The following is a 60,948-nucleotide window of genomic DNA, read 5'->3' on the forward strand; positions in this document are numbered from 1 at the left end:
AAAAGGTTTTGTTCCGTCTTTTGATAATAATCAAGGTGAACAGGAACCAATTGATAATCTGGTCTTATATTCCCGAAGAACAGCCTAGAGTTATCAATCACCTCACAACAATCTTAATCGTATGGTAGCGAAACAAGATGTTGCGGAATCACAAACAATGAGACGAAGATGTTTGTGATTACTTTTATATCTTGCCTATCGGAGATATCAATCTCAAGCCAATCAATATGATTGTACTCGTACGATAGCAGATGCAAGATCAGATCACACAACTACGATAAAGTAGTATCGGTCTGGCTTCACAATCCCAATGAAGTCTTTAAGTCGTTAACCTGGTTTTAGAAGAAGAAAACCAAAGGTTAAAGGAGAAACGACTCTAGCACGCAAACTAGTATCACACGTAAGGTGTGGGGATTAGTTTTGCATTGATGCTAGATGTCCCCTTATATAGTCTTTCAAATCAGGGTTTGCTATTAGGTTACCTTGATTACAAAGCAATCGGTATCCACCGTTAGATGAAAAACTGATTTAGATTCAAGCTAATATTTCTCAACCGTTAGATCGAAAACTTATATTGTTACACACAATTGAAATGCACGCTTCTAGGTTTGTTAACCGTACCCAAATGTATGCACTTTTTGGTTCAACAATAGTTAACCAAAAGGTTAGCCATATGAGCATTTCATATCAACCGTGTTCTTCTTCACCATAACTAGTTCACATGACTCAAATGAACTAGTTAGAGAGTTGTTCAATTGCAAGGAAATATTATGTAACTACACAAGACACAATTGAAGCAAAGACGATTTGATTCACTTGAATCGGTTCATGAACTTTTATAGCCACGGTTTGCAAACCGCATTCCTTAGTCATTTTAAGTTTACGTTCAGAAATCATCTTCAGATATATAACCTTCTTAAGTTCGCAGACTTGGTTCGCGGACTTAAGTTACCGGGCATAGTTTACAAACTCCAACAGAAATTCTCGGGATTGAGAACTTTGTCGGTTCGCGGACTTAGCTTCACGCACTAGTTTGTCAAATCCAGCAAAAATTCTCGGGTTTGAGAACTTCGGCAGTTCGCGGACTGAGTTCGCGGACTTGGCACTTGTCATTCTTCCGGTTCTCTTGATCAACAAAGTTCGCAAACTTTGGTTCAAGGAATAAGACTTATACATAAATGTGTTTCCACAACAATGCTTATGTCTACCATTGGTTATGTAATCGAAACTCTCATTCCAATCATTGAAACATTCTTAGAGGACGTTATATAGTTGTCAAAGCAATTTTCAAAGTGATTGAAACATATCATGACTTTCGTCACTAGGTAAAAATAAACTTGGTCGAAGCGAAAAGCTTACCGACACATATTTCGAGATATATATAGGCGAGGTATACTCGACTTGAAATACCAACTATGTATAATCTAAGTCTGTATATAGCATACGACGTTTTATCTCAAGAAGTAGGAGATAGAATAGATAGACTTTTGAGTGATAGATAAGTTCAAGTCTTCACATAACTTTTTGTCGAGAAGTTCCACCGGTTCCTTGAGTAGTTCTTCTTCTTGTATGATGAATCGCCATGAAGTCCTTGAGCTTAACTACACTTTCTATCTTAGTCTGAGACTTAGATATAGTAGATTAGAAATCAAGACTTATAGTTTTGATCACTAACATTGACAAACATGCTTGAGATAGCAAAGCATGTGAGTTCGACCGAGCAATGCTCTAACAATCTCCCCCTTTGTCAATTTTAGTGACAAAACTATCAATACATATGGAATACAAAAAAGATAATGAAACTTTAGTAGCTCATATTCCAAATGTCTAATCTTCAACGTTCCTCGAAATCTTCGTCATTTCCAAATACTCCAATGATCCCAAAGGTTGTAACTTTAGCATCACCGTTGTTGAAGATCCGTAGCTATAACAATGAGAAAACATAATTCTCGATCATTGTTATACAGTGTCATGGTATTATTACACAGTTTCAAAGTTCAATTGTATCACAACTTCAACAATAATACTATGGTGATATTTATCACTCCCCCTTAGTCAATACTCCATCTCACATGGAAACCACTCCCCCTTACACAATGATCCGAAAACCATATGTATTTGTAGTGTGAACTACATATTAATTCTCCCCATTTTTGTCAATAATATTGGCAAAGGTACAAGAACGGGATCATAATGAAATTTTCGTAAGAGACATTTCATGACTAAAAGAAAAAAAAATACATACCAACTAATTTAGATGCAATTATAAAGCCGAAGCTAAATGCATTCATCAAGGAGTTTAAAGATACAAGATAACCCCTCTAAAATCCCACAGCCGCACACCCCTCAAGATATGACCATTAAGCACAAGTTCAAAAGAACTCTCCCCCATTTGATGTCATTCCCGATAGAACAACAACGAGCGACCTTAATTTCAAAAGAAAAGAAGGATTTTTATTGGACACCAAAACCATAAGAATGATTTTTATATCCAAAAAACTCGATCAAATTAATCACAAGTGAACCCATGATTAATTTAATCGTAATACACAACCAAATTAAACACAAAAAGTGATTAATTTAATTGATTATGCCCAAAAATAAGTAAACTTACGGAGCTACGACTAAGTTTAACCATAAGGAAATGATTAGCTTAACCGTTCATATACTCAACACAAGAAAAACTTATGGAGTAATAACTAAATAACCAAACAAGATGATTAATTTAGTTTATAATGCTCGACATATAGTACCTTACGGAGCAACAACAAAGCCAATCAAAAATAATCAACTTGGTTGTTTAGTGCTCAACATAAGACACAGTACGGAGCCTTGCAGTATTACATAAAATATGGATCAGTGAAGATCAATACTGTGGAATACACAAGGATTCATCCTATATTCCATCACTATTCGCATAACGACATTCAATAGACATAATCCTTGCAAACAAAAGATTTTAACCTATCTTCCATCAAAGATTGACAATATAGGCTTAACTTTTGTAAATGTCAAAAGTCCATTCATTCTTTAACCAATACATGAATATCGATCACAAACAACTTTACTTTTGACAAAGTATGGGACAAACATAGTTCACGGACATAAACCAAGATCCCATAACAAGTTGCAATATAACAAATCATAAAGATTAAATACTGCAAAACATCATCCTCCAAATATTTTTAGAATTTAAACCAATAAACCTAAAAAAGAACAAGAAGATGAAAAATAATAGCTATGTGTAGTCACAATCATTGTTATTCAAGCACTAGTTATTCTTCGAACTAAACTAAAAAGAAGACATACTAGGCAAACAGAACACAAATTACTCATCTTCTTCCTCATTGGAGATACTCCAAGATGCTTGAATTGTGTTCAATTCTTCCTTGAGCTCGGGAAACTTCGTTGCAACCAAAGACAATTGTTCTTGGACACACTTCACCCTTGACTCGACCTTACACATACCCTTATGAATTTTTTGAAGAAGACTCAAAGTGGTAGGGTCACAATTGTTAAGTGAAGCATCTCTTTGTCTTTTGCACACATTCTCCCTTATGCGTCTGAGGGTACACGGACGAACTAGTTTGGGAACTCCGAGAGATTTTCCAATCGAATCAAGACCACGATCACGAAAAATTTGTCCAATCAAGCAAGGGAAACCTAACATCTTGATAGGTGAAGTCATCGAAGTTATTTTATAGATGATGAACCCATAAATATCGAGACTTTGAACACCCGATTCAAGGAAATAAACTATTTCCGCAAACTCATGACTCCACCAAGAGTTCTCAATTATGGAGGGACAAAGATTGGGGATACCAAGTTTCCCAAATGCCAACAACGGGATACTAAGATCATTAGTAAGAAACTTTCCTTGACTCCAAGCTACCTTCTTACCACAAAGCCCTAGAGAGATTTCATCACAAGATGGACGTTCTTCACTTGGTCTAGGAAGACGCACGTTTCCCTACAGAATGTTGGTAATTCTTGAAATTAATTCTCTATTAATAAGAAATCTTTCTCTATTTACCATGGATTTGAATTCCATCTTATCAAGATCAACATCATGAATGTTGGCATAGAAAATTCTTGTGAGAGAATCAATACCTTGACCATAACCATCAAAGATGTTTCCAAGATTGAATTTTTTGAAGCAAGCTAAATCCTCTTCATTTCCACTAGATAAATCCAATTTCTTTTCTAGGATAAAACCTTTAGATGAAATCTTTTCAAAGATTCTAGCACAAGAATCATCCACAAACCTAATCCTAAGAGAATTTTGGTCACAAGGAGAATTCATGCTACAGTTTTTTGAGCCCTTAGAATTCATCATGAGATCAATAAGAAATTGAAAGGAACAAGGGGAATTTACTTACTTGGAGTTAATCTTGAACACCCTTTCTCTTAATTTCTCCAAAGAGCCTTTAATGGAGAAAACACACAAAACCCTAGAGGTTCACGTACGCGGACGGGTGATGAAGAAGAGGGTGCATGAACTTCTCTTTATAAGACCAATAGTGGGCTTGGACCCGTTTGTGAACCGCTACCCACACACACGGAAAGTGGGGTATTCTTTTGCACAATAAAGGTTATGCATCCCGTAACAACACACTTTGTGAGAGACGATGGATGCAGTAGAAAGCTTTAGAGAATAACAAAACTGTACACAACTCAAACCATTTCTTGCCCCATTTCAAGATATATACAAATGGGGTAGTGCGAAGCTTGTTACCAAGAGGCATAATGCGCAGAGGAATCCTCATGCAACATTTTTGGTTGATATGTGTGAACAGTCCCCGTTGTATAATCAAAATAATGATGATAATCAGGGCAGTCATAGCTTTCTCTCCTTTGTTTAATCTGGTTAGAAGGAAGATTCTTCTGATTCCTAGGTTGTACATGTATCGAACCTTTTTCGGAATGATTCTTAGACTTAATAGAGTTAAGTTTTTCTAAGAGATTAGAAACGCCTTCGAATGCTCTGAATAGATCTTTGTCAATTGATCCATTATGATAGTATTCCTCAAGGAGATCTAGAGTTAGTCTAGTGAGGGTCCATATCCTTGAGCATGACGAGCGTTTACTCAATCTTTCCTTCTTTTTATTTTTTCCTTTTGATTGATACTTATCATCCAAAACTTTCCTTTTAGATGAAGAGAGACTATCATGAGAACCCAGTGGTTTTGACCATAATAATCTTGAAGCAATATTTAAGGATTTCTGGTGTGTGTTACAGATGCCAAGAGCAAATTTTCCAAAGAAATTTCCCATCGGACAATTTTTAAGGTACGAACAAACACAAACTTGTTAGGTTCAAAGTGTTTGCCTGCTCTGATACCAACTGAAAAGGCGGGGGTCTAACAACACCACCCAATATTTCGCTTAGCAATTGATGGTGTTTTTCAATGATGTTGTAGTAAGATGATTCGTTCACTCAGATTTGTTGAGAATTTGTTTTAAGACTTAATAAAGAAAATAAGGAAAAATATATGTACACAATTTGTCACAAGATGAAGAGAGACCGGGACTCGGGATTCCACTGCTTTTCATATTGTTGTGCTTCAGTCATTAACTCTAGACAATATAGCTCAAACAAAAGAAGTTGTGACTCTAGTTCTTTGCCAAAAATGGATTTCGTAAAATATTATTTGTAAGTTAAAAGCATGACGTATCTAAAGTAATTAAAACTAAGCATGCAGCATCTAACAAAATAACAAGTAATTAATAGAAATCATAAAGCAATTAAATCTATGCAAAAAGTCAATAAAAGAATTAATTCATTTACCACAATCATGAAAAGTTGCTTCCTCCGTTGTCCCAGTGATAGGGTTTAGCTCATCATGTTGGAAACACACTCAAAGGATTTTTTCATTGCTCAATAAGTGTTTACAATGGCGAAAATGAGGAAAAACAATTAAAACCGGATTTGTAACAGTTATTTCTGTTACAAACCTAATTGTTACAGAGAACGATATGAATAAGGTGTCGCTGCCACTGTAGCATATAAGACTGTCTTGCGACTGTCGTATTCACTGTAGCATAAACGACTGCTTGTGTGGGTCAATGTTCTTCGTCTTCTAGGGTTTCTGCAGCAGCAGAACCAACTCTGCAACTCGATCAAACTCCTCTCTTTTCTTCCCCTAACTCTCCATAACCTCTCTGTGGTTCCCCAGGACTCTATATATACTCGACAGGACCCCGGATTACTCCTCATAACTCCAATATATCCGGTAGTTAATCAAGAATATAACTCCAATATATCCTGATTTAATTCTTCACGCGTATACAGCTGCAAAACTCTCCTTGTTTATCTCTGACACGGCCTAACTGGTGGATGGATCCTTCTAAGCACACGCAAAGAACAACAAAGCTTGGGAAAATCCGTAAAATACTTCTCTCGGATACGTGTTGCTCTGCTTAATTCTCTTGGACAATTCATCCCAATTTAGATGAATCTAACGACTATACCAACTCTCTCTAAGCGTAACAGGCCCAAACTAATCCACTTGAGTGATTGAATCACTCCAGAAATCTCCAAAACCGAATCCAGCAACACTCGGGTTTTGTTGAGCAAAACCCGTAACTCCCTGTCTCCCTCAATCTTGATGATTCAGCCAATTATGATCAAAATAATCAACCATACCACGCATGTGAAGCTCTAACGAGTCTTCCCAATCAATTTTAGTCGTTGAGTCTCACTGAATCGCGCAAAATCTCCAACCCTAATTCTGGTTGTTGAAACCAAATATTTCCCACCAAAACTTAATTTTTGAAATGAAGAAGATGGTTAGCCCATATCCAACGTCCTGGGTGTCGAATAACAAATGGGTGTTGTGGACAAAAATGCGCTACACAGAGCCGTGGGTGACACATAGCAAAAGTGGGGGTCCGTATAGCAAATGTCCTCCGGGGGTGCACCGAGCAACTTTTCGAGCCGAATTTTCCAACAATATTTATTTCCAAAAAAATACCTACAAACACAAAAAATACCATAATAAGGACAAAAACGAGCACTAACAATACGAAACATTAAGGACAAATTAGACACATAAATGCGTCTATCAAATACCCCCAAACTTATTATTTGCTAGTCCTCGAGCAAAACTAATAAAAAAATAAAACCGAGTTAATCTCGAGAGGGTTTACCAGAGGTGTACCCACAAAACCATTACTCCAGACCCTAGCTATCTATGCAGAACCTTGGAAGGCACTAAAGAATCTCCTTGGTTGGCATACAATCACTGACTACAGGAGGAAGAACCGTGATGCGAAATTCCAATTGTTGTACACGAGTTTGCACTCAATCATACTAAAATTCATATAAAGTGACAGAGCTCTACTCAGATAGTTTCTGGACATCACAACCGGAGTCAACCAATCACATGGAAAGATTAAGAAGATGGATAAAGAAAAAGATGGTTTAAAGTGAACGATGTTTCCCATATCTGTCTGAAGGCCTCTGCCAAGTTGAACCTATCCTAATGGACTGAGATACCGGTCAGACTAATATCAACACAACTGGCATATGCAAGGGGACCAGCGGTCGATAATCCTAACTCTAGGACAACACAACTGGCATATACAAGGGCACCAGCGGTCGAGTTTATTGAATTTATTCCGGTTGGTCTGATGGTATGGTCTTTTTTTTTATGGTATCTCAATCACCCTATTTCATCTTAGCAAAGGTAACAACTTGAATCGTGTGCCCCACCAAATCACTTAAAAAAATAAAAACAGAAGGATTAGGATTCAACGAGATATGGCGAAACTACCATGTTTTTTTTTTAATTTTAACACCAGAGCTCTGTGCTTTTTTAATTCTAACACCTGAGCTCTGATTAGATGTTTCCATCTAATCAGATTGGTTCCTCAACTCCTACAACCAAGATGTTTCCATCCACTTAGATAGGTTAGTGCTATCCTTAATAGGCATAAATTTCTAGGCTCTGGAGTTTATTTATACTGCAACTAAAAAGTTTCTCCCATGCCCCCAAACTTAAATCTAACATTGTCCTCAATGTTCTAAAGATAAAATTAAAAGCATGAACAAGGAGAAACTTTTACCACTTGAATGAAAATAGTTAAGGAAAGATATTACCTTGTTGCATGAGCATGGGTTACCTCCCAAGAAGTGCTAAGTTTAAAGTCTTCAGCCAGACATCGGAAGGAATTAGTCACCTCATAGAATCATATAGAAGTAGTCGGAATAATTGTGGGTCATCTGGATCAAAAAGTATTACCCACAAGAAGAGGAAACTGCAACAGACCAAAAAGATACCGAACATACCCTTGTTTAAGACAACTACATCTAGTTGTGGCTCAGGTTCAGGTTCTATAACTGGGTCTAGATAACAGGTTTTCATCGGTTGGATTTCCTCAAAGCTAAGATCCGGTTCAGGTATTAGAGTCTGGAAAACTCAACTAAGAACTTAGAAGCACATAACAACAACCTGAATAATTGGGGATCCTCTAAGTCAATTAGATTTGACTCACACAGCTGACCACAATGAAAGAGGTGGTATTCCTTAAGAAAATGTGTCGACCCTAATATCCTAAAGTGATTAGGTTTAGTCTCAAAACTTAATAACCGACACATCTTAAAATCAAAAGTTCCCGCAATTGGAAGAAAAGTTTTTGGTGGGAAAACAAAGTCAATCTTGGTATCATAGCCTAGGTTAACCACATCAACCAGAGGATGGGTTTCTAACAACTGAGCTTCTTTCTGGACATCATTAGGTTCGGAAAAACGTGTATGAATATAATCTTGTAAGATGGTTGAGGCACAAATGTCAATTCCTGCGGGAGGGTACTTTCTAAGAGTTAAAGCACACGGAGAATGATAATCACCCCCAAACTTAGAGTGTTATGTGTCTCTAGAAAGACTAGTCACAACTTCCCTAATTTCTAGGTCATCAGATTCCTGGAAATGGTCAATAGATTCTTCTAAGTTGGGTTCATCCTCACTCATTTCTACGAGTTTATCATCTTCTAAGACTAGTGTTTCTAAATCGCTAGATTCTAAAACATTATTCTCAGGGTAAACTCTTTCCTCTAAACCATCATCACAATCATATAAAGGATTATCAGATTCATATAAAGGCTCATAAACTAAGGTTTTAATCATAGTTACCTCCTCCGATTCACTGATAGGCACACAAATAATGGATTATCCAACATACTGCAGGCTAAAGGATCATGAACTACATCGTCTAAAACGGTGGATCTCTAGTCAAATCCACATCCTTTTGAGAAGGTGAATAATTATTAAAATTATTTAGATTTGTACTAGAAATAACACGATCATTATAAAGCTCAACCGGGGTAACAAATTCCTGATCACTATGCCTACATATTTCATGTTCTTCATCTATACTATCCTCATCATAATCATCTTTATAAGATCGAACCTCATCAAAACAGGTAGTGTTACCAATTATAACCTCGTCATCTCGATTATGTGAATAAAAACTATCCTTATTTTCAAGGGTGGTATTGGGAACACTATACTGGAATTTAAGACTATCCTGAGCAAGTTTTTCCACAATCCTATTTGTATTCTCAGTAAATTGCTTGAGGGTCTCTTCTAGAGATAACTTAGTTGACCGCTCTACGGACTCTTCTGGGAGAAGAATATTATAAGTATCTTTCATAAATAACTTTCGTGCTGACTCATTGAAACTCTTGAGAGACTCTTCTAGAGAAATAGAAGGATTGTTTTGCTCGTATGACCTGTGGGTATGTGGATAGTAATTGGGCTCAAAATGGTATGGACCATAACCTTCAAAGGTTTCGCGTTCCCAATCACTATTCACACTATGGTCATAAAAAGGATAATGTCTAAGCTGCTCAGTCGGATACTCATTGTATTGGCTATTATAATACCAGTTCGACATCCTAACTGCAAGGGAATTCTAAACAAACACAAAGAAGGCTGACTCGACCACAACAAGCCTATTTTATCTAGCAAACAAAAAGCACGATGGTTCCACTTAGATTGTTTCTAGACCAGCTTCTAATCTTCGAAAAGGAATTCGTTACAATTTGAGCAAACTCCTCTGGAATCAATTCGAGTCAAAGTAAGTTGAATAGAGGCGAGGGAAGCTGCGTAGAGCTTTGATACCCAAGGCCTCACCGCATTACAAGGCGGCGCAGTCACGCATTCAACTCACAGAAACCATCATGAACTTTGAAGTATGCTTAAAAGAGTAACCAATATTTTTCGAATGACTTTCCTATTAAGCTCGTTACCCTATCGGTCTCGTTCTAGTCCAAATTTTAAGGTTTAGGTTCGCGTAGGTTACGTGTTCCTAAGGCGGGCAAGAAGGAAACGGTGATGAAATCCGAGTCCTTATCTTGATTTGGCCAGGCCTTGCCCTTTACTAGAAAATTAAATCCGATTTCAGGTCCTCAACATATAAGCATACAAAATCATCCAGTAAACCCGCTGACAGGGGATTCACGGGTGTTTAGAATTCTTACCTCCCGTTCCAGACGGGGGATGAACCGTTGAAGTCGACTCGGGCCACGACTCCTATGTCATGTACGAACCCGAGGGTCCGAGGCGATATCGTAATCGTCGTCCTTCTCTGCAAACAGTTTATTTAAAAGTACCCTTCCGTAGGGTTTTTAAAAAAAATAAAAAAAATATCCAATGTCCAAAAATAAAAATGTCCAAAAATAAAACTTTACAAAAATAAAAAACTTAATTACAGTTCCTAAAAAAATAAAATAAAAATAGAATATCTATATACAAAAGTTTTCTTCTTCACTCCTTTTGGATTCCTCCTTTCTTTTCTTCTTTGGCTTCGCTTTTGTTTTCAGCACTTTCTCCCCTTTTCTTTAGCTCAGTTCCAAATCTGAAAGCAAACAATAAATACCAAAAGGCGTAAAAAGGAACAAATAAAAAAAAACCTAAAAAAAAATATAAACAAATCCGCGTCGGCGGCGCCAAAAATTGATGTGATTTTATATAGTGGTAAGTAGAGTTGTCGTTCATTCAGACTTGTTGAAATTGTTTTTAGGATTAATGAAGGAAAAACACTAAAAATATACAAATTATGTCACAAGATGAAGAGACACTGAGACGCGGAATTTCACTACTTTTCATATTATTGTGGTTCAGTCATTAACTCTAGATAATATAGCTCAAACAAAAGAAGTTGTGACTCTAGTTCTTTGCCAAAAATAGATTTCGTAAAATATTATTTGTAAGTTATAAGCATGACGCATCTAAATTAATTAAAACTAAGCATGCGGCATCTAACAAAATAACAAGTAATTAATAGAAATCATAAAGCAATTAAATCTATGCAAAAAGTCAATAAAAGAATTAATTCATTTACCACAATCATGAAAAGTTGCTTCCTCCGTTGTCCCAGTGATAGGGTTTAGCTCATCATGTTGGAAACACACTCAAAGGATTTTTTCATTGCTCAATAAGTGTTTACAATGGCGAAAATGAGGAAAAACAATTAAAACCGGATTTGTAACAGTTATTTCTGTTACAAACCTAATTGTTACAGAGAACGATATGAATAAGGTGTCGCTGCCACTGTAGCATATAAGACTGTCTTGCGACTGTCGTATTCACTGTAGCATAAACGACTGCTTGTGTGGGTCAATGTTCTTCGTCTTCTAGGGTTTCTGCAGCAGCAGAACCAACTCTGCAACTCGATCAAACTCCTCTCTTTTCTTCCCCTAACTCTCCATAACCTCTCTGTGGTTCCCCAGGACTCTATATATACTCGACAGGACCCCGGATTACTCCTCATAACTCCAATATATCCGGTAGTTAATCAAGAATATAACTCCAATATATCCTGATTTAATTCTTCACGCGTATACAGCTGCAAAACTCTCCTTGTTTATCTCTGACACGGCCTAACTGGTGGATGGATCCTTCTAAGCACACGCAAAGAACAACAAAGCTTGGGAAAATCCGTAAAATACTTCTCTCGGATACGTGTTGCTCTGCTTAATTCTCTTGGACAATTCATCCCAATTTAGATGAATCTAACGACTATACCAACTCTCTCTAAGCGTAACAGGCCCAAACTAATCCACTTGAGTGATTGAATCACTCCAGAAATCTCCAAAACCGAATCCAGCAACACTCGGGTTTTGTTGAGCAAAACCCGTAACTCCCTGTCTCCCTCAATCTTGATGATTCAGCCAATTATGATCAAAATAATCAACCATACCACGCATGTGAAGCTCTAACGAGTCTTCCCAATCAATTTTAGTCGTTGAGTCTCACTGAATCGCGCAAAATCTCCAACCCTAATTCTGGTTGTTGAAACCAAATATTTCCCACCAAAACTTAATTTTTGAAATGAAGAAGATGGTTAGCCCATATCCAACGTCCTGGGTGTCGAATAACAAATGGGTGTTGTGGACAAAAATGCGCTACACAGAGCCGTGGGTGACACATAGCAAAAGTGGGGGTCCGTATAGCAAATGTCCTCCGGGGGTGCACCGAGCAACTTTTCGAGCCGAATTTTCCAACAATATTTATTTCCAAAAAAATACCTACAAACACAAAAAATACCATAATAAGGACAAAAACGAGCACTAACAATACGAAACATTAAGGACAAATTAGACACATAAATGCGTCTATCAAATACCCCCAAACTTATTATTTGCTAGTCCTCGAGCAAAACTAATAAAAAAATAAAACCGAGTTAATCTCGAGAGGGTTTACCAGAGGTGTACCCACAAAACCATTACTCCAGACCCTAGCTATCTATGCAGAACCTTGGAAGGCACTAAAGAATCTCCTTGGTTGGCATACAATCACTGACTACAGGAGGAAGAACCGTGATGCGAAATTCCAATTGTTGTACACGAGTTTGCACTCAATCATACTAAAATTCATATAAAGTGACAGAGCTCTACTCAGATAGTTTCTGGACATCACAACCGGAGTCAACCAATCACATGGAAAGATTAAGAAGATGGATAAAGAAAAAGATGGTTTAAAGTGAACGATGTTTCCCATATCTGTCTGAAGGCCTCTGCCAAGTTGAACCTATCCTAATGGACTGAGATACCGGTCAGACTAATATCAACACAACTGGCATATGCAAGGGGACCAGCGGTCGATAATCCTAACTCTAGGACAACACAACTGGCATATACAAGGGCACCAGCGGTCGAGTTTATTGAATTTATTCCGGTTGGTCTGATGGTATGGTCTTTTTTTTTATGGTATCTCAATCACCCTATTTCATCTTAGCAAAGGTAACAACTTGAATCGTGTGCCCCACCAAATCACTTAAAAAAATAAAAACAGAAGGATTAGGATTCAACGAGATATGGCGAAACTACCATGTTTTTTTTTTAATTTTAACACCAGAGCTCTGTGCTTTTTTAATTCTAACACCTGAGCTCTGATTAGATGTTTCCATCTAATCAGATTGGTTCCTCAACTCCTACAACCAAGATGTTTCCATCCACTTAGATAGGTTAGTGCTATCCTTAATAGGCATAAATTTCTAGGCTCTGGAGTTTATTTATACTGCAACTAAAAAGTTTCTCCCATGCCCCCAAACTTAAATCTAACATTGTCCTCAATGTTCTAAAGATAAAATTAAAAGCATGAACAAGGAGAAACTTTTACCACTTGAATGAAAATAGTTAAGGAAAGATATTACCTTGTTGCATGAGCATGGGTTACCTCCCAAGAAGTGCTAAGTTTAAAGTCTTCAGCCAGACATCGGAAGGAATTAGTCACCTCATAGAATCATATAGAAGTAGTCGGAATAATTGTGGGTCATCTGGATCAAAAAGTATTACCCACAAGAAGAGGAAACTGCAACAGACCAAAAAGATACCGAACATACCGTTGTTTAAGACAACTACATCTAGTTGTGGCTCAGGTTCAGGTTCTATAACTGGGTCTAGATAACAGGTTTTCATCGGTTGGATTTCCTCAAAGCTAAGATCCGGTTCAAGTATTAGAGTCTGGAAAAACTCAACTAAGAACTTAGAAGCACATAAAAACAACCTGAATAATTGGGGATCCTCTAAGTCAATTAGATTTGGCTCACACAGCTAACCACAATGAAAGAGGTGGTCTTCCTTAAGAAAATGTGTCGACCCTAATATCCTAAAGTGATTAGGTTTAGTCTCAAAACTTAATAACCGACATATCTTAAAATCAAAAGTTCCCACAATTGGAAGAAAAGTTTTTGGTGGGAAAACAAAGTCAATCTTGGTATCATAGCCTAGGTTAACCACATCAACCAGAGGATGGGTTTCTAACAACTGAGCTTCTTTCTGGACATCATTAGGTTCGGGAAAACGTGTATGAATATAATCTTGTAAGATGGTTGAGGCACAAATGTCAATTCCTGCAGGAGGGTACTTTCTAAGAGTTAAAGCACACGGAGAATGATAATCACCCCCAAACTTAGAGTTTTATGTGTCTCTAGAAAGACTAGTCACAACTTCCCTAATTTCTAGGTCATCAGATTCCTGGAAATGGTCAATAGATTCTTCTAAGTTGGGTTCATCCTCACTCATTTCTACGAGTTTATCATCTTCTAAGACTAGTGTTTCTAAATCGCTAGATTCTAAAACAGTATTCTCAGGGTAAACTCTTTCCTCTAAACCATCATCACAATCATATAAAGGATTATCAGATTCATATAAAGGCTCATAAACTAAGGTTTTAATCATAGTTACCTCCTCTGATTCACTGATAGGAACACAAATAATGGATTATCCAACATACTGCAGGCTAAAGGATCATGAACTACATCGTCTAAAATGGTGGATCTCTAGTCAAATCCACATCCTTTTGAGAAGGTGAATAATTATTAAAATTATTTGGATTTGTACTAGAAATAACACGATCATTATAAAGCTCAACCGGGGTAACAAATTCCTGATCACTATGCCTACATATTTCATGTTCTTCATCTAAACTATCCTCATCATAATCATCTTTATAAGATCGAACCTCATCAAAACAGGTAGTGTTACCAATTATAACCTCTTCATCTCGATTATGTGAATAAAAACTATCCTTATTTTCAAGGGTGGTACTGGGAACACTATACTGGAATTTAAGACTATCCTGAGCAAGTTTTTCCACAATCCTATTTGTATTCTCAGTAAATTGCTTGAGGGTCTCTTCTAGAGATAACTTAGTTGACCGCTCTACGGGCTCTTCTGGGAGAAGAATATTATAAGTCTCTTTCATAAATAACTTCCGTGTTGACTCATTGAAACTCCTGAGAGACTCTTCTAGAGAAATAAAAGGATTGTTTTGCTCGTATGACCTGTGGGTATGTGGATAGTAATTGGGATCAAAATGGTATGCACCTTAACCTTCAAAGGTTTCGCGTTCCCAATCACTATTCACACTATGGTCATAAAAAGGATAATGTCTAAGCTTCTCAGTCGGATACTCATTGTATTTGCTATTATAATACCAGTTCGACATCCTAACTGCAAGGGAATTCTAAACAAACACAGAGAAGGCTGACTCGACCACAACAAGCCTATTTTATCTAGCAAACAAAAAGCATGATGGCTCCACTCAGATTGTTTCTAGACCAGCTTCTAATCCTTCGAAAGAGAATTCGTTACAATTTAAGCAAACCCCTCTGGAATCAATCCGAGTCAAAGTAAGTTGAATAGAGGCGAGGGAAGCTACGTGGAGCTTTGATACCCAAGGCCTCACCGCATTACGAGGCGGCGCAGTCACGCATTCAACTCACAGAAACCATCATGAACTTCGAAGTATGCTTAAAAGAATAACCAATATTTTTCGAATGACTTTCCTATTAAGCTCGTTACCCTATCGGTCTCGTTCTAGTCCAAATTTTAAGTTTTAGTTTCGCATAGGTTACGTGTTCCTAAGGCGGGCAAGAAGAAAACGGTGATGAAATCCGAGTCCTTATCTTGATTTGGCCAGGCGTTTCCCTTTACTAGAAAATTAAATCCGATTTCAGGTCCTCAACATATATGCACACAAAATCATCCAGTAAACCCGCTGACAGGGGATTCGCGGGTGTTTAGAATTCTTACCTCCCCTTCCATACGGGGGATGAACCGTTGAAGTCGACTCGGGCCACGACTCCTATGTCATGTACGAACCCGAAGGGACGAGACGATATCGTAATCGTCGTCCTTCTCTGGACACAGTTTATATTTAAAACTACCCTTCCGTAGGGTTTAAAAAAAATAAAATAATAAAGTCCCAAAGTTCAATGTCCGAAAATTAAAAAAAAATGTCCAAAAATAGGAGATTACAAAAATAAAAACCTTAATTACAGTTTCTAAAAAAAATAAAATAGAATATCTATATACAAAAAATTTCTTCTTCACTCCTTTTGGATTTTTCCTTCTTTGGCTTCGCTTTTATTTTCAGCACTTTCTCCCCTTTTCTTAGCTCAGTTCCAAATCTGAAAGCAAACAAGAAATACTAAAAGGCGTAAAAAGGAACAAATAAAAAAAACTAAAAATAAATTTATAAACAAATCCGCGCAGGCGGCGCCAAAAATTGATGTGATCTCAATGATGTTTTAGTAAGATGATTCGTTCACTCAGATTTGTTGAGAATTTGTTTTAAGACTTAATAAAGAAAATAAGGAAAAATATATGTACACAATTTTTCACAAGATGAAGAGAGACCGGGACTCGGGATTCCACTGCTTTTCATATTGTTGTGCTTCAGTCATTAACTCTAGACAATATAGCTCAAACAAAAGAAGTTGTGACTTTAGTTCTTTGCCAAAAATGGATTTCGTAAAATATTATTTGTAAGTTAAAAGCATGACGTATCTAAAGTAATTAAAACTAAGCATGCGGCATCTAACAAAATAACAAGTAATTAATAGAAATCATAAAGCAATTAAATCTATGCAAAAAGTCAATAAAAGAATTAATTCATTTACCACAATCATGAAAAGTTGCTTCCTCCGTTGTCCCAGTGATAGGGTTTAGCTCATCATGTTGGAAACACACTCAAAGGATTTTTTCATTGCTCAATAAGTGTTTACAATGGCGAAAATGAGGAAAAACAATTAAAACCGGATTTGTAACAGTTATTTCTGTTACAAACCTAATTGTTACAGAGAACGATATGAATAAGGTGTCGCTGCCACTGTAGCATATAAGACTGTCTTGCGACTGTCGTATTCACTGTAGCATAAACGACTGCTTGTGTGAGTCAATGTTCTTCGTCTTCTAGGGTTTCTGCAGCAGCAGAACCAACTCTGCAACTCGATCTAACTCCTCTCTTTTCTTCCCCTAACTCTCCATAACCTCTCTGTGGTTCCCAGGGACTCTATATATACTCGACAGGACCCCGGATTACTCCTCATAACTCCAATATATCCGGCAGTTAATCAAGAATATATCCATGCAAGATTCGGGAATATTTCTTCCCTGATTTAATTCTTCACGCATATACAGCTGCAAAACTCTCCTTGTTTATCTCTGACACGGCCTAACTGGTGGCTGGATCCTTCTAAGCACACGCAAAGAACAACAAAGCTTGGGAAAATCCGTGAAATACTTCTCTCGGATACGTGTTGCTCTGCTTACTTCTCTTGGACAATTCAGCCCAATTTAGATGAATCTAACGACTATACCAACTCTGTCTAAGCGTAACAGGCCCAAACTATTCCACTTGAGTGATTGAATCACTCCAGAAATCTCCAAAACCGAATCCATCAACACTCGGGTTTTGTTGAGCAAAACCCGTAACTCCCTGTCTCCCTCAATCTTGATGATTCAGCCAATTATGATCAAAATAATCAACCATACCACGCCTGTGAAGCTCTAACGAGTCTTCCCACAATTTTAGCCGTTGAGTCTCACTGAATCGCGCAAAATCTCCAACCCTAATTCTGGTTGTTGAAACCAAATATTTCCCGCCAAAACTTAATTTTTGAAATGAAGAAGATGGTTAGCCCATATCCAACGTCCTGGGTGCCGAATAACAAATGGGTGTTGTGGACAAAAATGGGTGTTGTGGACAAAAATGGGCTACACATGGCCGTGGGTGACACATAGCAAAAGTGGGGGTCCGTATAGCAAATGTCCTCCGGGGGTGCACCGAGCAACTTTTCGAGCCGAATTTTCCAACAATATTTATTTCCAAAAAAATACCTACAAACACACAAAATACCATAATAAGGACAAAAACGAGGACTAACAATACGAAACATTAAGGACAAATTAGACACATAAATGCGTCTATCAAATACCCCCAAACTTATTATTTGCTAGTCCTCGAGCAAAACTAATAAAAAAATAAAACTGAGTTAATCTTGGGAGGGTTTACCAGAGGTGTATCCACAAAACCATTACTCCAGACCCTAGCTATCTACGCAGAACCTTGGAAGGCACTAAAGAATCTCCTTGGTTGGGATACAATCACTGACTACAGGAGGAAGTACCCTGATGCGAAATTCCAATTGTTGTACACGAGTTTGCACTCAAGCATACTAAAATTCATATAAAGTGACATAGCTCTACTCAAATAGTTTCTGGACATCACAACCGGAGTCAACCAATCACATGGAAAGATTAAGAAGATGGATAAAGAAAAAGATTGTTTAAAGTGAACGATGTTTCCCATATTTTTCTGAAGGCCTCTGCCAGGATGAACCTATCCTAATGGACTGGGATACCGGCCAGACTAATATCAACACAATTGACATATACAAGGGGACCAGCGGTCGATAATCCTAACTCTAGGTCAACACAAATGGCATATACAAGGGCACCATCGGTCGACTTTATTGAATTTATTCCGGTTGGTCTGATGGTCTGGTCTTTTTTTTTATGGTATCTCAATCACCCTATTTCACCCTAGCAAAGGTAACAACTTGAATTTTGTGCCCCACCAAATCACTTAAAAAAATAAAAACAGAAGGATTAGGATTCAACGAGATATGACGAAACTACCATGTTTTTTTTTTCCTAACACCTGAGCTCTGTGCTTTTATGAATAGACTCTTTAGATGTTTCCATCTAATCAGATTGGTTCCTCAACTCCTACAACCAAGATGTTTCCATCCACTTAGATAGGTTAGTGTTATCCTTAATATGCATAAATTTCTAGGCTCTGGAGTTTATTTATACTGCAACTAAAAAGTTTCTCCCATACCCCCAAACTTAAATCTGACATTGTCCTCAATGTCCTAAAGATAAAATTAAAAGCATGAACAAGGAAAAACTTTTACCACTTGAAGCAAAAGAGTTAAGGAAAGATATTACCGTGTTGCATGAGCATGGGTTACCTCCCAAGAAGTGCTAAGTTTAAAGTCTTCAGCCAGACATCGGAAGGAATTAGTCACCTCATAGAATCATATAGAAGTAGTCGGAATAATTGTGGGTCATCTGGATCAAAAAGTATTACCCACAAGAAGAGGAAACTGCAACAGACCAAAAAGATACCGAACATACCCTTGTTTAAGACAACTACATCTAGTTGTGGCTCAGGTTCAGGTTCTATAACTGGGTCTAGATAACAGGTTTTCATCGGTTGGATTTCCTCAAAGCTAAGATCCGGTTCAGGTATTAGAGTCTGGAAAACTCAACTAAGAACTTAGAAGCACATAACAACAACCTGAATAATTGGGGATCCTCTAAGTCAATTAGATTTGACTCACACAGCTGACCACAATGAAAGAGGTGGTATTCCTTAAGAAAATGTGTCGACCCTAATATCCTAAAGTGATTAGGTTTAGTCTCAAAACTTAATAACCGACACATCTTAAAATCAAAAGTTCCCGCAATTGGAAGAAAAGTTTTTGGTGGGAAAACAAAGTCAATCTTGGTATCATAGCCTAGGTTAACCACATCAACCAGAGGATGGGTTTCTAACAACTGAGCTTCTTTCTGGACATCATTAGGTTCGGAAAAACGTGTATGAATATAATCTTGTAAGATGGTTGAGGCACAAATGTCAATTCCTGCGGGAGGGTACTTTCTAAGAGTTAAAGCACACGGAGAATGATAATCACCCCCAAACTTAGAGTGTTATGTGTCTCTAGAAAGACTAGTCACAACTTCCCTAATTTCTAGGTCATCAGATTCCTGGAAATGGTCAATAGATTCTTCTAAGTTGGGTTCATCCTCACTCATTTCTACGAGTTTATCATCTTCTAAGACTAGTGTTTCTAAATCGCTAGATTCTAAAACATTATTCTCAGGGTAAACTCTTTCCTCTAAACCATCATCACAATCATATAAAGGATTATCAGATTCATATAAAGGCTCATAAACTAAGGTTTTAATCATAGTTACCTCCTCCGATTCACTGATAGGCACACAAATAATGGATTATCCAACATACTGCAGGCTAAAGGATCATGAACTACATCGTCTAAAACGGTGGATCTCTAGTCAAATCCACATCCTTTTGAGAAGGTGAATAATTATTAAAATTATTTAGATTTGTACTAGAAATAACACGATCATTATAAAGCTCAACCGGGGTAACAAATTCCTGATCACTATGCCTACATATTTCATGTTCTTCATCTATACTATCCTCATCATAATCATCTTTATAAGATCGAACCTCATCAAAACAGGTAGTGTTACCAATTATAACCTCGTCATCTCGATTATGTGAATAAAAACTATCCTTATTTTCAAGGGTGGTATTGGGAACACTATACTGGAATTTAAGACTATCCTGAGCAAGTTTTTCCACAATCCTATTTGTATTCTCAGTAAATTGCTTGAGGGTCTCTTCTAGAGATAACTTAGTTGACCGCTCTATGGAATCTTCTGGGAGAAGAATATTATAAGTCTCTTTCATAAATAACTTCCGTGTTGACTCATTGAAACTCCTGAGAGACTCTTCTAGAGAAATAAAAGGATTGTTTTGCTCGTATGCCCTGTGGGTATGTGGATAGTAATTGGGCTCAAAATGGTATGCACCATAACCTTCAAAGGTTTCGCGTTCCCAATCACTATTCACACTATGGTCATAAAAAGGATAATGTCTAAGCTGCTCAGTCGGATACTCATTGTATTGGCTATTATAATACCAGTTCGACATCCTAACTGCAAGGGAATTCTAAACAAACACAGAGAAGGCTGACTCGACCACAACAAGCCTATTTTATCTAGCAAACAAAAATCATGATGGCTCCACTTAGATTGTTTCTAGACCAGCTTCTAATCCTTCGAAAGGGAATTCGTTACAATTTAAGAAAACCCCTCTGGAATCAATCCGAGTCAAAGTAAGTTGAATAGAGGCGAGGGAAGCTACATGGAGCTTTGATACCCAAGGCCTCACCGCATTACAAGGCGGCGCAGTCACGCATTCAACTCACAGAAACCATCATGAAATTCGAAGTATGCTTAAAAGAATAACCAATATTTTTCGAATGACTTTCCTATTAAGCTCGTTACCCTATCGGTCTCGTTCTAGTCCAAATTTTAAGTTTTAAATTTTAAGAAAACGGTGATGAAATCCGAGTCCGTATCTTGATTTGTCCAGGCCTTTCCCTTTACTAGAAAATTAAATCCGATTTCAGGTCCTCAACATATATGCACACAAAATCATCCAGTAAACCCGCTGACAGGGGATTCGCGGGTGTTTAGAATTCTTACCTCCCGTTCCAGACGGGGGATGAACCGTTGAAGTCGACTCGGGCCACGACTCCTATGTCATGTACGAACCCAAGGGGCCGAGACGATATCGTAATCGTCGTCCTTCTCTGGACACAGTTTATATTTAAAACTACCCTTCCGTAGGGTTTAAAAAAATAAAATAATAAAGTCCCAAAGTTCAATGTCCGAAAATAAAAAAAAATGTCCAAAAATAGGAGATTACAAAAATAAAAACCTTAATTACAGTTTCTAAAAATAAATAAAATAGAATATCTATATACAAAAAATTTCTTCTTCACTCCTTTTGGATTTCTCCTTCTTTTTTCTTCTTTGGCTTCGCTTTTATTTTCAGCATTTTCTCCCCTTTTCTTTAGCTCAGTTCCAAATCTGAAAGCAAACAAGAAATATCAAAAGGCGTAAAAAAGAACAAATAAAAAAAAACCTAAAAACAAATTTATAAACAAATCCGCGTCGGCGGCGCCAAAAATTGATGTGATCTCAATTATGTTGTAGTAAGATGATTTGTTCACTCAGATTTGTTGAGAATTTGTTTTGACTTAATAAAGAAAATAAGGAAATATATATATACACAATTTATTACAAGATGAAGAGAGACCGGGACTCGGGATTCCACTGCTTTTCATATTGTTGTGGTTCAGTCATTAACCCTATACAATATAGCTCAAACAAAAGAAGTTGTGACTCTAGTTCTTTGCCAAAAATAGATTTCGTAAAATATTATTTGTAAGTTAAAAGCATGACACATCTAAAGTAATTAAAACTAAGCATGCGGCATCTAACAAAATAACAAGTAATTAATAGAAATCATAAAGCAATTAAATATATGCAAAAAGTCAATAAAAGAATTAATTCATTTACCACAATCATGAAAAGTTGCTTCCTCCGTTGTCCCAGTGATAGGGTTTAGCTCATCATGTTGGAAACACACTCAAAGGATTTTTCATTGCTCAAAAAGTGTTTACAATGGTGAAAATGAGGAAAAACAATTAAAACCGGATTTGTAACAGTTATTTCTTTTACAAACCTAATTGTTACAGAGAACGGTATGAATAAGGTGTCACTGCCACTGTAGCATATAAGATTGTCTTGTGACTGTCGTATTCACTGTAGCATAAACGACTGCTTGTGTGGGTCAATGTTCTTCGTCTTCTAGGGTTTCTGCAGCAGCAGAACCAACTCTGCAACTCGATCAAACTCCTCTCATTTCTTCCCCTAACTCTCCATAACCTCTCTTTGGTTCCCCAGGACTCTATATATACTCGACAGGACCCCGGATTACTCCTCATAACTCTAATATATCCGGCAGTTAATCAAGAATATATCCATGCAAGATTCAGGAATATTTCTTCCCTGATTTAATTCTTCACGTGTATACAGCTGCAAAACTCTCCATGTTTATCTCTGACACGGCCTAACTGGTGGCTGGATCCTTCTAAGCACACGCAAAGAACAACAAAGCTTGGGAAAATCCGTGAAATACTTCTTTCGGATACGTGTTTCTCTGCTTACTTCTCTTGGACAATTCAGCCCAATTTAGATGAATCTAACGACTATACCAACTCTGTCTAAGCGTAACAGGCCCAAACTAATCCACTTGAGTGATTGAATCACTCCAGAAATCTCCAAAACAGAATCCAGCAACACTCGGGTTTTGTTGAGCAAAACCCGTAACTCCCTGTCTCCCTCAATCTTGATGATTCAGCCAATTATGATCAAAATAATCAACATACCACGCCTGTGAAGCTCTAACGAGTCTTCCCAATCAATTTTAGTCGTTGAGTCTCACTGAATCGCGCAAAATCTCCAACCCTAATTCTGGTTGTTGAAACCAAATATTTCCCGCCAAAACTTAATTTTTGAAATGAAGAAGATGGTTAGCCCATATCCAACGTCCTGGGTGTCGAATAACAAATGGGTGTTGTGGACAAAAATGCGCTACACAGAGCCGTGGGTGACACATAGCAAAAGTGGGGGTCCGTATAGCAAATGTCCTCCGGGGGTGCACCGAGCAACTTTTCGAGCCGAATTTTCCAACAATATTTATTTCCAAAAAAATACATACAAACACACAAAATACCATAATAAGGACAAAAACGAGCACTAACAATACGAAACATTAAGGACAAATTAGACACATAAATGCGTCTATCAGCAATCTGTATGGACTAACTCCGAAATACTTTCTAGAGAATCAACTAGACAGTCAGACTCAATCTAGGTAAAAGTATCTCAAGGAGTTAATATGTCTCTCTTGTTTTGATTTACTCAAGCTAATAGAAATCAGCGTGTCTTTAATCAAACACAAGGAATAATTTGAATGGTACCAAAGACCAATATCCAAGGATCAATAAATGACAATCAACAACCAAAGGTTGGATTACTCTAATTGATGATCTAACGCACAACCTGTATTATTTCAATTATAAAGATAAAACAATATAATGCGGAAATTGAAATAACACAGACACCAGAAATTTTGTTAACGAGGAAACTGCAAATGCAGAAAAACCCCGGGACCTAGTCCAGATTGAACACACACTGTATTAAGCCTCTACAGACACTAACCTACTCCAAGCTAACTTCGGACTGGACTGTAGTTGAACCCCAATCAGTCTCTCACTGATCCAAGGTACAGTTGTACTCCCTACGCCTCTGATACCAGCAGGACACTACGCACTTGATTCCCTTAGCTGATCTCACCCACAACTAAGAGATGCTACGACCCAAAGTCAAAGACTTGATGATAAACAAATCTGTCTCACACAGACAAGTCTATCGAAGGATCAATCTGTCTCCCACAGGTAAACTCTAAAAGGTTTTGTTCCGTATTTTGATAATAATCCAGGTGAACAAGAACCAATTGATAATTCGGTCTTATATTCCCGAAGAACAGCCTAGAGTTATCAATCACTTCACAACAATCTTAATCGCATGGTAGCGAAACAAGATGTTGCCGAATCACAAACAATGAGACGAAGATGTTTGTGATTACTTTTTATATCTTGGCTATCGGAGATATCAATCTAAAGCCAATCAATATGATTGTACTTGTACGATATAAGATGCAAGATCAGATCACGCAACTACGATAAAGTAGTATCGGTCTGGCTTCACAATCCCAATGAAGTCTTTAAGTCGTTAACCTGGTATTAGAAGAAGAAAACCAAAGGTTAAAGGAGAAACGACTCTAGCACGCAAACTAGTATCACACGTAAGGTGTGGGGATCAGTTTTGCATTGATGCTAGATGTCCCCTTATATAGTCTTTCAAATCAGGGTTTGCTATTAGGTTACCTTGGTAACAAAGCAATCAATATCCACCGTTAGATGAAAACCTGATTTAGATTCAAGCTAATATTTCTCAACCGTTAGATCGAAAACTTAGCTTGTTACACACAATTGAAATGCACGCTTGTAGGTTTGTTAACCGTACCCAAACGTATGCACTTGTTGGTTCAACAATAGTTAACCAAAAAGTTAGCCATATGAGCATTTCATATCAACCATGTTCTTCTTCACCATAACTAGTTCACATAACTCAAATGAACTAGTTAGAGAGTTGTTCAATTGCAAGGAAATCTTATGTAACTACACAAGACACAATTGAAACAAAGATGATTTGATTTACTTGAATCGGTTCATGAACTTTTATAGCCACGGTTTGCAAACTGCATTCCTTAGTCTTTTTAAGTTTAAGTTCAGAAATCATCTTCAGATATATAACCTTCTTAAGTTCGCATACTTGGTTTGCGGACTTAAGTTACCGGGCAGAGTTTACAAACTCCAGCAGAAATTCTCGGGAATGAGAACTTCGCCGGTTCGCGGACTTAGCTTCACGCACTAGTTTGTCAATTCCAGCAGAAATTCTCTGGTTTGAGAACTTCGGCAGTTCGCGGACTGAGTCCGCGGACTTGGCACTTGCCATTCTTCCGGTTCTCTTGATCAACAAAGTTCGCAAACTTTGGTTCAAGGAATAGGACTTATACATAAATGTGTTTCCACAACAATGCTTATGTGCACCATTGGTTATGTAATCTAAACTCTCATTCCAATCATTGGAACATTCTTAGAGGACGTTATATTGTCGTCAAAGAAATTTTCAAAGTGATTGAAACATATCATGACTTTCGTCACTAGGTAAAGATAAACTTGGTCGAAGCGAAAAGCTTACCAACACATATTTCGAGATATAGATAGGTGAGGTATACTTGGCTCGAAATACCAACTGTGTATAATCAAACTCTATACATTGCATACGACTTTTTGTCTCAAGAAGTAGGAGATAGAATAGATAGACTTTTGAGTGATAGATAAGTTCAAGTCTTCACATACCTTTTTGTCGAGAAGTTCCACAGTTCCTTGAGTAGTTCTTCTTCTTGTATGATGAATCGGCATAAAGTCCTTGAGCTCAATTACACTTTCTATCCTAGTACGAGACTTAGATATCGTAGACTAGAAATCAAGACTTATAGTTTTGATCACTGACATTGACAAACATGCTTGAGATAGCAACGCATGCGAGTTCGACCGAGCAATGTTCTAACAGCTGGTATGTGTGATCTCATCACTTTAGCGACATCAGTGTACAAGAATCAATATGAGACACAGTCGGAACACACCACGACAATTCCTGTCGTTCCCTTAGAAAATACTTTTTCTTATCTCCTCCTAACGACCGGAAAATTGTCTCATTAAAATGATAACCTGCAAATCTAGCCGTAACAGATCCCCTGCCAAGAGTTTAAAATGTGGATTATTGTTGGGAACTCCATTTACAACATAACTACTTAACAGTTTTTAAGACCCATCATAGTACGATGTGGAGTCGTAATGGCACATATATAGTGCAACCAAGACAATACGTAAGAACACGAATGTCAGGCTTAAATCCAGTTACCAACTGGTACGCATAAAAGGTTGAATAATATTTGGTTCTAAAGCGAATTAAGTAAAGATGCGTTAATATTGCATATTCCCCAAGCAATTAAAGGTAGGTTTGTACGCATAGCCATGCCTTAGGCACCATCTGTAACCTTTGATGATAGCCTTTGCGAGATCATGGGGTATAGGATGCTCTGCATTGATCCTATTAAACATGCCATAACCATCAAGTCCTTTTGATGTACACTCGCTCGCATTTACAAGGGGTGGTGATCCCTTACATGTAAAATATGTGTTAGTAGTTTTCTAAAACGCAAATTTCTTGGGAACTATAACTAGTCCAAAATGTCAAAATATTCACCAGAGCCATAAGTCACTTTTATGGTCCGCATTCTGCATGAATATTTTTCTAAATTTCACCTTGTTTTCTTTGTAATATGAAATTTTTACCATTTGCATCTTAGGATGGTCTGGATCTTGTTTTACTGAAGACTTTATAAAAATGAATGATATGTTTTCTCACCTAAAAGCATAATGGGAAGGTGGGGTTGTGCATCTAGTACTTTAGAAAACACTTATTGAGAGATATGTTGTCACTTCGCATTCTGTCAATCCTTTTCCTATTGTCTCGTCCACTCAAAAACAATGATGTACGTATGATTCATTTCAAAACGAAACATCATGTTACAACCAAAGTGCCTTTATGGTTATGTCAAAGCCTGTATGAGTCAATTCCCAACATTTCATCTTCGGAGTCAATATGGATTCAATAATCCAAATACTATAGTGATTTACATTTCACTAGATTGACTCATTGGTTTCTCTAAGATATATTTCCTTCCAAATATATAAGAGACTATAAAAGATGCAATCAATTACATTCTTATCATTGTGAGTTTCCATATGATATCCATTTGCATGTGTCTCTTTGGAATTTAACAAGGTGATTAGCTCTCGGTACATATAGAGCTTTTGCGACTTTTAATCTTTGTTCCATCTTGGAAAAAAAAATTGAGCATTGTTTCGCTCGATGATCCAATCATCATAGTCACGTTATAAAGAATTAGTTCAAAAACTGGTGTATATTCTTTAAATTAGTGGGAGAAAAACCACTATCAGTTAGACATTGAGTCTTGAGATATTTAATAAGTGGTGTGGCCTTATTGCGTAACAAAAGTGGGATTCAACTCAATTACTTTATAGTGAATATATGTTACGTTTCAGGGGAATGATATATGTTTCACCCAATATACCCAATATATCTCAAGTGCTTTAGATAATTTTCGTCTACTTAGAAATCATGAGGGCATGTAGCTCCACCTTTTTACGGTGCATTGTAATTGGTAGATCGTTTATGAAGGAATATATCCTTTTGCATACACATATCAATAGCTAAAGACAAACGTCAAGGTCAATGCTCAAAGTATAATTGTCCAGTTTAATATGTTGACTCGATCATGGTTATTAATTCATCGGTAATTAGAAGCTCGTTAAAAATAACCAAAGGTCCAAGCAATAACCATTAATCAGAATACAAATCGTCCAAGAAGTTTGAAAAAGCGTTTGATGAGAACTATGTTAAACAAAATCAAACAACAACACAAAAACTACGTGGCATGCTTGAAAAAACAGTTGTGCTTAAAAATGCAAAATAACATTCCTTTTGTTTGGCATTTTTTTCCTTTTTTTTTAAACTAAAAACATGGAGAATTTTTTTTTATACTAAAAACATGGAGGGATATTACATAATACATCATCAAGCATACATAGAAGGGGGATACAACAAGAATCTATGACATATGTTACTGAGTATATATTAAAATATTGAGACATGGGTGAATGAACTCAAAAGTAGAGAATTATGTTACATATTAATTCAAACCTATATTCCCAATAGAGAAAACATGATGAATACCAAAATGAGTCATACAGAAAGATATTTAAATTTCACTAGATCCAAAAACGTTACAACAACCATTACAACACCATGAATGAATATTAATAAGCAATATAATGTAACAGTTTTGGAATGCATATCGTGGTTTAAAAGAAAGAAAAATATTACATTAATTTGGGTCAAAAAAAGAAAAAAGAAAAAAAAATCATAGATTGTTATACAGATACGCATAACATATATTTACGAAAATCAATGAGTCCATGAAAAAGTTTAGCGAGTGTGGGTGCGTAAAAAATAGACAAGTGGAGTGGACATCGATCATGCTAATCATGATAAATAATAATAATAAAAAAAACTGGCAAGCATTCAAGGGGATAAAAAGATGTGAATACAGATGATAGACAATGATACTAAATTGATCTAGCAAGTGTTTACGGCCGACAAACATGATCATGATAACAGGTTCTTATATTCATGTTTGATGTGTAATAATAATAAAAAAAATGTTTAGGCTTACCTGGTCATTTGGATCGACAAAACAAAATAAGTTCCGTGGGATCATTCTCTGGAGATTCAGACTATTGTGAAGGAGGTGCAACTCATGCTTTAGTTATTCAATCCAAGAGCAGGAGTATAGATCCAATGACGATGTAGATTTCTGAAATTTAAGATTGGAAACCAAACAACGGTGAAAGAAAAATCCACTAGATCGGAATTGATAGAGGAGGCCAGCGTCTAGCTTCGTTTGGTATCCTCCTTTAAGAACGACCCGAGAAAAGATTTTTTTTTTTTTTACGGATCATGTTCTTGTAAAATCCAGCGGTAAAGCTCGTGGTTATAACGTTTTTAAGGAGAATTATGGATGAAACAAGGAAAGATAAGAGGAAGAAGAGGAATAATCTTATTATGAGATTATGGTAGAAGCATTACATAGTTTTCTTTATATACAACCCTAGGAATCTAGTTGGACCGCACATCCATGGGCCGTAGGCCTGTAACAATTTGGAGTTAAAAAAGTGGGTCCATAAATTCCTTGATAAGGTGATTCCCATCGGGAACACAATTCCACCAAATCTCCTGGACCCATAAATCCCACCTTTAAAAGTGAAAAATACTAGAACCCCCTTACTATATGGGTTCAATATATAGAAGCCCCACAAAATGGATCCTCCTCTATCAACTCCATTCTTTCACATTTTGATATTTCTAGGCCCAGAACCTTAGATTTCAGGGCCTATTAGTAAAGCATAATTTCAATAATATCAGGACTGCCCTTTAGTATTTATATGTAATAAAACTAATTATCATATTTCATTTTCATTTTCACTTTCTCTCACTTCTCCCTCGTTTCTGCTCTGAAGAAAATTAGGGTTCTTTGATGAAACCGAAGAAAACGATTGCAGAGAGCAAGAAAATGATTCTCGCTCCATTGATCTCCGCGATTTTTCTTCTTCTTTTGCGTTCAACCGAGATTTGTAGGTTTGAATCGACTGGATTCGATAATTATACAGATGATCATCAACTAATCTACAAATCAGAATCAATCAGCTCAATCGATTTCATTTGAATCTAGATTTCAGTTGATTTCATTGTTACTTTTCTTAATTCTATTAGGTTTTTGATTTTGTTTTGATTGATTCGATCCAGATCTGAGAAGAAGAACAACCTGATTTTTCTTGAATCTATCGAAGATCATCAACGTAGTTTTAACCTTAATATCTTACTTGTTGTGCAGGTTCAACAATAAAACTTAAGAATATCTTCAACAACAACAAAAATGAAATTGTTTTCATTCATCATATTTGACAACAAGTAATGAAGAAGTAGGATATATCAGCAAGATATGAAAATTTTCTAGGTTTTTTTCTTCTTATCTATTTCATATTTTCTTCGTCGAATCAATTTATTTCAGTGTATGGATGGATTAGGTTTTATTTTAGATATATTTGAAGATAAATTTGACCAAAATTGAAGATCTTTAGAGTTTTTCACTCTCACAGAGAATTGAATTATGAATTTGAAGATTCAAGATAGGGTATTAGATATTAATTCTCTTCTGATTGTTAATCTATTTTTTTCAATTTAGTTTTTGTTTGTTATGGATGCTAATCTACTCTGGTTTGTTGTATAGGGTTCAGAAGAATAGGTTGATTGGTTGCTAGAGTTGCACTATGGAGAGATGAATAGATGATGTTGAACATGTTGGTGTTTAAGATGAGATCATGCTGCATAGTTCCTATGTGATTTTCAGCGCACGGTATGATGAATTTCTTTTCTTATTTTTATACCATACAGAGTTATGTGTAAGCTAGGGATGAAATTTTCCAATTATTTATGCTCAATTTTAATCCAGGAAACTACCGGATTGCGACCATTTGTTGCAGGCGTTAACTTGTTGCAGGTAATTTGCGTTAAAAACTAGTGTTGTTTTCTATTTGGAGTATAAAAGATGCCATCTAGAATTTCTATGCCTCTCATATTGTACCTTTACTTGCATTTAAATTTGTTTCATTTTTATTGTTAATATTTGGCTTTCTTTCTTTAATCAAAGTTTGTTTTAAAGTTTCTATTTATGCATCTAGTCCCTTGCAAGGGAAATATGCAGATGTCAAATTGGAAAAACTAGGTGTGATAGTTATTATTTTCGATGGATTCTCTTTACATACCTGGTCTCATTTTATATTCCATGCTGGTGCTTTTTACTGACTAGTGACTACTTATAAGGATGAAGTATCCTTTTAATTTGTCTGTAGTAAGATCTTATTTCAACTGCAACAAACGTTAAGGCGATTCGCGAATCGAAAGAAACTATTACATTAGGATAGTAATACTTAGAACGTTATCGATCCCCTGCAGTTTATGTTCATTATAGATGCTTTGAACTAGTACTGGTATAACAATTTATTAGTTGTTAAATACTTCAGTCAATATTATATTGTGAAATGTATATTATTGTATTTTGATCTAACTTTATGACAAGACAAACGGAACATGTTTGAGCAATTAAATCCAACAATTTTTTTCCAGTGTCTGGATATGTTTGAATAGGTGTTAAAGAAACAATTGTGTTATCTAGTAAGATATATTTTGTGCTTTAACGTTTGTAGATATCCGATTTTCGTTGATAATGGATGTGTAACTGCTGATTAAACATGCAAATATACATGTGTAACTGTTGATTACACAAGCCAATGTGCATGTGTAACTTCTAAGTACACATTTATTTTCTTGCCACGATGTTGGTTCGTTGATGTCTATATTTTCTCTTATAGGAAGCAATGTTGGTTAGTTAGCATCTTCTCGTAGTTCTTTCTTAATTAATTTTGGAAGATAGAAATCCTAGAGACTAATTTACTTTTATGTATGGGTTGCATTTAAATTAGTTTCCCTGTATCCTGACATGCATGATGGAAACTATCGTAATAAGTTTCAGTTCTCTTGTTGATGCAATAATGGGAGTGGTTGTCCTTGCTAAAGCTTATATATGTAAGGTTCTATAGAATCTGTTTATCATCATTAGGGTTGTGCATTTCAACATGTGAAATTAGGGTTTTTTCCCAGTTGACAAAATGTTTGTAGTGTTTTTCTTTGTTATGTAAGATGCATGTATAACTGCAGATTACACAAGCCATATGCATATGTAAATGCTAATTACACATCTATCTTCTTTATTCTGTCTAATTGCTTTAACATTTTGAATGAGTATCCATCGCATTGGAGTCATTTTTGAATGTTAATGTTTAAATTGATTGCAATTCATGGATGTCATCGAGATTGTTCCATAACTGTTGTTATTTATATTGTTTTGGCAGTTGTTGCAGCTAATTCCTGGACTGGAAAAACACAAGGAAAATGTTGGTAGTCATGATCTTACATTCTGCTAATTAGACTTGGTATGAAGCTGAGAGGTTTGGTATGGATGCTGGAGCTATACTGGACACTGTAAGTTGGATCTACTTTACATTCTGCTTGTCTTAGCTTTATGTTGATAGTCATGATCTTGCTAGAGCATGTGTGAACAATCGTAAGTTGATACTGGTTCTTCAGGTCAACTATTTATTGGTTTCAAATGGTATTTTGTTGGTTTTTGTCTGATACTATTTTGCAGTTGTAAAGTTCTTGCATATGTTAGACATTGAGAAACACATATTAGGAATTGTCTGAATAGCTTTTCCATAGTCGCTCATTTCCTGCAATTGAATATTCATTTGCTTTACACATCGAATTGAGCTCAGTTTAGGCGAGAAGGATATTCTGTGATTTGTATAACCATATTCTTGCTTATCAGTTTGCAGCCATGTCTACTCTACATGACAGTTTGCACGTTTAACTAGCATTGGTAGACTATGGATGTGTAACTAGTAGTTACACATGCTAATTAAATGTGTAACTTCTAGGTACACAAGATAAATGGATGTATATCTACTAGTTACACATGCTAATTAAATGTGTAACTTATAGTTACACATGCTAATTTGATGGGATATGCATATGCAGTTCTTAGAGGCATACCTACTGATCTAATTGAAACTTGTATGTTGATCTAGTTTTGTGTTGTTTTGTGCATGGAAACACATTAGGAAGTTGGTTAAAGATGGATTCATCAGCTGCAAACCGACGCAGATTCACTACCGATCTCATGCACGAAGAATGACAAAAGGCAGGTGTTAGTTTAAGCCTTCAGAAGAACAATTGGATTGGCTGCAAAAATGTAGGGGCTGCTGTAGTTGTTTCATTTTGATTTCTATAGCTAACATAGTATACATACCTAGTATACAAGCCATAATACTGATGTGTAACTGCGGCTTACACATGTCATATGCATGTGTAACTACCTATTACACGTGCCCATGACATATGTAACTGCGACTTACACATGATATATGCATGTGTAACTGTCGATTACATGTAGAACAGTTTGCTTGTGTACGAGCTTTTTCTAGATTTTTTTAGTTGTTTTTACTTATTTTAACTGCTGTAGCATTCAAAATGTTCTTTTACATTTATTTCATGAAAATATCCAACTGAGGAAAATGACTAGATTTCTGATGAAGGATGTGGCATCTCGCTTGGATGAGAGGGCAATTGCACTAGCTGTGTCCGATGTTGTATTGAACATTGTACTGACTGAAAGCTACGATCTGGTATGTGATCTACTCAGCAATGTGCTCTTTCGTCCTGAATAACGAAATAAATTAAGATTATAAAGTTTTCTGCGAGGTTATTCTTATGTTCCTGCTGTTGCTTACAGAAGTTGCAAAATCTTTTTTGTCGATTTTACATGTATATGACGCTAGGCTAATTAGGATGTGGCTAGAGAAGAAGGTGGTGACATAGTTGTCAAAGATGCTTCTAAGAGAGGAGATTGACGAGAACTCTACCGTGTATATTGATGCAAGTCTAGATGGAGCTGAACTTAGTTATCGAGTGGAAAAGAATGGTGGATTGGTGAATGCCAGCACTGAGATTGCGCTTGATACTACTGCAAGGTTAGTATAGCATGCCCCGGTCTATATTTTGTTTCATATTCTTCGTTTTCCTAGAAATGTTGAACCTTTAACTCATAGCTTTACCACAGAAATCAGTGGTTTGAACATTATACACTTGGTAATCATGCTTATGTTCTTGCCTTTATTGGTTCGTGTGCTGAATTCCAATATGGATGTGTAACTCCTAGTTACACTAGTCAGTTGCATGGGTAACTGCTAGTTTCACTACTAAGATGTATGTGAAATTGAATATACATTGTTTTTCATTTAATCTTATAAAAACTAATTGCTTGTCGTTATATTTTAGGTCTCGCTGGAGCTGGAGTTGACGCTGAACATATAAGTCCGACGCATGTGTAACTCTCGATTACACTAGACAGATGCGTGTGTTAGTTACACACGCTGAGAAATTATTATAAATGGATATCAAAGTAATACATGTATTTTTTTTATGCGTTCTTTTTGATGTATATTTTTTGATATGTAACTTTGCATTACACATGTCATGAGGATGTGTAACTTCTGGATACACATGGCATATGCATGTGTAACTTCTGTTTACACATTCACGCTATACTTTAATAATTTTGGGCCTAAATTTAATAATTTTTGGCTTAAATTAAAATTTTATTTAATTTGGGGCTTGACAATATATAAAAGGGTATGGATGTCTTTTAATAACTCCGGGCCTAGATTTAAACTTCTTTTAATTAAGGGTCTTATATTATGGGTTATCCATGGGTTGGGCCTTAGCCTAAGTTTCCCAAAATAAAATTCTACTTCCAAATCCAAACCCACCAAAATGAAATTAGGCTCAGGCCCAACCCATGGATAACCCATAATATGAGGCCCCTAGATAAAAGAGTTTTATTAGTAGGCCCTGAATTAAAAAATAAATTTAATAAAAGCGAAAAGACTAAATTAGCCTCAAGTATATAAGAGGCGTCACCTACCTTTCTCTCGTTCAGACGCCATTATTTCATTTCCAAGGAGAGAGAAAACAAATCTCACTCACCTGAAACAGAAAGAAATCTAGAAAAAAACCCAAAAAATCAAGAAATCTTCCTGAAATCTGTTCCAAAACAAAGATCGAGATCAAAAACTATTCATCATTTGCTAACCCCTAAATCAGAGAAACAGATCGAAAAAGTTTCAGATTCAAAAACCAAAAAAAATCAAAAGAAACAGTTTCAGATTCAGTTTCAGATTCAAAACCTAAATCGCCGTTGTTACTGATTCCTGTTGATGAAATACTCCGACGATTAATCACTAGGTAAGTTTTGATTTGAAGCTGTTAGTTTTGATTCCTGTTGTTACTGATTCGTGGGTCGAAAATTTCTGAACTAGGGTTTGTAATGAGATTACAACAAACATAACTCATTCTGACTGATAATTCCTTTTACAGATCGGAGAAGGAGAACAATCGTTTGTGCATAAAATCCATGAAATAACTGATTAAATAGAAACAAAGGTAAGTCATGGATGTGATATAACTGATTGATTTAGTGGATTTCATTTCTGAGATGTTACTGTTTGAAAACCCTAGAAACTCTAAGTTGAATTGCAATCAACTAACTTGATTTTATTACTACATCAACTGCAGATTCAGAATCAAATTTCTTTTGGAATAAAAATGGTGAAAGGAAAAATGAATCCCCCTAGAAAAGATGATACAATTACAGGTACTAAGTTGTGAAAACTATTGTTGTCATGGTCTCATGTTTATTTCTCATATAATGCTTGTGAATATGTAATTACACAGACAAGGACATGTGTAACTATAAGTTACACACTCAAAATGTAACCACTGACTGTGTTGTGGTTTGTATATTGATTGTGTAACTATAAGTTACACATACCAAGTGAGCCTGTCACCACTGACTTGCCTAGGGATGTGTAACTAGTAGTTGCACATAAAAAATTGGTTGTGTTTAGGATGTGTAACTTGTAGTTACACATAGAAAATTGGTTGTGTAAATTAAAGTTACTCATTAATATGCATGTGTAAGTTAAAGTTACACCTTGTAGAATGTCTAGGATTGAGTGTGTAACTTGTAGTTAAAATCTACTAACTGAAGAAATTTAAAAGTTTCTAATGTAAGTGATGCTTTTGAATGTATAACTACGCAAACAAGGGCCTGTGTAACTTTAAGTTACACATTCAAAATCTCACCACTATGTTGTGGTTTGTATATTGAGTGTGTAACTTGTAGTTACACATACAAATGAGCCTTGCAGAAGTGGCTGTGTAACTTGTAGTTACACATCTTAACTGTGAGTTACACATTCAAGATGTTACCAATGACTTGCAAAGTGGCTGTGTAACTATAAGATACACATTGAAAATCTAATCATTGACTTGCCAATTGACTGTGTAACTACAAGTTACACATGCATAATAACATAACTGATTTGGCAATTGCCTAGATAACTAAAAGTTACACATGCAAAAATATAACTTATGACTGTATTGTGTTTGTAAATTATAGTTGGACATAAAAAAATGACCCCTTTAAACCTTCATATGCATGTAAGTTAAGGTTACACAACACATAATAGAATGATTCAGTTTGTGTACTTGGCAAATACACATAGTTTGTAACATGATTTTCATTTTGTAGTTAAAAACGAGTGTATTTGATAAGTACACAACATACTGACTCATGCTATTTTTGTGTGTGATGTGTACAGGAAACCTAAGGCAGTCGTTGAATGCAGTAAAGGATTTAGTAAAGGTGATAAAGCCTATAGGACTGACTGATAGGGCTCATAGATATCTTAGGAGAGCTGCTTACGGAGAACTCGTAATGATGTATTACGATGACTATGATACAACTGTACCAACTACAACAAGACAGATAACTACCAACAAACACGGCGTCTTGAAGCTCTTGAACTGCTTTGACATGGATTGTGAGACACCATGTTCATTCAAGTTTGCTGATGATAAGATTATAGAGTCTACACCGGCAAAGCTGGCTGGTATATTTTGCATGCAGGGGATTGGAAGCAGAAAGGGTCAGAAGCTGTTAAAGTACTATTGTCCTAGTGATTTGACTGACAATGTTTTATACAGCAAATACTTCACCGATATCAAATCTACAAAGCATCAGACGACGGTGACTAAGACAAACATTTTAGAGAAGATAAAACAACTTATGGAAAAAAGGAGAAAAAGTGGGAAAAGAAAGAAAGTTGATGAAAAGGATCTAGTTTGCATGATAGATATTTATCTTTGCTGTGTATTGTTTTTTGGCGACAAAAATGCCAATGGAGTGAACGCGAAATATCTTAGTATCGTTGAAACTTATGATACGGTGCTCAAGGTGTCGTGGCCTGATTTAATACACGAGCACTTGTTTGAAGAGATTCATACTAATCTTAGTTGTTTGTCAAATGTGAAGGCTTGTGTGCAATACCTACTGGTAAAAAGCTTGTGTGTAATTTCTATTCCAGAAGTTTTAGTGTTACGTGATGGATATTTTTGTTCAATCGACTAATTAAAATTTATATGTTGCAGTTATTGTTTGCTGAACACACGCCAGCAGGATTAATCCCGAAAGTTGAGAACCACGAGGAACATATCCCGAGGGTTGGGAGATGGGATATATACCAGATTTCTGATTACATTTGGAAAACAGACATGACACAGTTTTCGGTAAGTGTTATATGTCAGTTGGTTTAGGTTTTGTAAATTTATGGTAATGTTATTTAGATAAAACTTTGATGTAATCAAAATTGTCATGTGTAGCTATAAGTTACACATTTAAATGTGCTTGTGTAATTTATAGTTACACATGCAAAAGATAACACAAGTGAATGCAACTATAGGTTATGTAACATATATATCCTGTTTGTATATATATCCTGTGCTTATGTAACTATAGGTTACACATTTTATATGTATATCCACTTTACATTAGATATATCTAATGTGCTTATGTAACTATAGGTTACACATATAAAATGTGCTTATGTAACTTTAAGTTACACATACAACCGAAAAATGTATATTTAGAATGTTCAACTGTTTTTTGCAATCTTTTTTAACCTCTCCATCTGTTAATTGCATCCAACTCCTAGCTTTGTGGCGAGTTTCACAGCTTTGAGAAGCAGCTGGGTATATCAACCGTGGTACCCAGCAAGGACGACCTGCAAAGTTGGCTGAAAGCGCAAACTATTGAGAATAGCCATCTGAAAGAGCAACTGCAAGAAAAGCAAGCAATGCTTAAAGCAGTGTATGCAATTGCAAGAGAAGGGATATCAGAAGGGGACCTTTCAGGAACAGCGGAATTCAAGGTTCACAAATTTAGTTGCCAAATTATGCAAGCAATGGGTATTGATCCTTACAAAGTGACCCAGGAAGAGTTTATGCAACATGAAGATGATGTACATGGAGGTACTGAGCATGGAGCTACTGAGCATGAAGAAAGAGTTACAATTAGTTGAGACAGAGCAACAAGGAGATGGAAGTACTGAGCAAGAGAAAGAGAAAGATGACGCGGAAACTTCCTTCCATGAAGAATGTAAGTAGTTGTTCATTTTTAATATGCTTCTTTAACTTGATAGAGGTACCCAATTAGTTGACACTAAGGTCTTTGAACCTTTTTAATTTCATATTTTACTTGTTCATTTTTAACTTGCTTGTTTAACTTGATTAGACTTAATAAATGTTGAGTAAACTGATCATATGGATGTGTAATCCCTAGTTACACATGCCACATGCATGTGTAACTTCTGGTTACACTAGTTAGATGCATGTGTAACTCCATGTTACACTAGGTATCCATGCCATATTCATGTGTAACATGAAGTTACACATATTAGTTATCCAAGCCAGTCGATTACACATGATATATTCTTCTTGAAATTTTATTAAAAAAATTTAACATCATCATCATCATCCTAATTCTCGTTTCAATACTTGTGCAGTTCCATGTATGAGCCTTGCAGCTGGAAATACGCCAACAATTCTGCAAGCTCAAACTGCTGCAGAGGGGCACAAAAGACCACTCAGGACATATAGTTCGAGTATGAAGAGTGTGACAACTTGCAAGACTCCACCAAAGAAAAGGCCTGTCGCAAAGCAAAAGCCCACTCCTACAAATAATGTTGATGAGGAGCAGAAGAAAGATGTTGAAGAGACACCTGTTACGGATGAGGCACAGAAGAAAGCTGCAGATGGTGGAGTTGTGGATGGGGCAGGTGATGATGTAGCTGCAAAAGCCGTAGGTGATGATGTTACTGCAAAAGTCAATGAGGATACACCTGCAACTGTTGGTGACGGTTTGGTTATGACTGCTCCAACTCAGCCAACTCCTGGAACTTTTGATGACAGTTCTGCTTCAACACAGTTTGAGGACTCCATGGTGATAACTGCTACAACACCGCAAACACAGCCTGACAATGCTCAGACCTACAGGTTGGTGCAACTAGGAGCTAACCCCGATGATATGACGAATGTTGAAGTGAGTGAAATGATAGATGAGATCGTCAGCAACATTAACAAAACTGAACATGGACCCGCAGTGACGGAGAATGCAGAACCTACCTCAACTGGTAACCACTCTTCCGTTCTATGTTTTGTTTGTAATGGAAGTGTAACTTCAAGTTACACATTGTAAAAGGCATGTGTAGCTTGAGGTTACATACAGTGTGTTTTGTTTGTAATGGAAGTGTAACTTCAAGTTACACATTGTAAAAGGCATGTGTAGCTTGAGGTTACATACAGTACATTATTATTTTGGCTTGTGTAACTTTAAGTTACATACATGTGCTAATTTTACTGAGATTCTGCCTATATTTGTTTGCGCAGCTACAACGCAGGAAAACGTTTTTAGCCTTGGATTAGAAAAAACTCCAAAACCTGCAGGAGAGTTACTGAAGGAAGCTGCAATACAATAAGAGAAAGGCAACCATCATTCATACAACAACGTGTGCTGAGGAATAGAAAAATCCCAACACAAGATCTGAAACAATATCAAAGAAATTCAAAGAGGATTAAGAAGACAGCTAATGAAGAAGAAATGGCCGCAGTTCCAGAAGTAGAAGAAGATAGAATGGCTGAGGTTGCTGAAGAGATGATGGAACAATGAGAAACGATGTGAAAGGTTCAGAAGTTATCGAAAGGCTGGAAGGCGAGAAAAAGAATAAAGTGCTTGAATATTTCAATACTCATCCGAAAACGTAAGTAGCTTGACTCCAAGTAGGCTTGATTCTGTTATTGATTGTTGTATTTTACTACTTGATTCTGTTATCTTGATTGATAATAGTTTACTTCTTTGTAATGCAGAGACATTACTTGGATGGAACGCAAAGAAGATGGTAGCGAGCTGTTTGATATATCTGGAGAACTAATGATACAGCTTACAAAGAAAGAATCCTTCTTGGAGTCAGAATTCATCGACTTCTACATTAGCAGATTGAGGACGAAGATGAACTCTAACAGCAAGTATGACAAGGCGATATTCCTGTCGCCAAAAGCATACGTAAGTACTTCGATATATTTAAAATCTTATTGCATTTATAATGTGTAGTATATGTTGTAAGATTATGATAACATACTCAAGATTTTTTTCCAGTGTAAAACCCAAGGCCCTATGTGTAACTTCTGTTTACATAATCACTTGTTCATTTGTAACTTTTGATTAAAAATGTGAGTTTGACATTCCAAATGGTTTTTGCAGATCTCTTACTTGAAGGATTACGAAGAATTCAAGAAATTTTGGATTCCGAAGCTTGCGAAGGAGTATGTCAAGTACAAGAACGATGCAGTCAGACTTTTCGCCCCAATGTGCAACAACAACACACACTACAACTGCTGGAGTATGACTTGAGGAGCTCTAATCCTTGGTCCTACATGAACTCGTCAAACGTTAAGGAACTCAAGGGTGAACACCTTCTTCAAGCCAAGAAATATGCATTTGCAATTACTACAGAACTGAGACTCCGCTGTCCTTTTGCTCTTGGGATGAATGAAAATGCCAAGAATCTCAATGCGCCCCCACAAGGTACAATTCCTGACTGTCTTCCATGTGTATGCAATTACATGAAGATCAGGATGAAGAATAAACCACTTGACAAAAAATTAACCTCAACTATGATGCTATGGTGGACTGACAAGCTGAACCGCATGAGAGGAAGCATGCTATACAAGATTCTTTCGGATCCATCTAGAGATGTGTAAAGCAGTCATTAGGATTAGAAAAAATTCTATACTCGCAAATATGTTGTTAGCCACAAACAGATGTTAGACTTGGAAAATATGTTGTTAGAAACTTTTAAATTTCGTCAGTTAGTAGATTTTAGCAGTTCTTAGTTTTGCAAAATATTTTTGGGTTGAAATTCTTTGAATTAAAAACTTTTATCTTGTTAGAACTACTACTGCTGTGTGTACAGGTTTCAGAAAGTATGCAACAGGTTAAGTAACTACACATCTTAATTTGATGCAGAAAGTGTAACCTGAGTTTACATATACATTTATCATGTGTAAGCTAATGTTACACATCCATATATTTGAGTGTAAACTGAAGTTACACAAGCCATTGATCGGATTCCCAATAAATCAAAATAAAGTTACACCAGCATTTATCATGTGTAAGCTAATGTTACACATGCATTCACAGCAGTGTAACTTCCGGTTACACATCCATATATTTGAGTGTAAACAAAAGTTACAGAAAGCATTTGACCACTGATCAGACGTATACAATAAATCAAAAATAGAATAAAATGCATTTCAACTGTGAACTGACAAAATATAAAATCTGAATGAATCATCCTTACACATAATCAACGTTGAAGAAAAATAAAAACGTTTGGTCCATGAAAACCAACATGAAGAAAACTAAAAAAACAAATAATCAAAGATAAATAACAATCAAATCATTAGTTGCAGAAATGAATTTTGTTAGGCTCAAGCTAGTGGGGTGTGAACTTCCGAGGATTCCTGCAACCTGCCTTGTTGTGACCTGTTTCCTTGCAGTTGCTGCAATGAACTTTCCTCTTCACCTTCTTCTCGTGTTTACTTATAATCCTTTTCCCTGGTGGTCTACCTGGTTGCTTCTTCACGGTAGGTGGGTTGACGGTGTCGTCTGGATGATATTCAACAGGCCTGTTGTAGTTGGGAATCGGCTGGATGGCATGCATATAAGTCTTCCTAAAATAGTCGCTTGTAAAATACGGTGAAATGAAATCAATAGCCTCACGTTTAATCTTGCGTATGGCTGCAAGAGCATGAGCACAAGGAAAACCATATACGCGCCACCTGGAAGAAAACAAAAAACAAATCAAAAATCAGTTAGTTGCACATACAAATCATAAAACACTCAAAATTAGCTAGCTACAGGTGCATGTACAGGATGTGTATCTTTAAGTTACACTTCAAAATAAATTTGTAACTATTATTAACACATGCATATATCTAATGTAAAGTGGATATACACATTCTTAAAAAAAAGAACATACAAAGAGAAGAAAAAAGCATAAGAAACCAAACCTTTGACAGGTGCAAGTCTCGTGTTCGAGGTCCACCATGTGAGACCTTTCACTAATAACTTCAAACACGGTAGGACTAGCAACCAATACTTCCCAAGCCAAACCTTCATCTTGAAGAGCCACAAGCTTTTCTTCATACTCAGGGGTTAATGGAGTCATCATATTAGCACCAATTTCACGACGCTCCGCCATCAAACACATTATTTTCCTCCTAATCTGAAAAGGAGAAAAAAACTCATCAATGCATAAAGTGACAAAACATGAAATAAAAAGACAACAAAACAACAAAACACACACACACTCAATTAACCTGATCAAGAAGAGCAGATGCAGGCATCTTCTTGTGAACCAGAACCCAGCTATTGACTGATTCTGCTAGAGTACTAGATGTTCGTCCATACCGACAACCTTTGAAATAGGCATTCGCATATGCTTCAGGTGGGATTGTCTCGATGTAATCAGCCACCCAATCGCAGTTCAAATCTCTAATCTTCTGTATGGCTTTCGCATGGTTTTCAGGTGAGAGTGCGTATGTCGCCTCTCGGAAATGGTCCATCACAAGTGAGTACCTAGGATCTGTTGCAGTGATGGGTATATTCTTCGTCAAATGATAGTAGCATAAGCTGTGGAACCCATCTGGATAAACAAGTGGAACACCTTGCAAGAGTCCTTCATGGCGATCCGAAAGGAAGGTGATTGGCCTCCCATCACCAACAACTTCTTTCAAATTCCTTAAAAACCACTCCCAGTTGTCGATCGTCTCAGAATCGACTAGTGCAAAAGCAAGGGGGGAAAATCCTACAAAAAAAATTGTGCATAATCGAAAGAATAATAAGTTTCACACATGCTAAAACAAATATGTAACTTAAGGTTACACATGCTAAAACAAATATGTAACTTAAGGTTACAGATGCTGTTTTCTTAGTTACACACTGAGTAAAGTAATGTGTAACTGAGAGTTACACATGTGTAACTGTTAGTTATTTGTCAACTGAAGTTGTTCATCAAAAAAAAAACAAATAGAAAAAACATACCTTTACCACCATTGATCCCAGTAGCTCCCATCAAGCAACCTTTGAATGTACCAGTAAGGAAAGTAGTATCCAAGTATACCATTGGACGACAAAACCGGTACCCTTTGATGCATGCAGCAAATGCGATGAAAATCCGCTGGAACTGTTTATTTTCACGTTCAAACTTTATCACACTACCAGGGTTGGTTTCCCTTATAGCATCAATATACCATACCAAGTGCGAGTAGGACTTGACATCGTCGCCATAAATCGTATCATAAACCTTTTCCCTAGCATTATATGCCTGGTAGTACTCCATGTTGATCCCATAGTTGGTCTGGAAATCAGCAGCAATTTGCTTGGGCTTCTTGTGAGGATTTTTGCGAACTTCTTCCTCAATCAAACTAGACGAGAAGCTGGTGGAGTAAGTTTGGTTCAAGTTGCGTCCACCAGCACCACAAATGTGCTCAGGGTTATAAGACCTGACATGAAGAGATTCATACAAAATATAAACAATTCAACCAAAACACAATATGGTGCCAAAAACATCATGTGTAAACCAAAGTTACACATACTGTAACAAAACATAACATATGCTAAGCATTAGATGACAGAACACGGAAAACCTACCTGAAACATTTCGTTCCTTTCATCGATAGAAGCTGCATGGAATTTCCAGCCGCATTTTTCATCTGCACACTTAGCCGTGAACCTAGAACGCTCATTGTGAGTTACAATCATTTGGAAACCAGTGCGAAGACGATACTTGGTAAAAGCAACCCTGACTTGCTTAACTCCTTCAACAAACACATGGCCAATATCTCCAAGAACCTTGGGCCAACCATCCGATAACAAAGGTTTCGCTGGCTTACTTTTATCTTCCAAATACATTGCAACAGTAAGATTGTTTGTGGACGAAGACGTACTACTAGACCCATTAGAAATAGAAGAATCTGCCCTAGAGCTAGAGGAAGAGGCCACACGAGGAACATTTTGCAAGAAAATATCAACACTGGTCTTCTGTTTACTATTTGTGATAGATATAAGAGCTTGCAAAGAAAAATCACAGTCAAGCGGAAAATCTTTCCCACTTTCTCGAAAGAAGAAAGTAATACCAAGTGGAGTAAACTGCTTCCATTCCTTGCAAACTTGTTCCTTAAACTCATCAAGTTTGATATCAGTATTAACACGCAGGGTAATGAAATCAGAAAAGTAGCGAACAACAGCAATGCAACTAACAGCAGCGCAACTAACAACAGCCATGACAACCTGAAAATATCAAATACACAATAAGAATATCAAAATTTGAAAACGAACGCAATTCACTCGGGGGCGTTTCCCCCTCGTGAGAAGTATATTCTATGCGGCAAGCTAAATATAAGTAAAAGATACAGATGATACAATTGTTTACAAATAAAACATGTTACAGGACATATATATGTAACTTCAACTTACACATTCTTAAAATACAACAGGATATATATGTGTAAACTAAAATTACACATGTTGTAACTAAAAAAACATCTGCATCTTCCTCACACATGCTTAAAAATACAAAGAGGATATATATGTGTAAAATAAATTTACACATGCTGCAACTAAAAAACATCTGCATCTTCTTTAAGCATGCTTAAAATACAACATGATATATATGTGTAACCTCAAGTTACACATACTGTAACAAAAAAAACAGCATGTATACAAATCAATTTGAAGTTGTTTTTTTGAAACAAAATTGTTTCTTCATACTTCTCTCAGTATCAACAAAAAGTAAAACAACAAATTAACAGATCGCACATGAAAGAACAACAAAATAATTCAAAAAAAAAATTGAAAACAGATCTGAAATCAAAAACAACATAAAATTCTTACCTATATTTGTTGTTTTCTTTCTTCTGAAACAATGTTTATTTTGTTCCTCTTCTCAGTATCAAACAAACATGTGTAAGCATCAACAAAAACATGTGTAAGTATCAAAAGTGACAAAAATAGATCGAAACGGTAAAATCAAAATCAATTGAATTTGAAAACTAAATCGAAATCACAATTCGTACCTATTTTGATTTATGTATTCCCAACTGTCTTCTTCCTCTTCTCAGACTCAACAAATTCGAAACAGAACAAAAATCGTAATCAGTAGAAGATCGAGATTCAAAAAATCGATGAGAAAACTAGTGAATCAAGCAACAGAAAAGCTAAAATCGAACAAACCTATTTGTTGTTCATCAATGCAGCTTCACTATCTCGTCAGATCTGAAAAACAGACGAATACACCTCAACGAATTGAGAGAAAATTCGTTTTCTTCTTCTTCTCGTTTATGTTGTTCTTCTTCTCGTTTTCTTCCTATCAAATTAACGAAAATCAGTATGAAACTATCAAAATTCACGAATTCGTCTGAAGAAAAATCTCCAATTCTGTTTCTGAACGAGAGCGGAGAGAAGAAAGAGCTGAATCTGATTTGGTTTTCAGTTTCTGGTATGTATAAAACGTCTATAAATAGGGAAGGTTAATTTCGGTATTTTTACTTTTATTAAAAATCCTGATGACGTCAGCAATCCGGGAAAATTGAAAACCAGGCCCCAAAAAAAAAAATTCTGGGCCTAGAAATATCAAAAACGGAAAGTGTGGAGTTGAGGGTGTAAGATCCATTTTGTGGGGCTTGTATATGATTGAACCCATATAGTAGGGGGTTCTAGTATTTTTCACTAAATTTTTTTGATTTGATTGGGAAAGAATTTTGATGCTAGTAATTTTCAAACTCAGGTCACCGATATGATCACTCAATAACTTTACCACTGTACTACGGTGACATCCACATAGAGAGCTGCTGCAAACCGAATGTATTGTCGGTCTCGAGCCCGTAGTAAACTGCCAGCCAGCCCTAAAATCAACCTATTTCTTTAATAGCATATCAAGAAGAGTGGGACTTTCTTCTCGAAATTAGGTTTTCTTGCTTCTCTAACCCGAAACCCTAATTCCTTCGGTTGTCTTTGTTTCATAGCATATATCAAGAGAACAGAATTTTCTACTCGAAATCAGGTTTCTCGCTTCTGTAACTCAAACCCCTAATCCCTAATTTTGTGAAATTCAATCATGAATAACCGTTTTGATAACAGATTCAATGATCCTAACTCTTACCGCGATAGAAGAAGGTAATAATTAGTTTTTTTTTTTCAGTGTATTGCACCGTTGAATTATGTTGTTGTCTTCTGCAAGTCTTACTATTTCTTGTGTGAATTAATTCATTCTAATTTGCAGCGGCCTAATGCCTCCAGCACCGGGGCCACAGCAATATACGTCGTACGTTCCTCCTCCCGCGAATACGGCTCCTGTTGGATATCTACCATATGGAGGAGGATATTCTTCTGGAAGAGGTGCTGGTAGTTCAAATTGTTATCATCATTCTGGTGGGAGAGGAGGATTTGAGACAGGTAGAGGTGGTGGTAGTGGAGGAAGAGGAAGATTCTTGGACAGAGAAGACAGAGGCGGTGGACGAGGTTATGGGACGGGTGGTGGTGGTAGAGGGTTTGATTTTGGCCGTGGAGGTGGTGGTGAAAGGACAAGACAAGAATTGAATAATGCTGCTCTTTTAAATCCTGTAGAGAAAAACCTCTACATAGAGAGTCCTTCTGTCCAAGCAATGTCTGATTATGAAGTTGTAAGCTATCGTTCAAGGCGTGATATTACAGTGGAAGGACACGATGTTCCCAAACCTATACAGTCTTTCCAGGAGGCAAATATTCCAAGTAAGAATGCCATTTGTTTTGAAAAATTGGATTTTCCTTGATTGAATGTTTAAAGTGGCTAATCTATATAATTGGTTTCAAACAGGTTTCCTTCTCGACGTGATACACAGATTGGGTTTTGCTGAGCCAACACCTATTCAGTCTCAAGGATGGCCAATGGCTTTAAAGGGTAGAGATTTCATTGGTATCGCAGAGACTGGTTCAGGGAAAACTCTGGCATATATGGTTCCTGGAATTGTTCATGTTAGCGGACAGCCTCGATTGAGTTAGTGTTTTTTACTTGACATAAATTACCTTTTAGCCTCGATTAAGTTAGTTTGTTACTTGGCATGTGATTACTTTTTTTTACTTGGTTTTTGTGGATTCTGTACTCATTTCTTTTTCCTGCATACATTGTCTCAGAACAAGGTGATGGTCCTGTTGTGCTGGTCCTAGCACCTACCAGAGAGTTGGCTGTTCAAATTCAAGAGGAAACTTCAAAATTTATAGGAAAGTCACATATCAGAAGTACATGCATATATGGTGGTGCACCAAAAGGACAACAAATCAGAGCTCTTCGAACAGGTCTCCCCGGACGTTGCATTTCCTTGAAATGTTTCGATTACTTGTTATATATTTTAGTCTGACAATTATGTTTTATATACGATCAGGAGTTGAGATTGTAATCGCAACACCAGGGCGGCTAATTGATATGCTGGATTCTGGCCATACAAATTTGAGCAGAGTAACATACCTTGTGCTGGATGAGGCTGACCGCATGTTGGACATGGGATTTGAACCTCAGATCAGGCAAATAGTTTCTCAGGTATGCTTTATCCCATGACCTGTAAGGTTAGTTTCTGCAGTGACTAAAGGTCAGCAAAGTTTATACCGGCTTTTGTTGATTAACTCGTATAGATGAGCCTAATAAGCGGTTGAGATTTATATGGGACATTTTGCAGTCAATAATCCAGTGGCCTTCCCATCCTGATATTGATTGTATTATAAACCGTCTATAGAGTTTTGAAACAGTGGATTAGACAAACTAATCCTTCGGCTGTGTTACGTAATTTGAGCCTTAGATCAGGGAAATAGTTTCGCTAGTATTCTTTGTTCACCGTGAAATAAGCCATGTTTTAACTTGTTGAAATATAACGTTAGTTAATAAGCTAGTAAGCTGCGGCCACTTCCTAATGGCCTGGTATCAGCTTAAATAAGCTAGTAATCTATGTGCCTACGGACAGTTCCTAATGGCTTGGTATCAGCTTAAGATTACAATGGGACATTTTGTACTCTTAGTCGGTTAATTCAGTTTTCTTTTCTTCAGTTCACAATATACTGTTGTTTCCGTTGATGGATTTGATGCAGGGGCATATTATGACCCTTTAGAGTGTTTTCCTATTTAGGACGTTTGCTAGTTTATCTCTTAAGAAAGGGCGTTTCTGTCCGTTAGTATTAGGGTTTTCTCTTTTTAGGTTTTGGTTGCGAGTATAAGTAGGTTATTATCCGTCTCTTAGAGGGCAGACTTTATTATTGATTTTAAGAAAATAATCGTTAGATTATCTATGAGTAATTTGGCTTCTAGCCCTAGACTCAATTTATCAACGTCTTGTTGATTTTCTATCGTTCTATTCTTTTATTTTCTGTCTATTGTTAGTTTATGCCCTATGTTGCTAGCCTAACTTCATCAATTGGCGCTAGAACAAAAAACCCACAAACCCTAGCTAGCTATAATGGCAGGAAGAGTTAGAGGTGGTGGTGGAAGAGGTACTCAAACTTATCAAGCAGAACTTAACGAGATTAGAGTTATAGTTGACACCATGTTGCCACGGTTGGAAAGGCTGGAGCAGAGAATCGTGCGACGGTTGGAAAGCCTAGAGCGACAGAGACGTGCGAGAGCCCGAATGGAGATACCGGAAGGCTGACGCAAACCTTTAGATTCACCAGAAGACGTTTCTAAAGTATATCAACATGAAGACACAGTAGTCGATGAGAATCTTTTTCATAGACGTGTTATTCGAGAGGCAACACCATTCTCTTTGTGTGAGAGTGAAGACGACCTTCTTGTTGTTCGTGAGGAAACAACATTCTCCTTGTATGAGAGTGAAGAAGATAAAGTTGTTGTTGACTGGGACTTACCACCAGTTTACGATACTTATCCGGAAGATGAAGATCAAGTTTTGCTTACTTCAGATTGTGATGATCCTTTTGTCGGGAAAGACACAAGCATCGTAAGTATTTCTGTTGTTTATAAGAATCAAGCTATATATATGGTTGACAACCTTAATGCAAGTTCAGATTTCTATAAGTACAATGAATAGTTTATTCTTAAAGGAACTTGTGGAGAGAATTGTACCGGTAAAATTCGTGGGCGAATTTTCTCTAACAAAGGGAGGAGTATTATGGTGGAAGAGTTACCAAACATAGTAAGTATTCCAGTACTGTGTTATGATAATTCTATTCATGAAACTCTAGATTCACGTGTGGCAGAGACTATCAAGTTTTCTGAGAAGGAAACTTGTGCAGAAAATTATTCAGGTAGAATTCGAGGGGGAATTCTCTCGAACACCGGAAGGAAATTAATGGCAGAAGATTTATTAGGAAATCTTGGAACAGACATGCTACTCAAGCACAATCTACCTCAAAAGCGGTGCTCATGCTGGATATGTCGTCGATCCAGTACCAGTCACTTTGGACCAACAAATTGAGGAGGACAGAGAAGCTTTTGTTGACGACAGAAGACGTACCCATCATGAGGTATGTGCAACCTTCAACAAGAAGAAAACAATGGGTACCAAGGAAGTTGTGCTACAGCTTGAATCTGGAACACCAGTTTCGGACGGCATAGGAATCTTTAAGGATGTTCAGAAGCAAACAGAGGAGGTGAGTACTTATGAAGAAAGTCGTGGAAAGCATCTCTGTGTCATTTCAGTTCATCAATTATGTAAGAAATTGGGTGGTGAAGTCATTAGAGAAACACTAAAGAAGGTAAAGCTATTTGCTGCTATAAGTAACACAGACATTCTCACAGAAGCCATATGAAGAAGCTGGCTCATAGACTTCTGTCACATAAGAACAGAATTGATGACCATGTAAAGAACATATTGGCAGAACGAAAGATGGAGAGGATGGTCATCTCTTCGACATTGGTAAAGGAGGACCAGACAAGCTTGGGTTTGTATGACATGGTGATAAATTTGTGGGGCAGTATCAAAGTAAGGTACAACCTTATGCGGTCAAAGAAAGAGCATATCTCAACAATCTTGTTGCGTGCAAAACAATGGTTCAGGTTTGTATTTGTTATCCTAAAGAGTGTAGTCACCTTTTGTCTGAAGGTTCTCACTGCAGCCTTATCTATAGTTGCTGTTCAAGAAGAGTCGAATCCGAAAGAGGAACTAGTGATTACCAAGCCAAGTCATTTATCTGTTTTATATGAAACAATCAACAAGAATAGTGGGCAGTACATAGATACTCCTTGTACTATTCATAGGTGTAGGGAACTTAAAGAAGGAGTTCAAATTATGGCTTTTGTTTTTGATCGTGGCAAATCAAAACAGAAAGCATACGACGATAAGCTGATTAGTGTGGTTGTTCTGATTGCAACTGTTGGCATGAGTACTCTGCAGTTCATAAAGACAACAAATACTGAACAGTTGGGTCAGAAGTTACTAGGAAGACAAAGGAGAATTTGGTTGCTTGCTTGCCGTGGTTCGACAATTAGCTCTGACTGGAGATTAGTATGTGCTGAATATCAAAGTGGGGTGATGGAATTAATTCTTGATACTAGCATACCTAAGTCGGGAATCAGAAATGAAGATTTGGGTTTCGTGTTTGATCGTGGGAAAGTAGCGCGGATATCCTACGACAAAGACAACATTACTTGCTCATTGCGTTTCAGGATCTCTAAAGCTTTGGGTTTTGTTTTCGATCGTGGGAAGGCCGAAGTGACAACAAAGATATGCAGAGTTCTTGAAGCTTCCAATCGGAGCTGAGAATTTTTCAACCTGGGGTGGTTGATGCAGGGGCATATTATGACCCTTTAGAGTGTTTTCCTATTTAGGACGTTTGCTAGTTTATCTCTTAAGAAAGGGCGTTTCTGTCCGTTAGTCTTAGGGTTTTCTCTTTTTAGGTTTTGGTTGCGAATATAAGTAGGTTATTATCCGTCTCTTAGAGGGCAGACTTTATTATTGATTTTAAGAAAATAATCGTTAGATTATCTATGAGTAATTTGGCTTCTAGCCCTAGACTCAATTTATCAACGTCTTGTTGATTTTCTATCGTTCTATTCTTTTATCTTCTGTCTATTGTTAGTTTATGCCCTATGTTGCTAGCCTAACTTCATCAGGATTAGTGAAGGTTAGACAAACTAATTCTTTGGCAGTATTACGTAAGTAACTTGTAACAGTGCGGGTGACCTATTTAACTAGTATCTTTAGTTCACAATGTGATCCTGTAGTATGATATTTGTTAAATCCTAGCTATGATATATGAGATATGGACTGTGATGGTTGTCCAGCTTCTGCCGTCTTCCTTGTCTGTTTCTTGGATTGGAAATTTAAAGGAACCATTATATTTCCCTGTTGCAAACAGAAACTCATGTCAGTGTGTCTAACTAAGTATGTTGATCTGCTTGTAATATTCAGATGCGAACTGATAGACAGACGCTATACTGGAGCGCTACATGGCCTAAAGAGGTGGAGAAGTTAGCAAAACAGTTCTTGCATAATCCCTACAAGGTCTGTGACTCAGTGTGGATAGTACTTACGATTCATGAGTCTCTTTAAGCTTATCGGATAGGATGTTTTACTTGGCTTGTTTGATTTGTAGGTGATTATTGGATCGCCGGATTTGAAAGCCAATATGTCGATAACACAAGTTGTTGATGTTGTCACAGATATGGAGAAGTACAGTAGGTGGGTCTGAGTGATTGTACTTGACTAGGTTGATCATATATCTGATCATTTTGTTGATGGCTTTTCTTTACGACACTGTCTTCCAGGTTGATGAAGCTTTTACAGGAGCAGATGGATGGAAGCCGGATTTTGATATTCTTAGAAACCAAAAAAGGATGTGACCAGGTCACCAGAAAGTTGAGGATGGATGGATGGCCAGCTTTATCTATCCATGGTGATAAAAGCCAAGAAGAAAGGGACTTTGTATTGGCTGAGTTCAAAAGTGGCAGGAGTCTTATAATGACTGCTACTGATGTAGCTGCACGTGGTCTTGGTAGGATCAATATGTATTAGGAGTCATAAATCAATTCCTTCGGTGTTGTTCAAATGTTGAAGATTGTCGAGTCGGCGAGCTGCTTACCAGCTCATGTTACATGGACACATGGAGCAAGGTCCATGAAAGGATCCGCAAAAACGGCTCGGATTGTTCGAGAGATCATGCAGTATATAAATTTTATGGTTAGGAGTTTAAGTTTTGTATACTCTCTCAGTAAGGCTCCTATATCAAGTGTCTAAGTAACATGGTTGAAGTTATCGCTTTAGTGCCACCTACCACATGTTGGAAGCTGGTTATTGTGGCAGCTCAGTCGACTCAAGAAAAAACATGTTTAAGTTGGTTTGGTTTTGAACAGTGGTGGTGCTGGTCCTTATCCCTGCAAGGTGAAGGTGGGCACATTTACTCGTTGAATGTGTTTCTTATATTTCGTCCAGAGCTGAGGAATGCAGGGATAAGGGGGACAGTTGCGTATTCTTTCTTTATTTCGTTTAGTTTAAAGCACATAAAGAGGTTAATGTTTACTAACTTTGCCTTGATGTTTGCAGATGTGAAAGACATAAAATGTGTGATCAATTATGATTTTCCGAAATGCCTCGAGGATTATATTCACAGAATTGGTCGAACAGGGCGTGCTGGTGCCAAGGGTAAAGCTTTCACCTTTCTTACAGATAAAAATGCTAAGATTGCCAAGGAGCTCACTAAGATTCTACGAGAAGCCGGGCAAGTGGTGAGTCCCTCATTAGCTGCCTTGGCACGATCAAGTTACACCAGTTACTCTGGTGGAGGTATGTCTTGTTTCTTTCCCCTTTGTCTAGTCTCCATACTTCAAGCATAATATGTAGTTTACTCATAATGTGTGTGTTTGCACTTCCTCCTTATCAGGTTCAGCGCGTAGCTTCCGACAAATGGGTAGAGGTGGTCACTCGTTTGGCAGTCGATCGGGTTCAAATACTATCCCTTTAGGGACAAAGAGGAAGTGGTAATTTCCATTCTGTGTAGAATTTGGACGCTAACTCAAACATCTCGTGTCAGTAGCCAAATATTTAGAAAATCCAAATTGTAAGACTTCAAAAAATATGCACAACTATTTGTTTTGGTTAACTTAAGTAAATTTGATCCTTACTAGGACCTTATAATCAAGGTGTTTGGTAATTTCATTATGTTAAAGAAGGTGTTTAGTAAATGTTGATCCTGAGGCTTCTCAGTAGGAACCAGGAAAGTGTGGATACCACATAACAGGAAGTTTGTATGGGTAACATATTCCAAAGCAGGTTAAAGAAGGTACTAACTTTATGTTTGTAACTTTATCTTATTCTTCTTCCTCTCGTGTTTTTGCATGTACCATCGCTAGTTATCTAAGAATAAGAAAACAATTTGTTTTGCGTGCAAGAAAATGTACGATTTGTTTTGCGTGTATCATCGCTAACCATCCAAGAAAAAGAACAGGAACAGGATTTGAATATCCAGAAAAAGAACAGGAACAGGATTTGATTATCTTAGGAAAGATTTGTATTTCTTTAAAAAGGAATTTTTTTATGATACATTGGTCGTCTCTTGGAGAGTAGCTTATTAACTTTTTTTTTTATAGATAAAGAAGAATGAAACCTCAACTGACGATCACCTCTGGGTTGGAGTTGCTGAGCAAACTGCCAGAAACCCTTTGGTTTGCGTCCAAACCTTGTGAAATAGTATTAGCCATTACATTTGTTGGTTGATAAAATCTAAAACGAGAAGGGAAAATACTGTCGATAATGTACGGGATAATACTTGTTACAGTAAGATGGTCCCAAGACCCACCAAAATTACAGTCGGTGCTATATTTAACAAGGTTGACTGCTAAAAAGATTTCCTTGTCATTTGTTGTGCTCCAAGTTCCAACTTCAAAAACTTCTTTTCCGTCGTAATCCAGAGAGAAACGGGCTCCTATCTTGTCTGCATACATGCTCCTGATTAGCTTGATTATTTGGCAGGAGTTGGATTCAAAATCCATTCTGCTTCCTAATGTTGCCGCCCAGTTGTATGCCTCCAGAGCCGCCTTTTGTTTCACTTCCTCATCTGAACTTTTCCCAAACACTGCTCCTCTTGCTCCCTGCAATGTCCTGTATGATCGAAAAGGATTAAACCCATACCATAACTTCCGGTGGTAGGGTTTAGATAGATTGCCACATTTATTTTCAGAGTGAAGAGAATTGGTGGCATCCTTCTTAATCTGAATTCAATTGTTTGATTTTCAGCCTCCTCTTTGGAGTAAGACACATTAGAGAAGTTGCAATTTTTCCTGTCAAATGCAGCTTTCTGGTAGTTTATGTAATAGATAATATTCCTAGCTATCCTACCAGCATTTGGCGTTTTCTTTTCAAAATTCAAATCACATCTGACTTTCCATATGTGCCATATGACAGGAGCACACATCTCAGCCCATCCCATTGAGTGGGTCATGTGACTTTTGATGTTTAGAAGATCTGTTAACCACTCATGGAAGTCACACCTATTGTTGAAAATTTCATTTGCTTCAAAGTGGAGTTCTCTCCAGACTTGTTGAGCAAGAGGGCAATGGATGAACAGATGTGATATGGTTTCCTCTTGACAATTGCATATTTTACAAATTTTGTCAATATAGTGAAGGTGTTTTCCCATTCTAGCTCCTGTTGGTAAGATAGAGTGGGCAGCTTTCCAAAGGAAAACTTTGTTAAAAGGGGAGACAGCTAGATTCCATATGGCAATCCAATTTTTTGTTTCTCTTTTATTGATATTTCTGTGTTAACTCTTTGTAAAGAGATTTCACAGAGAACTTTCCATCCTTTGACAATGACCAAATAACTCTATCTTCCTAACCAGTATGAATGTTTGTGTGTGTTATTTTCCTAGCAGTATGAGAGTTAAAGATGGTGAGAATCAATTGTAAGTTCCATTGTTGATGTTCATTCATTAGGTCAGCCACATTTTCAATATTTGGGGGGCAGTTCTTAGGTTTACTGATTAGATAATCCGAACCTTCAACCCAACTGTCCTTCCAAACATTGATTTTATTGTCGTTTCCCACTAGCCATTTTCCATACTTTTGAATGTTTGCTATGCCAACTAAGATGCCTTTCCAGACCCAAGAGTCTGTTGGTTTTGGTATTGCAGACATGTGCATAATATCTGAATTTTCAAAATACTTGGCATGCATGACCTGAGCACCCAAGGTATCAGGTTGTTGAAGCATTCTCCATCCAAGCCAAACAACAAAGAGGGGGGCAAAAAAGTCAAGGAGAGATAAAGTTACGAAAGAGGCGATTTTTAAGTCGACGCTGACTAAAGTCAAGGGATTTTCAGATCGATATTTGAGATTGATTCTCAGATTTCTCATCCTCCAGTTTGATGTTGTTTCAAATGATCGGTGTTGATTAGTAAGTGGTGTTTCTTCTCTCTTTTTTCTGAATTTTTTCTTAATTTCCATGGCTTCTGGATCTCAAATGGTGGAAGAAGTTAGGGTTTCTGGTGCTTCTATATCAGGACCTTTGAAATCTCTTAAGTGTCTGATATTCTCTCTCGGGAGAAGGATGAGGGGATTCATGATCCTTTACCTTTTGAACTCCTTCTTTGATTGAGGGCAAAAAGATGATGGTCTTTACATAGGAGGAGATAAAGGAAGATATTCGTAACTGTGAAGATATGGTTGTTGGTTGCTTTGTTGGAAGACGATTGGCGTTTCAAGTGGTGCAGAATACTGTTAAGAGAGTATGAAAATTGAAGGGAGATTTCAAGATGACTCTTCATGGAGATTCCATTTTTGTTTTTGAATTTCAGTCATCTGAGGATAGAATTGCTGCTTTAGAACATGGTTGTTTCTTTATTGGGGGTCAATTATTTGTTGTTAGACCTTGGACATTGTTGATTGAGCAAGAACTAACTGAACTCAAGACAATTTCCATTTGGATTAACTTAAGGAAAGTGCCTTTACATTTGTGGAATGCCAAGGGATTGAGGAAGCTTGCTAGCTTCATAGGAGTTCCTCTGATGTTGGATAAGCAGACAACAAATAGTTCAAGAATGGACTATGCTAGAGTCTGTGTTGAAGTAGTTGTGGACTCTGATTTCCCAGCATATATTGATGCTATGGTTGGCAAGGTACAAATCCAGATTCCAGTGGAGTATAGCTGGAAACCTCCAAGGTGTAAACATTGTGGAGTTTTTGGCCATAATCAAGAGAAGTGTGCTTCTGCAGCTGCTGCTGCTAAGGTTGCAGCCACTGCAGCAGCTGCTAAACTGGTGCAAGGGGTAATTGGTCAAAAAGAGAATGGTTCAAATAGTCAATAAGTATGGCAGGTAAAGACATTGAAAAGAGGAAGAGGTCCAAATAGAGGTAAGCAAGACATGGCTATTAGTGAAAATGTTACTGGCAGTTCCAGCAAAACAGGTTCTGGCAAGGAAGGGCAAACAACTGCTTTGCAAAACAAGTTTCAATATCTATCTGGCACTGATACTGATGAGGATATGGGAGGGTCTATGTCTTCTTCTTCAAAGGATATTGAAGGAGATAAAGAGGGAGTAGTGAATATGGAGGTGGTTGTTTTCTCTAGTGCACCTCAAGAAGGGAATGAAACAATTGATTCAATGGGTAATGAAACTGGGGGTTATGTGCTGTCCCAAGTTGGTAGAATTGATGAAGGACAATTGGCTGAAGAGGGGGGAGGAGCAAGATCTCATTTTCTGTCAAAGCCTAGTAATGTGAGTAAACCTATCTTGGGAGTGAAAGGAGCAGGGAAACCTGTTAAGGGGAAGAAATCTGTCCCTCCCAACCTTTTAAATGTTTAGAATAGGTTTCTGGAATACAAGGGGTTTAAATGATCCCTTGAAACAAGTAGAAGTTAATAGATTCATTAGAAATAACAAGCTGAGTATTGTTGGAATTATTGAAACACATGTTCAAGAAGCAAATAAAGACAGAATTAGAAATAAAATTTGTCTTCATTGGACTTTCATTGATAATTACTCTTTAGATGGTTCAGGTAGGATTTGGGTGGGCTGGGACCCTCAAGAGGTTAAGGTGCAGGAAATTCACAACTCTTCTCAAGCTATATTTTTGGATGTTGTGGATGTGAAAAATAGGGATTTTGTTACTACTTTTGTTTATGGCAGTAATGATGCCATAGTTAGAAGACATTTGTGGAATGATTTAAGTGCTTTTGCTGGTTACAATGTTAAACCTTGGGTTTTGCTGGGGGATTTTAACTCGCTATTGGTTGTTGGAGATAAAGTGAGGGGTGCTAATGTAACCCCAGCTAACTATAAAGACTTCTATGATTGTTCTCAAGAAGCTCACATATTTGATCTGAGGTACAATGGAAGCTTCTATACTTGGAGCAACAAACATGAGGGACCTGATAGAGTTGCCTCAAAAATTGACAGAATTATGGTTAATATGGAATGGGTTGAAATGTTTTCTGATTCCAGTGCTGAATTTCAACTACCAGGGATTTCTGATCACAGTCCAGGTGTGTTTAGTATATTTGAAGGAAGATATCATGGCCCCCCTACAAATTTTGTAATTTTTGGGTGGATGAGCCAGATTTTATAGATATTGTAAGACAGTCTTGGATGGAGCCAATTTAGGGCAATCCAATGATGGTGCTGGTCAATAAACTTAAGAGATTGAAGAAGATTCTTATTGATTGGAAAAATGAGAGATTTAAGAGAATTTATGATCAAGTTCTAGAAGCCAAGAATGCTATGGATACAGTTCAACTACAGTTGCAAACCTATCCTTTGAGAACTGATCTTGCTATTAAGGAGAAGGATTGTGTTAGGAATTATGCAAGACTACAAGTATGAGGATTCCATTCTTAAGGAGAAGTCTAAGGTTAAATGGATGGAAGCTGGAGACTCTAATACTAAATTTTTCTATAACTCCCTTAAAGAAAGAAGGTCAATAAATAACATTCTAGTGTTGAATTCTAGAGGAAATGTGAGACTGGAAGAGGATAAGGAGATTGGTGCTGAATGTGTGGATTTTTTTCAAACTCTATTTGGGGCTTCCACAAATCAGGAGGATACTTCTGAAGTTATTGATGATCTACAGTTTGACAGAATGGTATCTACAGAGGATGCTGACAAGCTTATGCTGGTTGTGACTAGAGATGAAATTATTGAAGCATTGGCTTCTATCCATTCTTCTAAAGCTCCTGGGCCAGATGGGTTCAATAGTTATTTCTTCAAGAGCACCTGGGCTATTACTGGTGATGATTTTGTGAAGGCCATTAACAATTTATTTAGATCAGGTAGGCTTCTTAAGGAAGTCAATAACACCTTTATTACTCTAGTGCCTAAATGTGATAATGCAACTTATGTCTTGGATTTTAGACCCATTGCTTGCTGCAATGTAATTTACAAGTGTGTCTCCAAAATTATTGCCTCTAGGATGAAGTTCATATTGAAAGGGTTAGTGAGTTCAAACCAGTCAGCTTTTATCTCTGGTAGATCTATTCAATACAACATCCTTCTTGCCCATGAGATTGTTAGAAACTATCATAAGTCTATTGGCAGTCCCAGGTGTGCTCTTAAAATAGACCTCCACAAGGCTTATGATTCTGTCAGTTGGGAAGCAATTGCTGCTGTGATGAAAAAGTTTGGTTTTCCTGACAAATTTATTGAATGGATTCTTGCTTGCATCTCTTCTGCCAAGTTTTCAGTTATGATTAATGGATCACCATATGGTTTTTTGGAGCTCATAGGGGGTTGAGACAGGGATTCCCATTATCCCCTTATCTTTTTGTGATGGTCATGTAGGTCTTCAGTGGGCTCTTACAAAAACAAGTTACTAATGGGAATTATGGTATTCATCCTAAATGCAAAGCCACCAAACTTACTCATCTGTGCTTTGCAGATGATGTTCTAGTCTTCTTCAAAGAAAATATGCAATCAACTCAAGTTCTATCTCAAGTAGTGAAAGATTTCAGCAAGTTCTCTGGGATTATGGTTAATTGTGATAAAACTTCCCTTTTCTCCTCTACAGTTGATCATAGGGATCTTGATTCTATTATTGCTTGTCTAAGATGTGCTGAAGGAGAGTTACCAGTTAGATACTTGGGTGTCCCACTGATTTCTACAAGACTTTCTTATTCAGATTGTCAGCCACTCCTAAGTAGTGTTACTAAAAAGGTGAAGTCTTGGAAGGCAAAGCACTTAGCTTTTGGTGGGAGAATGCAACTTATCAAAGTAGTTTTGAGTGGTATGGTGTATTTCTGGTTTTCATGCTTTATCCTCCCAAAAAGAGTAATTAAAGAACTCAACACCATATTCAAGAGGTTCCTATGGGGGATCAGATCTTGGTAAAAAGCACAATCCCATCAGTTGGATTCAAGTATGCACTGTGGAGAAAGCTGGTGGGCTTGGTATTAGAGATTTAGAACAGACCAACATTGCAGCAAATCTAAGACACATCTGGGATATTAATTCTGGTAAAGAAACAATATGCACTCAATGGGTTCACCTGAATCTCATTAAACAAAGATATTTTTAGGATTTGGTGACTCTTCAGGACTGTTTATGGAGCTGGAGAAGAATTTTAGAGCTCAGAGAAGTTGCAAAACAATTTATGGGTACTTGTTTGGGGAATGGTGCTCAAACTAACTTTCTATTTGGTTTTTGGCATCCCAAAGGTAGACTGTGGGATTGGCTAGCTGATGAATGCATGTGCTCTTTGTGCCCTGACAGGAAGAGAAGAGTAGCTGAGTTTATGTTAGAAGGACAATTTGTGATTCCTAATGGATCCCATGGAGCTCAATGTGCTTGCGAGGATCTTCTACAGTCTGTTGAGTTTGATGTTAGAGATGAAGATAAGCCTATCTGGAAAAGAAGTAAAACAGGGGATTTCTCCATGAGGGACACTTTCAAAGCTTTATTTGGAGAGGTAACTGAAATTGGGTGGACTAGGTTGGTTTGGTTTAAACATAACATACCAAGACACTCCTTCATCAGCTGGCTGACCCGTCACAAGAGACTGAAGACTAGAGCTAAACTTTTGAGATGGGGGATTGTGGAGAGTGTTGTCTGTGTCTTATGTGAAAATGGAATTGAAGATGAAGAACATCTTTTCTTGCACTGCATTTACTCTAAGGAGATTTGGTAGGGGCTATTCATTAAGATGGGAGTAAGCAGGGAGCTCTCAAATTCTTGGGATACTGAGCTCTTATGGTGTCAGAACAATTTCTTAGGTGAAGGGGATGTTACAACAGTCAAAAAGCTTTGCTTAAATAGCTTCATTTATCATGTGTGGATGGAGAGGAATAACATAATTTTTTCCTCTAAGAAAATGACTTCTGCAGGGGTGAGCCACTTAATTTCTATGGATATCAGACTAAAGTGCTTAGCTTCTAAACTTACTGATAAGGATAAGCCTGCCACAAGAAGGTTCATGGAGGTTTGGGGTATTGAATGCTCATATAAGATTGAGAGGGTGGTGGAGTGTAGTTGGCTTTATCCTGCTGAAGATGAGGTCATGGTTAATATAGATGGGTCCAGAAAAGATAATTCAGGAGGCAGTGGAGCTATCATAAGGAATCATCTGGGGGTAACTCTTGCTGCTGCTTGTGGAGGATTAGTACCTGCAACTATCACAG

At 37.1% G+C, this 60,948-nt stretch overlaps 3 protein-coding genes and 1 long non-coding RNA gene across 5 annotated transcripts; all 4 read left to right on the top strand.

Moving 5' to 3' along the window:
* The first annotated feature begins 35,120 nt into the window (after positions 1-35,120).
* On the top strand, positions 35,121-37,459 carry LOC113343969. Of its 2 annotated transcripts, none has more exons than XR_003357528.1 (4): positions 35,121-35,154; positions 35,287-35,352; positions 35,485-35,563; positions 37,402-37,459. It is a non-coding gene; the product is annotated as an uncharacterized LOC113343969 (long non-coding RNA). The 2 variants fall into 2 exon arrangements; XR_003357529.1 differs by lacking the exon at positions 37,402-37,459 and adding an exon at positions 36,573-36,601.
* A 65-nt stretch (positions 37,460-37,524) lies between these two features.
* Positions 37,525-39,785, top strand: LOC113343981. Its single transcript, XM_026588049.1, has 5 exons — positions 37,525-37,539; positions 37,965-38,180; positions 38,281-38,407; positions 38,814-39,440; positions 39,697-39,785. Exons 1-5 carry the CDS (start codon positions 37,525-37,527, stop codon positions 39,783-39,785), a joined length of 1,074 nt encoding a protein of 357 aa, XP_026443834.1.
* A 6,522-nt stretch (positions 39,786-46,307) lies between these two features.
* LOC113344012 (DEAD-box ATP-dependent RNA helicase 20-like) lies at positions 46,308-53,647 on the top strand. Its single transcript, XM_026588084.1, has 10 exons — positions 46,308-46,543; positions 46,650-47,137; positions 47,223-47,402; positions 47,540-47,701; positions 47,788-47,942; positions 51,760-51,852; positions 51,944-52,029; positions 52,116-52,342; positions 52,891-53,130; positions 53,228-53,647. Exons 1-10 carry the CDS (start codon positions 46,485-46,487, stop codon positions 53,326-53,328), a joined length of 1,791 nt encoding a protein of 596 aa, XP_026443869.1. The 5' UTR covers positions 46,308-46,484; the 3' UTR covers positions 53,329-53,647.
* A 2,448-nt stretch (positions 53,648-56,095) lies between these two features.
* LOC113343983 lies at positions 56,096-56,647 on the top strand. The gene has a single exon (XM_026588050.1). It carries the CDS (start codon positions 56,096-56,098, stop codon positions 56,645-56,647), a length of 552 nt encoding a protein of 183 aa, XP_026443835.1.
* The last annotated feature ends 4,301 nt before the right edge of the window (positions 56,648-60,948 follow it).

This window comes from Papaver somniferum, unplaced genomic scaffold (assembly GCF_003573695.1).
Source record: "Papaver somniferum cultivar HN1 unplaced genomic scaffold, ASM357369v1 unplaced-scaffold_70, whole genome shotgun sequence".
Classification (NCBI taxonomy): Eukaryota; Viridiplantae; Streptophyta; class Magnoliopsida; order Ranunculales; family Papaveraceae; genus Papaver; species Papaver somniferum.

Coding starts and splice junctions, on each gene's coding strand:
- LOC113343981 (XM_026588049.1), top strand. Junction 38,408..38,813: donor AACTTCCTTCCATGAAGAAT/GTAAGTAGTTGT, acceptor ATACTTGTGCAG/TTCCATGTATGAGCCTTGCA. Junction 39,441..39,696: donor TGCAGAACCTACCTCAACTG/GTAACCACTCTT, acceptor TTGTTTGCGCAG/CTACAACGCAGGAAAACGTT.
- LOC113343983 (XM_026588050.1), top strand. CDS start 56,096: ATGACTCTTCATGGAGATTCCATTTTTGTTTTTGAATTTCAGTCATCT.
- LOC113344012 (XM_026588084.1), top strand. CDS start 46,485: ATGAATAACCGTTTTGATAACAGATTCAATGATCCTAACTCTTACCGC. Junction 46,544..46,649: donor TCTTACCGCGATAGAAGAAG/GTAATAATTAGT, acceptor TCTAATTTGCAG/CGGCCTAATGCCTCCAGCAC. Junction 47,702..47,787: donor AATCAGAGCTCTTCGAACAG/GTCTCCCCGGAC, acceptor ATATACGATCAG/GAGTTGAGATTGTAATCGCA.